Source organism: Ictidomys tridecemlineatus, chromosome 14 (genome assembly GCF_052094955.1).
Source record: "Ictidomys tridecemlineatus isolate mIctTri1 chromosome 14, mIctTri1.hap1, whole genome shotgun sequence".
In the NCBI taxonomy this organism is placed as follows: Eukaryota; Metazoa; Chordata; class Mammalia; order Rodentia; family Sciuridae; genus Ictidomys; species Ictidomys tridecemlineatus.
Window position 1 is genome coordinate 69,861,714 of NC_135490.1, and position 72,089 is coordinate 69,933,802.

Below are 72,089 nucleotides of genomic sequence, written 5' to 3' on the forward strand. Positions count from 1 at the left end.
CAACCCAGACCCGTGGGGCTACCGCGGCGTCACCGCCTCTTTCCTTCCCCGCCCACGGCCTGCCAGGCCCCAGCCAGGAGCCAGGGGCGGGGCGACCTTTGCTCAGTCCAGGAGCCATCCCAGCCGGGCGGGGTCAAGCGGTCTAGCTGAGGGCGGGGTGTCCGAATCTCCCCGAGTCCGAGGTCTCAGAGTGCCAGGTGGCTCCGGAGCTTCTCGAGCTCACCTCCTGCCCCTCCCACCCAGACTGGGTTTGGCCACCCAGTCCCGCACCTGGATCCGCGGTTTCGGTCAGACCCGCCCGCGAACTGGTTTCGATTAGGGACAGGAGCGGGGCGGGAGGGCGGAGCGGCCAGGATGCGAGGAGGGGACTAGGGCGAGCCACGGAGTGGGGACAGACCCGTGCGGGAGACAAAGAGCGGCCGGAGAGAGCAGGGCGCAGCGCCGCGACCCAAGGAGCGCCCGAGCTGACTTCGGGGGTCAGAAGCCGGAGGAGCTTCAATACAGAAGGCAGCAGAGAGCCGTGGTGCGGCGGGTCTCCCCGGGATGCGGACGCCGGTGGTGATGACGCTGGGCATGGTGCTCGCGCCCTGCGGGCTGCTGCTCAACCTCATCAGCACACTGGCCCCCGGCTGGCGACTGGTGAAGGGCTTCCTCGACCAGCCGGTGGACGTGGTGCTATACCAGGGCCTGTGGGACATATGCCGTGAGCAGAGCAGCCGTGAGCGCGAATGTGGCCAGCCGGACCAGTGGAGCTACTTCGAGGCCCAGCCGGTGCTGGTGGCGCGGGGACTCATGATCACGTCGCTGGCCACCACCGCCGTCGGGCTGCTGCTGGCGTCGCTCGGCGTGCGCTGCTGGCAGGAGGAGCCCCAGTTCCTGCTGGCGGGCCTCTCGGGCGTAGTGCTCTTTGCCGCGGGCCTCTTCAGCCTCGTCCCGGTCTCCTGGTACAATCACTTCTTGGGGGACCGCGCAGTCCTGCCCGCCCCGGCCCAACCGGTCACTGTAGAGGTTAGCTATAGCCTGGTGCTGGGCTACCTGGCCAGCTGCCTATTGCTGTTGGGAGGCTTCTCGTTAGCGCTCAGCTTCGCGCCTTGGTGCGAGGAGCATTGTCACAGCTGTCGCAAGGCGCCCCCAGCCGGGCCGCGCCGCAGCAGCATCAGCACAGTCTACGTGGACTGGCCAGAGCCCACACTTACACCGGCCATCAAGTACTACAGCGAGGGCCAGCACCGGCCGCCACCCACCGAATATGGTGCCACTCGCAAGCCCAAGGTCGGTTTTCCCATGCCGCAACCGCCGCCCAAGGCTTACACCAACCCGGTGGACGTGCTCGACGGGGAGGGGGGAAAGGCAGCCACCTCCCAGGGGGCATCCTCGCGCAGCACCCGGCCCTGTCACAGCTCGCTGCCCTGCGATTCTGATCTGTAGACCTCACCTCCTCCTTCCATCTGCCCAGGCGAAGACCCTGGGCTTGGGAATGCCTGCACCGTTCTACCTTGAACTTGCCAGCTGAGAAGCAGTCTGACTGGGGATTGGAACCCCCTCACCTTCCTGAAACTGGTTGGAAGGGCGATCTTCCTTTACTGTGACCAAACTAGGCTCTTTGGCTCTTTGGACGTTGAGTTCAGGTTAGGACAGTTTTTTGTTTGTTTGTTTGTTTGTTTGTTTTTAGAATTTCATTTTTCTTTGCTGAAGAAGAGAAAGGTATTGTTTGTGTTAACAACCAGGGACAGTAAACAACAAGAAAAAGTTGAAATCAACAAAAAAAGAGGCTCAAAACTGGTTTAAGTGTAACTTGAAACTATAGTATTCTAACACTAATGAACTGGTTTAAGTGTAACTTGAAACTAGAGTATTCTAACACTAATGAATCTTGGATCAGTATAATCATTGCATTTTATTTTTCCTTTGCTTTTTAACTTCTTGTCATGCCAACTCTGGAAAGGCCAGTGTATTTCTGGTTGTATATGAACCCAGGCTCTTCAAGAGTCATGAAAATACCAGCAGCTTTAGTGGCTTTTATTGAACAAAATAATCTGGTTAACTCATGCGTACATCTCTTCTTGTGTAGATAGGATTTATCGTTTTTATCACTTGTTTTGGTGTGAAAGGTCATTCAAGAGCTTCTCTTCCAGAAGCAAGGTAAATGAAGGCATGCACACAATTTCTTCCTTGAATACCTCACCCTGGACACAGAAGACTCTAGATTTAATATTTTTTACAAAATGGAACCTCATAGCCAGATATGTATATATCTTTTATTTATAAATAAAAAATTTAAACATCAGTTTCAGTAGGCCATGAAAGCTTTCTATATCTCCAGTACCACTTTCGATAGTTGCAGCATTCTTGACTAACCATTTCCTGGCTACCTAGGCACTGCTTCTGAAATCTAGCAGTCAGACCTTTGCACCTCTCTGCATTAGGTTACGAAAAGAACACCCCCACCCACCTCAATCCCTGATTGCTTTTGTTTCCAGGTTTGTGCTGCATTCTGTACCAAGCCAAGGCTATTGTTGAAAAAAACTAGAAGCACAGGTTTCCACTTGAAGTGAGAGAAATCTTTTCCTCTTCTTAAAGTGGTGCTTAAAGTCACAGGTAGGAAGCTCTGTGTTCCACTAAGGGGACTAAATCTCCAGGAGGGCTGGCTTTCATTCCAAGTGGCTGATTTAAAGGTACCTTTCACTGAACTGAATCTCTTTTTTAAAACATGCAGTTTAAAAGCGGGAACCATCAGTTCAGTAAGCACTGACTATACCGAGAGCTATGATGGAACCGATAAAAACATAGCTGCTTGTGCAGTGGACACCATGACATGCCTTCACATCCCTTGTGATCCTGTAGTGGAATCACCGGGGTTTTTGTTTGTTTGAGACCCAACTTGAAGGATGGGTAGCCCTATCACTTTGGGATCCTTTTCAAATTCAGATTCTGATACTATCGGTCTGGGGACCCTGAAACTGATTTCCCAAGTGGCTTCTAGGAGATGTCAAGGCTGATGGTTCACGGACCCACTTGGAGTTGCCAGGTTTTAGTTAGGACTTTGCCTCAAATTAAGTTTCAGTCACTGCTGGCTGTTCATAGACCTTTGAGCACCTGCCCAGGTGCATTTGGGGACTTGCTGTGGGAGCTGAATCAAAATGGAGCAAAGGCAGCTGCTCTTGTCAGCCAACACTTCAAAAGGCAGTCATTATTGCCTCTGGGAAATCAGGACCTTGCATACAACATAGAGAGCCCGGATTTCTGGCAAGTACTGAATCTCACCTGCATCCTAATTCCAAACATTTCTAAGGAAACCTTGGTAAAAGCAAAACTGGTGCTTTGTATGTTTCACTTTGCCTCCTCTCTCAATTATTCCCCACTGGCTTATAGGTGAAACACCCTTTCTCTGATGATTAGGATTTGATTACTGAAGAGTTAAAATTCTATGTTTGCCCTATCAACAGAAACAAGTCCAAAACTCCATTTTAAAAAATGCAAACTTTTGGATATTGTCATAAAAGTGTTCAGGATGGCATGGAGAGAGGCTCCTGCATCCTGCTGGGATCTGTTTTTGGACTGAAGGCCATTCTCTGCCAGAGCAGCACACACTTGACAGGGGCTTTAGACAAGGTGTGGGAGGAGATGGAGTCTCAGGAGTCCTGCTGTGGGTGAGACTAGAACTTGAACTTGGTACTGGCTGACCTAGCAACTGCCTGGCAGTGACCCACTAGTGTAGAGTAGCACTGTCTCCCACCCAAGCTCTTCACACCTGTTTGTGATGTGCCATCACGGCTCATTTTTAACCCCCTTAATCAGTATACCAAGCACGTGTCTCCACTTAATGCCTACAGGCTTTCCAGGATTACTTACATTATGCCTAGAGGACCAAGAGATCTGGGCAAGTGGAGCAGAAACTGCTTTAAACCAGCTCCTGTTCTTCTTGTCCTCCAGTCTGCTCTCCTGTGAATGCCCACTGTGAATGCCCACATCCTCATTAAGAAGGGGTGTGAGCTGTTTATCCACTGCGGGGACTGTTGGTGGTGCTGTCAGGGTGCTTCAGCAATCACTCTCCTCTTCTTTTTTTTTTTTTAAAGATATATATATATATATATTTTAAAGAGAGAGTGAGAAAGAGAATTTTTTTAATATTTATTTTTTAGTTTTTGGCGGACACAACATCTTTGTTTGTATGTGGTGCTGAGGATCGAACCCGGGCTGCACGCATGCCAGGCGAGCGTGCTACCGCTTGAGCCACATCCCCAGCCCAACCACCCTCCTCTTCGTTGCATAGATCACTCACCCAGAAAGTTTTGGGGACACCTGACATTTTGCCAGCACATTTGTGGGCACCATGGAAGACAACTATTTCAGGTCCTGTGTTATTCTAGCATGAGAGGTATTGTACAAGTGAAAGGAAAAATGGAAAAGCAGGGTCCAGAGATGGAGGAGAAAGGATGATAGATTAGGAAAAGTGTTGAGGGAAGAGGTGAGATGGGAGATGGGAGCAGAAAACTGTTGGGAAGAGAATGGGGAGCCTTCTAGGCAGAAAGAGCAGCAAACCCCAAGTTCCCACATAAAGTACGAGTAAAACACAATGCTTTACTCATACTTCATTCTATAATAGTGTGGTAAAAACAGAAAAAAAACAACAATGGAACAATTGAGTAAGACTGAATAAATCAAAAATTTACCCCTTACCAGATTAGTTTCTGTAGAAGTAAATACAGTCTGAACAATTTCTGAAAATGCTCCAGAATCAAATATAAACAATTGATGTGAGAGTAGCTGATGGAACCCTCTGTTCATCAGGGTATAGACAGCCCCACAATCCAGTCGACAGGTAAGTAATTAGAACCTGAGAGCCTCAATCACATTCTCAGGGGTGCTGGAAAAGTTTTTCAACCAGGGTCTCTCTCAAAAACCCACCCATCTTCAGTCTGACCCTCCTAAAGTGAAGTCTTTGTCATTCATCTCTTTAAAGCCTTCAGGATCTCCCTTAAGTGCCATCCACTTAGCTCAAACTACTTGACTTGGCTGAGGCCTGAGTTTTCACCCTGGTTACCTTCCTGAATCAGTTCACTTTCAAAATGACTCCCTTCCCCCATCAGCTTAGAGGTGTCATATTTGAACATATCATTTACATGTGGCTTAACCTTTGGTGCTTTTTTGAGTTTTACCTCTAAATTGAAAGTAAAAGCATGAATAGTTCCCGTTTATCTCAGTGTCTATGAGCAATGTATGAGGGTTACCTCTTAAAGTGTTTTCTGTACACAAGAGCTTCCTCCTCTCATACACACCTTGCCACACATGTGCAAAGTGATATGTAGCCCAAGGCCACTGGCCCCAAAACCCAAGGGTGGAGTCACTACCGATGAGGTCGGTCTCCCCGTGTGGGAAAGAAGGAAAATAAGGGACTCAATTATTACTTCTTGTAAAACCTTGTTTGAAATTCTCACCCAGATGTCCCAACAACCTCCACCCACATTCCTCTATCTGGTCACAGGCACAGTAGAATGACCTCCTCCCGCCACTCTTCATTAAGGACTGAAGACACGGAAACAAGGTTGAATTTGCTCAACTCAAGGAAAATATACACAAGACTCGGCATGGGGCTAGGGATGAGTAGGGGACTTGATTCTTCAGTGGGGCGCATGGAGAGAATGGCTTCAGACTTCATTACGTCTTTACAATTCTTGTCCAACTGGTCTGCCCAAGTTACACAGACTGACAAGAAGGTGAGCCAGCAGGCAGTCTCACTTAGAAACCAGAGTGACTCTAAGATGGAGAGAAAGCCTACAAGGGCACGTGTGTACATCTCACACACTAAGCATATTTGTGATTCCTATGGCAAATGTCCCTGTCACCTCCCTTCCTAAACCACTAGGAGCACCACTCATGCCAGCGGCTGCATCACATCATTAGGCTGAAGGAGGCTAAAGGGGGTTACTTAGATGTTCCCAGAGTTTAAATGACATATGCTTTTAATGTAAACCTTGCTCTTTCTGGATTTTTCCTTCATATGTAGTACTGGACTGAATTAGATATCATCAGAGGGCTTCTCTAACTTCAATACTCTGAAGGTGACCATTAAAAATTAGACGAGGCCAGAAGAGAAATGAAATTTGAACAGTGGAGGCTGGGGAAGCTGATTGACCTACATAATTCTGTTGTCGGTCTGAAAGCAACAAACTCCATATTCTAGTTCTTGATTTGTCTGAATTCCATAAGCCCACCCCCCAGGAGTTAAAAATAGTAGAGACTTAATATACATCCTCCCACCATGACCTCTTCCCCCTTGTGTCCTAAGAAGAATTAGTATAAGTTCTTGGTTTAACTCTTAATTGCTAGCAGCAGACATAAAAAGTTTTGCGTAGGGCTCTTTGAACCAATTAGCATTTATAATTCTAAAAAATTCTTATTTTTTTTCCCAGAAGAAAACCCAAACCTATCACTGTGTTAGACAAGTTGAGTTTCTAGAAGGAAATTTGGATTTTACATCTGCCACAGGCTTACTGCTCCATCTATTAGGTGTAGATAAATTAAGAAATTAAGAGAGATCATCATAAAAGAAGGTTCTTGTAGTTGATAATATGCCATTTCTACAAACCCAGAAGATAAAATTGGCATGCTAAAACCAGTTCAGGGAATAGGAATGTCTAGGAATTATTAAATATAAAATTTGGAGTATTCATTGAAAAGATTAAATGTTCTGTAAATTCTTGAATGGGGAAACAGAATGTTAAACTAGATTCAGGTGAGATAATACACTCACAGGAGATCAAAGATAAGAATAGGTATAAATAGACCAGGGTGGGGCAGGGAGGAAAGGTGATACCTGCTATACTTGGAAGATTTGGCTGCCTGCAGTCAGCTCCATTTTTCCCAAGAGGAGGAAATGGCAGGTGTTTCTTGGTCCCAAACTGGAAAGGGGGCCTGCAGAGTGGGGCTGAGAAGAGCATTCCAGCTCAGAGCCTACAGAAGCAGGCTGAGCCAGGTGGAACACACACCAATTGATGTAGGACTTAAGGTCCAAAGGAGACCAAGGCAGCAACTCAAACCCGTGCAGAGAAAGAGGTAATACTGGTGTACATGCTTTTGAGTTTGGTCCTTTCATGTCATTTTTATGTACAGGGAAAAGGCAAAGACTTGCCAACCACAAAACTGACGGCGAGACTGGCTTTTGGAACAGGGATAGTAAGAAAAATCTAATTCTCTCCATTCCTGAGAAGGGCTGAGAGTGCTGTGGTGCTGAAAGTCTTTCTCAGGCACAGCTGAGCACCAGCCAGAGACTCAGCCTAGTCTCAGCAGGAAAGGGGGTTCCTGGGCATTTGTTGTTCAGGTCAAATTGATCTTTACTTCAAATTTTTTATGTTTCATTGAGAACACAGTTTATATGTTACCCAGAGTAATATATATAAAATATAAAATTATACTTGGGGATCTACATGAATTTATTCACCAAGACACTAAATATGAAAAATCTAGATCCAAGCAAGAAAAATTTGCCAAATAAAGCTGTTTATTACAATTTAGACTCGTGTTATTGGGTAAAAGTGCTATGCTGTGTACAGACCTTTTCATTTTCACTCCATGTTCAATTAGCCCATTGATACAGGTTCTTATAATCCCAATTTCAGCACTGGAAACAGGTTCAGGACTAAGTAATTTGTCCAAGGCAGCTACTATCCAATTTTAGACAATAACCCATCTCCCATCATGGATTCAGTACCCTTGGATTCCTCACATGGGTGTGAAGTCAGTAATAACCCAAGAAGACAAACAGAGGTGCTAGCAGTCCAGGTACCTGCATGTTCCCCCAGCAGGTAAGAGCTAGTTGAGATGAATCCTGGGGCACAGCTATACTCTGTTGCTGACTACAGTCTCTATCCACTTTAATTTAAATAAGCCTTGGACAAATCATGTGTCTGAGCTACTACATCTGTAAAGTATATTAACCTGTTCTAGTATTAGTTTCAGAATTGAATAAAAGCACAAAAAAACAACTTTTATAAATATTAAACAAAAATGAGTAATCACTTAACAAAAAATTTATCTGAAAGAAGAAGTGGTAGTGAACTATCATTTGAGAATTTGCTATTCTGCAGAAACTTGGCCTTTATCCTAAAAGGCAAAGAGATCACTATCTCTGGTAAAAAGGGAAACAAGCCAGAGGATTAACTAGAAAAATCCTTTAAATCAGTGTTAGAGCCAAGATTCCAATGCAGAACTTCTGACTAGTACTGAATGCTGTGGGATTCAAAAGGCTCTGTGTTTCTAAAACATATTAACAAAACCAGACAACTTTTTCTAATTTAAGAAGCAGTTATTTTAATAAGTCATTATGATTTACCACAAGCTGTTAAGGAGATTAAAACAGTATACAACAAAATGTATAAACGATTTTCACTGGAATGTTTCAGTTCCATTTTTATAAGGTCAGTCAGTTTGTAAAGAGGTGAGCAATTCCTAGGGGAAAGGAGAGTTGGAGTTAGATAATATACATTGCATGAGCCCAAAGCAAAGATCAAGAAGGTTAAACTAGGCAGAAGACAGCAGAGATTACAAGGGACCTAAGTTTTAAGGGTAATGCAAACCCTCATAACATCCTACCCCACCCCATCATGTGGAAGTCCACTAAAAGCTAATTTTTAAATTATTATTACATTTATGTTTCACCTTGTTCAAGCTGTAAGTTCTTTTTTAAAAAATATTTTTATTTTATTAAAATTTTTTTTTCATTATCAGGAGTTGAACCTGGGAGTACTCAAACACTGAGCTACGTTCCCAGTGATTTTTTTTTTTTTTTTTTTTGTATTTTATTAGAGCAAGGTCTTGCTGAGTTGCTTAGGGCCTCATAACTTGCTGAAGCTGACTCTGAACTCTCGATCCTCCTGCCTCAACCTTCCAAGCTGCTGGAATTACAGGTGTGCGTGGGTCACTGTGCCCAGCTCAACCTGTAGTTCTTTAAACCAGAGTCTAAGGACAATAGAGCCAACAGACAATAGCTTGAAACATAACAGCAACATTCACCAAAATCAAGAATCCTTTTAAATGGACATTAACTACTTTCACTGAACAGGAATTTTTTCAAAAGGACATTTCTTTAACCACATTTCACAATCCATTAGAAAGAGACTTCCCAGCCTTCCTCAGCATACCTGTTCATCGTAGGCTTCATTGACAAAAATCTCACTATTCATTAGATTTTCTTCTTCCTGGTCATTTTCTTTATTGTAGGTCAAATTTCTTGATGATGCTGTGCTAGTTCTAGAAATCAAAGAAGCAAAGTTGAAAGAGCTGTTCCTTGAGTTAGAAGCTGAGATCGGGGTAAGATTAGAAAAGGCCAGCTTATCCCCTATCAAAGATCGTTGCTATAGAAACTATGCCTCATTTTAATCCAATGCCTACTTAAAAGTACATGATCAGGAGTGCGCAACACTTCAATTAGTCTTTGTTACAGGCATGCACTTAGCTTCAAAAATGGCATCTCTGCTCAACTGAGAGAAGCCACGTGATTGAAGTCAACCAGAACTGGATCCAAGGACAGGCACATGGTAGGTGACAACAGTGAATGAGAAAGCAGGTGAACGCAGCAGAAAGACCTGAGGTGACAATCAAGAAGCCCGAGGGTTACATCTCAGGACGGTGATGTTAACCAGTTAGCCATTCACCAGTGCTGCTTTGGGCGATGGCCTTCCCCTCAGTCTGCACCAGGAAGGCGGGACAGAGAGGCAGCTTTTAAAGCTTCCTTCATCTTCACATTTTTTCATCTGTACGTCTTTTTTTTAATATTTATTTTTTAGTTGTAGTTGGCCACAACACCTTTATTTTATTTATTTATTTTTATGTGGTGTTAAGAATCGAACCCAGGGCCTCGCACGTGCTAGGTGAGCACTCTACTGCTGAGCCACAACCCCAGCCTCTGTGTGTTCTTCGGTGTCCCTTTCTCAATGTGTTTAGTCGGTGCCTTCCATCACATCTTTTCTACTCTTACTTTTTCTGAAACCTCATTTTTTTAATCCCGCTGTATCTTCAATGACTTTCTGGCTTTGGGCCCAAACTTAGCACTTGTGCTTTCAATAATTCCTGAGTTTATTTCACCTCTAGTTATGGACTAAATGGTGATCCTCCAAGTGCCCAGCATCCATATGTTGAAGTCCTAACTCCAAATAACCCAGAATATGACTGTGGGGTCTTTAAGGAGGTAACTAAGTTAAATAAGACCACGAGGGTGAACCCTGATCCAGTATGGCAGATGTCTTTATAAGAAAAAGAGATTAGGACACAAACACACAGAGGGGAAGACATGAGAAGACACAGGGAGGAACTGGTCATCCATCTGCCAGAAGAAAAGCCACAGAAGAAACCAATCCTGCTGACAGGGACTTCCAGCCTCCAGAATGATGAGAAATTAAATTTCTACCAGTCTCCGGTATTGTGTTATGGCAGCCCTAGCAAACTAGTACACCTCCTAACAAATACTACCTCCAATCACTGGCTCTGACCTTACTGGCTCACTGAAGGGGAATTTTCTCACTTAATTTCTCAGACTCTGCCACTGACCAGGGTTAAGACAGATTTTTAGCTGCATAAATATCTCAGACCTCATACAGTAGTGCTTACCTCAGGTCTCAAAGACATGGTCCCAATTATTGTTTCTCCAGGGTGTCTATAGGTAAGGCTGCCTTACCACCCTAAGTCCTTCCTCAAAAGACAGATTTCTAGCGTGGACTTATGTCTTCAACTCCACTCATATCAGAAGCTAATACAATTCTCCCATGGAAACACAGGTTGATACTTACCGTTTTAATTTGTGCTCTCTTCTGAAATGTAGAAATGCTCCCAGCGCTACCAGAACAACTGATAAGGCAGTGGTCACGCTGAATGCTATGTAGCCAGGGGTGGGTCCATGTACTGCCTCCTCGCAGAACTCTCCACCATGTTCCCTCAGACAGCTGCATTTTCTCAACTTTCCTTCTGTTGTACAGATTCCCCTCCCATTACAGAAATCACGGCTGCAGGGCACGTGTTTTGCCTTCTGAGAGTCCTCGGGCTGAACAGAAGCCCCTCTTTCCTTCGTTTCCGGGGTCTTGCTCTCTCTGGCAGGCTTCAGAGTGGTTAGTGGGTTTGTGACAGGATCTCCCATTCTTTCTGGGCCTGGGTATCCAGGTGTGTTGGACTTGGTAGCCTGGGGAGGTCGGGAAGCTTTTGGGCCTGCTTCTGACTTTGTAGGTATTGATGTTGAATGAGCTTTACCTGGCTCAGTACCTGTAAACACAAGAGGTATGTGATATGGGTAGAGTTTACACACACACACACACACACACACACACACACACACACACACACGTGCCCTTTTATTTCTTGTGGCAGGGACTCATTACATTGCTTAGGGCCTCACAAAGTTGTTGAGGCTGGCTTTGAACTTGCTATCCTCCTGCCTCAGCCTCCTAGGCCACTGGGACTACAGATATGTGCCATAGCATCGGGCCTACCATTGCTTTTGATTAAACAAAACACTGTAAAGTCATATAGATATAGAGATATGTGGTGTCCCCCCAAAAGCTCCTATGTTAATGCAGAAATATTTGGAGGTAAAATGATTTGACGGCGAGAACTTTAACCTGATCAGCCCATCCTAGTTTGAATGGACTAACTGGGTGGTGATCGTAGGCAGGGTAGGGCACGGCTAGAGGAAGTGACCACAAGGGGACATGCTCTGGAAGGGTTCACCTTCCTTGTAGCCCCTTCCCCTTCCTCTCTCTCTGCCTCCTGGCTGTCATGAGGAAAGAGGTTTCCTCTACCACGTCCTTTGAGCATGATGTTCTTCCTTACTCTGGGCCCAAAGCTATGAAGTCAGCTGTCTGTAGACTCAGACCTCAAATAAAATTTTCCTCCTCTAAGTTATTCTTGTCAGGTATTTTGATGAAAGCTGACGAAAAGCTAATGGTAGAATCAACTCTGGGAATCAAAATTCATTTTCTTTCCTATTTAAGAGAAAGTGACGAGGGTTTAAAATAGCTATTTGTTCTTCCAGATAGTCAGGTTTTAAGAAGTGAATTTAGATTGAGAAGTGAGTGAGAACTCTTCACTGTAAGATTCCTGATTCCATTTCCAAATCTTTTTCGTTAGTGGTTATGACCAGTTTCAGCAGAGCACTCACTTCCCTTCAATTCTGTAGATTATGGGGCTTGGATACCACTGAAGCAGTAGCTCTGGAACGTCAGGGTGGTGATTACAGAATTATACGTATTATGGTCACCCAGCTAACTGGCCATGGCCTTTCCATGAAGACACTATTTGAGATCCATCTACAGTTAGTATTTAAGTACCAACATGACAGTACTGAGCACCAGCAAGACAGATTTATGTAAGTTCTCTTGCATTTCTTAATAAACCTATGAGCTGAAAATAAAGTTGTTACCTCTTTAAAAGAGGGAAACCAAAGACAGGTCAAATAGTTTTTTTCTCAACCTCCCTCCACTAGGCTATGGTTACCATGCCATCAATTTAAATCGACTGAATCAAATCTAGGTTAAATAAGGGCCCTTTTAGACGACGTAACTTGCCCTTTGAAGTTCCCTATCATGTTGCTGTCCTGTTGTCAAATCAGATTTGTGCAAGAAATACAGAATAGTCTATAGGCAATTGCCCATAGGTAGAAATTTCATATTGTTCAAGTTTCAAGAATCAGGTGATAAGAAGGTAACAATGTAGAGGATAAAAACTTGAGGAGTCCTATAGAAGGAGATGTAAGTGAAAGTCACGTAGGGCTGATGCATAACAGGTCTTGGTCTGTAGTTGACTCACAGTTCATTTCATCCGATCCATCCAGACAATCAGCGTGACCATCACAAACTTGCTCCGTGGAAATGCATTTCTCACCATCCTTACAAGATTCTGATGACTCCGAGCACCCGGCAGACTCAAAGCATTTGTTTGCATCGGCCAAGTGGTACCCACTGGGACACTTGCAAGTCTGTCCCTCAGGGTTTGGTAGACAGATATGGCTACATCCTCCGTTGTCCTTTGAGCAGCTGTTACTACCTGAGGACCCACCCCACCCCCAAACATATTGAGTTAGATTAGGTTTCAGAAGAATCTGTGGTTAATGAATTGAGCTCACACTGTTGACATTAATCTCTTAATTTTCTCTCTTCTTACTTTATTAAACCCATGATCACCCTCCCAAAGTATTCAGTTAGGTATTCCAAGTGTGTCTCTGAGGTAGGTAGAGCAAAACACATGAGCATTCTCATGTTGAAATTTCAAGTCTCAGTTAACATGAAAAATAGATACTAGTGTCAATGAATAGAATGAAGACTAGCTCCACGTTTGAGTTAAAGTGGTATTTCAATTATCTTGTTGTTGTTGTAACCCAGTGCACAATAATAAAATAGAACCCAAGTACTATCATTTGGGTCACAAGGGTCCCCTAAATGTTTCTCAGGTAAAGGCCTGGTAAAGGCCAAAATCCACAGTGTGACACTATTGAAAGAGATGGTGGAAATTTTCAGGGGAGTTATTTAGCTTTCTGGAGACATGCCTTTTAAGGAGACTGTGGGACCCTGGTTTCTTCCTCTTCCACTGTTGCCTCCAGGCCATAAAATGAACAGTGTTGCCTTGCCACATGTTACTGCCATGATGCACTGCCTTGCCACAGGCCCCGAAGTAATGAGACCAAACCAACCATGGACTGAAATCTCTAAAACTGTAAGCCAAAACAAACCTTTTATCTTTATAAGTTGATTTTCTCAGGGATTTGTTATAGCAATGAAAAGCTGACTAACACACTAATTCTATCAGTGCTCAGGCTAGTGAGTTTATTACTTGATTGTGAATGCTACATAAGTAATGGGACTAATTATGTACCTTAACCAGTTTGTATAGAAGTGCATAAAGATAAGAGATTTACACAGATCTACAGGAATTTGCCATAGAAACATATTAACATTTAATGGGAAACACAAAGATATTTCCGAGAGATATGGGATGATGGAGTATTTCAAAGTTCAGTAGATTACAGCACTGTCATAGTCACTGCAAGTTTACCTACCTTGTTGACTAAATTTACTGTAAACTTTTAAGTCCACAATCTGCTGGTCTACTTGGAACCACCGATTTTCTGAAAGTTCTGTTTTGCTGTACCAAACTTTAGTGATTTGGGCTGAAACAAAATCCAATGAATAATCATTAACAAAAACAAAATTTTATCTTAAGGAAACTTCCTGGGCAAAGAACATGGTTCAGCATGAATACTTTCATTCATTGGCCTAACTTCCAGTTGAGTAACGACAATTTTACAAAACAGACACGTATTTTTCTAAACCTTATTTCTGGAAGAGAATAAAAACCATTACATACTTTCCTCCTAATAAATGTTTGTAAGCATGACCAGAATATCCATATGTGTCCCAAGAGAAAGTGAGCATATGTGATACATGTGATCCATGCAATTAATGAGTGATGATTTTGAATACTATTCTAGAACAACATTTCCAGAAATGGCTTATCTGCAACAAGAGTTACCATGGGATCTTAAAATAAGATGGCAAAGTTCTCATGATATACCTAATTAGATAGCAAAGGTCTCACAATGTACCTAATAAATTAGCAACTCTCAGGTAGGAGCTGAAAACTTTTTTTTTCCCTTCCATTTCTGATGTGACTAGTCCAACTAGCCAATGGACCAGCATTTGAAAATATAAAGAGAAAGATTTATCGTAAACAGATTTTTAAGTTTCTTTAGACATGAGTCAGAAATTTATACACCCAAATCTAGTATATATAAAAACAATACACTAGAACACTGATTTAGTATAATCCCTTTGAAATATGAAAAATTCCATGTTAGAATCCTTGTTAATTTATTAGTACTTTCAAGAGTACTTAATCAACCAAGAGAAGTATACTGTCTTCATTTTATAGGTAAGATATTAGAACGACTGATAGCAGGCATACTATCTAGTTCTAATTCCAGGCCCAGTTCTCTGTGTACTATATCACGGCTATAGATTGGATAAATGTTATCCAAAGGTCCATGTGTTGAGGTGAGATCCTTAGCCTGTAGCTCTATTGAGAGGTGTTAGAACCCTAGGAGGTGAAGCCTAGTAGAAGGAAGTTATATCATTAGGGGTGTGCCCTAGAGAAGGGGATATTGAGACCCTGGGCCCTCCTGCTCCTCTGCTTCCCCCTCCATGAGTGAAAAACCTTCTCTACCACATGCTCCTACCTTGATGTTCTGCCTCACCACAGGCCCCAAGGCAACAGGGTCAAGTAATCATAAACAGAAACCTAAGAGACCATAAATCAAAATAAACTCTCCTTTTAAGTTGATTAACTAAGGTATTTTGTCTCAGTGATAGAAAATTACCATAACTATGGTATCATCAAAAGCAGAGAGCCTCATATGAAAGTCAGGAATTTCGGGAAGAAAGGAACTAAGCTTATTCCTAGGAACAATAACCAAATAAGTAGACGTTCTCCGCAAGTCACAGAATCACTGTTACAGTATGCTTTTCCAGATTGGTTTTTCTTCCAAAGGCCAGATACTGCCAAAGACTGGTGCTAAGCCCTGGTAGCAGATACTCTCTGGATATCCAGGAGTGAATTCAGACCACAAAGATAACTGGATGGAGAATCAAGACCTACCATCATCAGTTGTTGTCCAGAACATCATGCCTTGACCAAACGTAAAGAGATTAAGGCCCTGAATTCCTTGGCGGTCTACTCTGTGTCTAGAGCCATCTTGTTGAATACTTTCTATGAGTCCTCTTCCTAGGAAGAGAGGTTCAGTTAATTTCATTTGGCCCAAACACCTGTCCAACATCCTGTAGCTCCATCTGCTATGTCTTGCCTCCCCTCCTGTCTGCCATGACTTCTCTTAAAGTCAGGTCTGCCTCATTCATTCCTCTTTAACAGTGAGACAAATGGTTACACATGCAGATTTCTTAAGTTCTCAATTTTATTCCACGAGAGGAACTGCATGACTCTGTGGGCTATGCCATGCTACTTAGGACGGGAGAAGACTGTTTAGGATGTGTTGGTAGAAAATGTTCATGCAGAACAAAAAAAAGCTGATTGAAATTGTGGCTGAAGACAAGAGAGCCAGAATTGCATTATTTCACTCTGGCTTCAAGGTTTAGGGTGCCATTAGCAACTGCTTACCAGTATCAGCCCAGTACAGGCGGGTCCCTGAATCGGAAAAGGCCAATCCCACAGGCACCTGGGATTTCCGCCATAGCATCTTCCTCCTGCTGCCGTCCATGGAGGCACATTCAATGCTGGAACCACGCTTCCTATCATCTAGGGAACCCAGGTCCACGAAGCACATGACTGCAGTAGGTGGGTGGAGCACAACAGACACTGGGCGGTAAAGATTTTCACTGAGCAAGACAATGGGATACTGGGCTTTTAAGGAACCTACATTGATACGGGGCTGTTCACTGTCAATCCAATACACGTTTCCACTCAGCCAGTCCACAGCAAGGTCAACCACAGTCCCCTTCACAGAAGTGATTTTCCTCCATGCAAGTGTGCCAGGATCTTTAAGCCTCAGCAGCCTGATATCACCATGATTCAACTCTGAAAGGTAGAGAGTTTTTTCCTGGACGATATAATCCATTGATGCAAGCTGGTCCACATTGGTAAAAGGAAGCATTCTATGTTCTGGTAAAGTTCCTTGTCCTGGGAAAGCTTTTAGATTTTTCAGATAGACCTATGGGGGGAAAAAAATTAAGATGGTAGAACTGAATTGGTCTAGTCTCACTCTTCATTGATTTTTGCATTAACATTAGGATTCCTAAGTTTCAGATTTTCAGATATTCTACCATCTGAAAGCAGAGAGAAATTCTTTTGCTTGCTTCCTGGAGCTTCAAGGACTAAAACTTCCTAGAATCTATGTGTTTTGAAGATTTGTACATCTCTTGAAAGCCTTCAAAGCCTTCCTCTTTAAATGAGGTTCTACTAGTGAATTTCCAAAACCAATCTTCCACCCCAAAATTTCTTTTATAATTTTAAAATACCAAAGTTGACAAGTCCTCTGAATGGTAGAGATTAGGGGTGACTTGTTTGTTATGACTATCTACTCCTATAATAATTTTTTTTTTGTATCAGGGATTGAACTCAGGGGCATTCGACTACTGAATCATATCCCCAGCCCGATTTTAAAATTTTGTTTAGAGAAATTGTCTCAAAGAATTGCTTAGTGCCTCGCTTTTGCTGAGGCTGGCTTTGAACTCAGATCCTCCTGTCTCAGCCTCTTGAGCTACTGGGATTACAGGCAGGTACCACCACCAGGCTCTCCTCCTATAACTAAAAACAAGTTTCTTCATTAGATGAGCTTCTTCTCCAGGCTAGAACCTGCTGAGCTGCTTGTATGTGGAGTATCTCTGCATCATCAACCAGGTCCTTGGACAACTAAGCAAAGGTAAGCCCACTCTCAGATCTCTACCCTCACTGTGTTCTGGTGTACTAAGAACTTCTTCAGGGAATTTTAAGTAGGCATGGTCTTCATTCAAGTATTTTGGAATACTTTATTTTGGTCATGATGGCAAGCAGCACATACCGAGTACTGAAATTTAAGTTGTAGGTGAAGAACATTCCAAGGGAAAGGGCCCCTCCCATTGACACCTGTATGTGCAGAATTCAAACACCCACAGTCTGAAACAGTCTGTTTCAGATATGTAAGGAAAAGCTCGGGAACAGTACCTGCATGATAACTGTGGGTAGTACAAGAAACACAAACGCAGATTCCTTGAGGGGGACACAGGTGGTTCCATCATCTGCAAGCAGGAGCCCCACTGGACAATGACAGCTCCCCTTGGATCGTGGGCTCAGAAGGCACAAGTGAGAACATCCAGTGTCCAGACAAGGATTAGAAGACCTGGGCTGTAGCACCTCATGCATTATCTGAAAGAAAATAGCCAGTTGCTGTTATGTATTACTGAATTCTTAAAAACAGAAAAACAACGTGAGTAAATTCTTCTTTCACTTGTTTATTTATTTTTATAAATAAATATTTATCTACTTATTTTAAATAAATAATTTTTTTTCCTAGCCTGGGAAAATAAATCTAGGTTCAATCCCCAGAGCTTCATGGATGCTAAGTACATACTCTACCACCGAGGTACACTTCAATCCCTAGTTGTTTTATATATATTTTTTTTTTAGTTGTAGATGGACCCAATACCTTTATTTATTTATTTTATGTGGTGCTGAGACTTGAACCCAGTGCCTCACACATGATAGGCAAGCACTTTGCCACTGAGCTACAGCCCCAGCCCCCTAAATTTTGCTTTTTAATTATTATAGATGTATGTCACTAAGTTTGGTATTTAGGCAGCTCTTATAACTCATACATACAGCCTTTCTGGGGAGAACTACGAGGATAACGTAAAGAGCATACTATATACCTTGAGTCCATAGGGCTGTCCAGAACGCTTGATGAGGACAGCCCTGTTCTTGCCTGTCATCTTCTGCACACGCTGCACTGTTCTTGTCTTCAACTCCGACCAGAAGACTTCATCTTCAAACACAGCAACTGAAAAGGGGTTCTTGATTTGTGTTAGCTGCAACATCTAAAATGGTGAAGGTGACCTTTCTAGGGTGAGTTTTACATACGAGACACATGACATTTCAAACAAGCCTAATGTCAAAAGGACACTTACACTAATGCCAGTACCATCTAGGTTGGCAGAGCCAATACAGTGAAATTTGTCATCGGACCAGAATATCTTCCAACTTAACTGGTCAAGGGCTATGCTAGTTGGCCGTCCAAGACCTTGACTGATGAGTATTTTCCTGTCGCTGCCATCCATGCCGGCTCGCTCTATTTGAGGTTCTTCTCCAATTTCAGACCAGTACATTAATCTGTGCAAATAAAAGTCAACTTTAAGAATAATGTATTGCCTTGCCTTATAGAATATAATGTCAATGCATTCCTTAAAACACTGTTTTACAGCTCAGTTATTTTTTCCTTCAGCGTTAATTGGGTCTAAGTGCACTTGTGAAATATTAAAGTACACTTTTCCTTGACATTTCATGGTGATTGCTTAGACATCATTGGAGGGTAAAGTATCTATCACAACAGTGGTACATGAATTCTGAGAGTACATTAGTGCCTAGCCTGGAAATATCCAATATGCCAATCATTCCTTGGCTAAAAAGTAGGATAGTTTCATGGGCACATGCATGCCTTAGACTTCATTCTTAACCATAGGCTATTAGATGCACTGAAAACTACTGCCCATTTCTGGAGGGCCATGTTGATACATTCCTGGTTAAAAGTATTAAAAAGGTTCAGAAATGAAGAGAGAGGGAACCCAATCTGTGTTACCTTTGGATCTTATTTCTTGTATCTTTTTCTTATATTTGCTATCCATAAGGCCATCCCAGTGAGGAGATGGGAATGTGAACTTTAAATTCTTTGCTTTTGCAGAAGGAAAAAAGACTCTAGATGGAATAAACCAAGCTTGCCACATTAGTCCTATGTTCCATACTTATTCATCATTTTAAAGTCATAAAGGTCCAGAGGTATATATGTTTATCTGAGCAGAAGAAACTATAGGTGAGCCACTGAGTGAACAATACTTTCATCTCATTTTACTGAAATTAGATCTTTTTTTCAGAGTTTCTAAGATTATTTTTGTATAGTTGGCCCATATCACTATAGATCTAAAGTTTAGTAAGTTTTCTATTCATTCTGCATTGAGATCTACCCAGAAGACCTTTTGATTCACTAAATCATGACATAAATCATAAACACAAACAACCTAGAACTAAGGAGGAATAACCAACCTCTAGGTCTTGACCAGTCATTCTGAAACCTGGACTCACCCATTTAGGGGATCCAACGCCAAAGATTGGGGCTGAGTCAAATCATCGTCCAGGACAATTGTATACTCAGATTTCCCTCTCCAAATGGCAGTCAACTGAATGGCCAATATCTGACCAGCTGTCCCATCAGTCCAGTAGAGATTCCTCCCAATCCAGTCAACCATTAGACAGTTTGACTTTATCCCTGAAGAGAAGAAATAATTTAACATGAGTACACATGTTGAATGATAATTTTTACTAGGTTTGAGTTCAAGGGTTCTGGAATTGTTCATTAATTTCCCATCTCCTATATGCATCTCCAACGCAGCAAATCTTTAAAATTCTCCCCCCTTCTATAGTAGATGACCATTAGAGATAATGGTCACCAGCTGATATTTTGGCAGACCCCCATGACTACTGAGAACACCATGCACCTTTCCATTTCCTACCAACTAGCAAGCCTTGGCCTCTTGTAGCAAAGGAAATATGATCAAACTCATGTTTAGAATGTAAACAGCCACTCGTTTTATTTTTTATGCAATGTGTATTTGATAAGCATGGAATGGAAGCCTTAAAGGGTGCAATACCTTTTACCACGGTCCCTTTCTTTTTCGTGTCCATACTTATCCACTTTATACTCTCTGCATTGAGATCTGCCCAGAAGACCTTTTGATCCACTAAATCATAGTCAACAGAGAAAATAATCAGGTTCTTGTCTGTGGTTGCTAGAATATCTTCTTTCAAGCTTCTCAATCCATAGAGGAATAGGTTAAACTGAATTGCAACAAGCAGGACTGGTTCAGCACCTGTCAAATAAGAATTGCTTTCAACATAGCCATAAAGGAATTTGAACAGTAAAAGCCAGCACTGACTAATAAATTAGAGGACAAAGTAGTCTCTTGCCTGCTCACTGACAGGGCTAAGATGCCAACAAGATGAGTAGTTCTTCATGATGTAATGGTTAGAATAATAATCATAGTGAAAGACACTTAGAATTTTTTTTTCCCATTTTAATTCTCTTCTAACTATTTGGGAGCAGGCAGACCAGAAAAAAAAAATGCTCGACTGTATAGGTAAGGTTGAGCCATGGTTACAAATGCCAGAATTATGGTTCTGTTACAGTGACATCTTATTAGCAGATAGTTACAGATTAATTCAGTGTGAAATGCAAGGTTTGAAGGGACAGTTGTAGGAAGTACTTGGCTTTTTCCGAAGAAAAACAAGAAGGAGCTTTTAGGATCTAAGAAAGATTTACATTGGGATTCCTGGAAGATTTAGGAACTCAAAGCTCACAATCCAGGGGTCTGAAGATATTTGCAGCTCCAGTGTACCTGTCGCTTTGCAGGTGTGGCCATCAGGCTCCAGCAAGTAGCCAGGATGGCAGGTACAGAAGTAGGAGCCCTGGGTATTGACACAGGTCTGACTACAAGGCCTACTACCCGACTCCTGGCACTCATTCACATCCTGGCAGATCCGACCACGGCTCTCCAGCTGAAAGCCTTGCTCACAAGCACATATCTGAAAGAGACGAGAAGACATTAAAAATTCCCGAAGAAAGAACAACATTGACAAAATGGCATCTACCTTGGTATGAAATGTGTATGGGACTGTGTTGAATTCTGACAACTCAGAATTGTTCTCAAAACCAACATTATATTTAATATAGTCAATTCTCTTAGCCTTATCAACCACACCCCTTACACCCTTTTCACCATCACGGGTCCAAGTTCAGCCCAGGACACCCAGAGCCTAAGCAGGATTACTTCAAGGAGAGGCATGCAGACTTATCTAGCTGGCTGTCTACCAACAAAGATGCCAGTACAACCCGACACCAGAACAGTTTCCCCACGACTTATCCATTACAATCAAGTTCACTGTGTTCTTGCCAACCAACAATACTAACTAGAGCCCAGACAGTTCACCATTTAAGGGCAGGTCAGATTCCAAATACTCACATGGATGCAACTGTTTAGAAGCAGGTAGACAATTTCCTGCAGCATGAGGGGACTGTTTGGCTCTTAGGACAATCCACAACAGTTCCCATTTAGCCCTCCAGGTCATTTAGAGCTCAGATGGTCATAGTTTTTGCAAGCTGAGTGGCAAGGTTCCAGGAGATTCAAGGTAGGAAAGGAGCCAAAAAAAGATCTCACCAGGAGCCAGAAGGCTCAGGCAGATCAGTGGAGGTCAAGACAGCTCTGCTATGTAAGACTTAAGAGGTCAAGGAGCAGTCAGGGACAAGCTGAACGAGACCACTGCCTACTTTCCCTAGACCAAGTTTATAGCTGCTCAAGAACAGAAGCGACTCACGGGCCCGGCTGGGGACGGGTGGCAGGTGTGGGAGCACTGTCCTGGGCTGCAGGCTGCCAGCGAGCACGCTCCACCTTCATCAGAGCCGTCGGAACAGTCTGCCTTCCCATCACACACCTCGCTGAGGCTCAGGCAGGCATAGGTGCCGCATCGGAACTCAGAACCCAGGCACTTCTGAGGGGGGCCTGCAAGGGATGGCTTCTTACTTAAGAGTTGTTTTCTGGCCTCCCAGGGATCCCTCCCTCAGCATGGTCTCCCTGTGTATAATCCAGATGTCTCTGTTTTGAGAACAGATTTCTGGTTCTGCAGCATTTGCTTGTGAGCTGGTTGCTCACTCCCACAGTTAGGGGGCCCTTGAAAGCCAATGACCTCTGCACCCCTGTCCCGCCCACATAAAGGGCTCCTTGTACTTACATCCAGCCTCGTCACTGCCGTCCCTGCAGTCACTGTGCCCGTCACAGTGCCAGGAGTCAGGCACACACTGGTCTCTACTGGCACAGCTCCACTGGGTCGGGCCACACTGAAGCACCTCAGGGTCACAGTCCTGAGGAGACAGCAGTGTAGTGAGCAGCTCCGGCATCCAGAGCCCAGAAAGGGAGCTTGGGGGAAGGAGGCCTGGGTGAGGAGACCGCTCCCAAGCCCGCACTTTAAGGAGGCCAGATGGAGTCCAAAATCTCAGAAGTGACATGAATTTTGAGAAAGTCTTTTTATAGCTGGAGTTTAGGAGATCAAGTAGTGGGAAACAACGTCTTATTTTTGATACACTGACTGATGGGGAAGCCTTAACTTAATTTGGAAACAAAAGCAAAGGAATTTGTTCTAGAAACACTGATGTAGAATTCTGCCTGCCCTGGCGAACACATACCCCAGCAAATTAACACTGAGCATATTTTTGTACCTACTCTGACTTGGGTACTCGAAGGGAGAGGGACATCTATGCACCTGCTAGTCCCTGGAGCCTTTAAATTCATTCTCAGCCCCTCTGCAGGGCAAGATGTATCCTAAATCCACAGTTTCTGAAGAGGAAATCGAACACTTTGGAGTAAGTCCTTGCTTGAGGTCACATGCAAGCAGTAGAATTTGAGTTCAAGCTGCATCTATACCATGCTGGAGCTTTAGTAAAATTCATAGGGACAATTAAGTAGAGCTAGTGACAGGGTTGTTCAGTCCTTCATACCACATATCTAGGTAGAACATTTATGTCATGGTCATCACATTCTACCACTTGCAAATCTCCTACAACACAAATATGTCTTTTGAAAGTATGAATTTCAACAGCTTCCTGTTAACATTTGGGACACTTTGATGTAGCTAGGAGTGGCTTTCTGGGGAGTAATTATGGTGACTTCTCTGGTCTTGCATTTTCCCAAATTTTCTACAGAAATCATGTACTATGCTGTGATTAGAAATCCACAGTTGGCCCTCCATATCTATGGGTTCTTTGTCCATGGATTCCACTAACCCAGACCCCAAATATTTGCAAAAGAAATAGTGTTTGTACTAAATATATACATTTTTCCTTGATATTATTCCTTACACAATAAACTATAACAACTATTTATATAACATTTAACTTTGCATTAAGTATTATAATTAATCTAGAAATGATCTAAAGAATCTTGCAGGATGTGCTCAGGTTATAAGCAAATACTATACCATTTTATACCAGGAACTTGAGCCTCTGTGAATATTTGAATGTCCATGAGGCAGTCCTGGAGCCAATCCCCCGCAGATTCTGATGGGTGACTAAACTCCCCTTTTCCTGACACAAGAGTGTCCTACCTTCTCATCACTTCCATCTTTGCAGTCCAGGTCATGGTCACATATCCACTCTGCCAGCACACATTCTCCACTCCTCCTGCACTTCACCTCCCCTGGTGGGCACCTCAGGGGCCAAGCAACAGGGCAGTCTTCTTCATCTGAGTGGTCCAGGCAGTCTCGGTTCCCATCACAATGCAGAGAGAAAGTGATGCACTGGCCATTCTCACATCTAAATTCAGATGGGCTGCATTTCTCGTGAACTGAAAAAATAAAAGCTTTAGGTGAGAACTAAACCACATATGAAGCAATTCAATGACAAATAAAATGGTTAGAAGATCCCTCCGTTTAGTGCTATCACTTCATTTTAGGAACTAGCCCAAACAAGTGTTAGAGCAGGAAGATGGTTCTAGTCCAAAGTTGGGTGAGAAAGGGCCTAATGAGAAGCTCAAGCCCCAACCAGAAGCTAGCCCTGAAAATCTGCTATTTGTCCTAGAAATCAAGGGCTGAGGGACAGAGGTGGGAGGATGTGTAGGACACTGGGATAGGCACAGTAAGGACACCCCTCTGGGCCCTTTATTTATCTATCAAAAAAAAAAAAAACAAAAACGCTTTCACAACATGCAAAATATTCTATAATTTACATTCTCAAACTCAATACGTATACACAGATGTTACTTGATAAACATCTAAGAGAAAGAATCAAGCCTAGGAAAAACTATAATAGGTGTTAAAAAGTAAATCATACCTTGAGTATGATTTACCTTCCTTCCTGTATCTCTTACCTCCTGAAATTGTCATGGATCCCAATGCAGTCATAGCCCCTGGCTATGCAGTCTCCTCCACATTCAAATCTATCATGGTACCTGTTATGGTGGGGATCCGGAACTTCGTCTGAAAAGTTCACGTATTGGAAGCATAGCAAGGTGCAGAGATGGAGCTTTCAGAAATAATTAGGTCTCGGACCTCTTCAGTGGATTAATCCATTTGTAGGTAATTCACTGACAGCTGAATGGACTACTGGGTGATGACTAAAGGTGGGTGGGATGTGGTTAGAGGGGTGACCTGGCCCCTTCCTCTTTCTCTCTCTGCCTCCTGACTGCCACAAGCTGAGCAGCTCTTCTCCACCACATCCTTCTACCATGATGTTGGCAGAAGCCTTACCTCATGCTCAGAGCCCTGGAGCCAGCCAACCATGTACTGAGATCTCGGAAATCATGAGCCCCAAATAAACATCTCTTCTCTAAGTTGTTCTCTGTCCAGTAGCTTGGTCACAAGGACAGAAGGCTGACTAACGTAGTAACTTACCCAGCTTCCCTCCTCCCACTTAGATTCTCCCAATTTTCTCTGCTACACTGATCCCACAAGGCGGAAGCTGAGACGAAAATTTAAATCTTCAAGGAGGTAGAGTCTAACTCAACATAAAGGAACTTTGGAGCATCGATGGATTTCCCACTATATGGTCTTGTAATAGAGGGGAGCATTGGGGCTGATCTCCAAGATCCCTCTCCCTCAAGACCTTTTATCTTAGTCTGTTACATCTGTAGAAAAGAGAGTCGATGGTCCTCATTTTTGGATTCAGTGTTGACACATTCAACTACTTACTTTCTTTGTAACCTCAGGTCAGTAGTTCCACACTCTCATGTCATCTGCAGACACGTGCATAGTGGCAAGAAATTTGAGTCAGTCAATGTTCAGGTTCCCAGCAGAGGTCAAACAGACGCACTGGGGCATTCTCATGGTGGCTCTTAAACTGTAAGTGTACTTTTTGCAGTCTATTTAGTCTCATTTTGGTGATTTTCTACTGAATGGCCTCCCAGCACAGGGCTGAAATGCTTTCTAATGTTCCTGAGCACAAGACAGCTGTGACGTGCCTTAAGGAGAAATACCTGTATTAGGTAAGCTGCGTTAAGGGCTGAATGGCAGTGTTGTGAGCTCAATGCTGACGAATCAACAATAGATATCATGACACCTTTCAACAGAAATACATATGCAACGAGGCTAAGTATCAGTCAGTTGATAAAAACATTGTGACCAGAGCCTCCATAGGTACCCAACCTGGCATGACTTCCAGGAGTGAGGATGGATCCATATCTGCTCATTTAGAACCTACCTACTATGAAAAAGCAGCAGCAACTGTAATACTGTTTAAAATACTTTCAGGAAGCCCCCTGAAACCTACCACATCCTTGTTCATCTCTCTTGTCAGAGCAGTCTGGGTTCCCATCACATAGCCAGCTCTTAGGGATGCAGCGAGTCTTGTTGTCACAGCGCAGAGAACACTCTTCCACAGGCTTCCAGCAGCTGAGCTCGTCAGACCCATCCAAGCAGTGCTGAGCCCCATCGCAGTGGTATTTCTCCTCGATGCACCTTCTTCCATCCAGACACTGGAAGACTCCTTAAATGGAAAATGCCAGAGCTAGCACAGTCAGACAGAAGATCCAAACTGAGACGAACTCACTCTCATTCTGGAATCTGAGGTGTAAACAGACTGCATCTTGTTTAATCTGAGTTCTAATATCTAATTGATTCATAACGTGCTCAGGTCAACTAAACCAGGGAGCTAAGCTAGGTCATTAAATAAAGCCTCGTGTTTGGTTACTCTGATGACCTGTAAGACCACCTCTCTGGTAAAAGTGGGCCATTTAGGTCAGATTGGAACAACTAGCAAATTTGAAGCAGCAAGGAAGTAATAGTCTAGCATGTGGCTTAAATGTGGTAAAATGGGCACTCACAGGATCAGAATCCTGACAGGCTATTCATCAATCTACAGAAGTTATTCGTCACCCCCCGGTTATTCTGCTGCAGCCGGACTGCGGCAGATGGTGGCCCGTTATGGGGAGCCCCGGGACCCTCGGGGGTAAGTGACGAAAAAAAAGCTGCCCGTCCATAGATAGGATGGGAGCAATCTGCTCGTCCCTAGGCAGATAGGGTGAGAGGAAAAATGGCCATTTCGAGAAAATGGAGAAGATTGATGCAGTATGTTTGTGTCTTGTTTTGTCTCAGTGTATTGTATTGTCTTTATGATAAAAATATGGAAGGGGTGAGAAGTAAATTACTAAGGGAAAGAGGCACCCCAATGGAACCAAGAATACTTAGGGCATGTGTTGATAAGAGCCCAGGAACTCTAGTCAGAAAGAAAAAGAAAGTTCAGAAGAAAAAAAAAATTATCAGAAAAAAAGTTGCAGCAAAAGGCTATTACTAAATACTTTTCGTTACCGGAGGGTGCGTGAATCGGTGCAGCGGCTGCCATGTGCAGGAGCGAATCATGGTGACCGCCCCCCCCCACCCCCCCCACCCCCCACCACCCCCCACCCCCCACCACCCCCCACCCCTCCCCCCCCCCCCCCCCCCCCCCGTTATTATGCTGCAGCCGGACTGCGGCAGGCTATGGCTTTCATCTATGCAGATCTGCCTAGGGAATGTCAGCAGGACTCCGATCAACACTCTGACAACTCACTGGCACGCTCAAAGCCAACTCAGAGTACCTGGCACAAAACACTGAGGACAGGAGAGGGTGACAGACCTGGTTTGTGGCAGAGCTGGGAGCAGTTCTCTTCGTCGGAGCCATCCTGACAGTCACGCTGGCCGTCACAGAGGGACTCCCGAGAAATGCATTCCTTCCCATCCCGACAGAGGACAGAGGACCGGGTGCAAAGTAGAGGTGGTGGAGGAGGAAGAGTAGGAGGGACCATTGTGGCTCCTTCGATCTCAGGATCTAGAGCAAACCCCTGCTTCAGCAAGTCAGGCCCGTATGGCTCAGCAATGGGGACGTGCTCCTATTGTCCCCCTCTTCCAAAAAGACATGTCATGGCTGAGTACCAACATTTTTCTACTTCATAAGATTAAAAAGTGAAACTGCCTCCATCTTACATCCTTAGATGAAGAGTGGTAGGTTAGATCATTATCTACTGGCTTTGAATTTGGGCAAATTGTTTTCTTCTTGCCACTCTACAAACTTTAACCTTAATTTTTTTTTTTCACTGTCTGCTACTCTATTCCAGTCTGAGGAATAAAAAGTACAGTTATGTGTAGTATGATTGACATTTCAGTCAACAACAGTCTCACTTATGACAATAATCTCATCAGATTAAAATGAAGCTGAAAAGTTCCTAGCACTCTGTGATGTCACTAACATATAAAGTTGAGGCTGTTCTCATGTCAAACACAACGAATTACTCATGTGTTTGTAACGATACTGGTGTTAAAAAAAAAAAAAAAAACGACTATGCTGCCAGTCATATAAAAGTCTAGCACAGCTGGGCACCGGGTACATGCCTATAATCCCAGTGGCTCTGGAGGCTGAGGCAGGAGGATGGCAAGTTCAAAGCCAGCCTCAGCAATTAGTGAGACCCTAAGTAACTCAGTGACACCCTGTCTCTAAATAAAAAAGGGCTGTGGATGTGGGCTCATTGGTTAAGTGCCTTGGGTTAAAAAAAAAACAAAGTCTAGCACATACAAATATGTACAGTAGGTGTATATTGGCTACTCCATCTGGGCTTGTGGGCTTGCGTAGGTACATTATATGATGTTAATATAGTGACGACATCACTAACATTACACATTCTCAGAAGATATCCCTATCATTAAGTGAGGTATAACTGTCCTTCTGCTTTCCTGCTATAGCATCCTGTGGTCTTGAATAAGGGCCAGCATATAATGGGTCCTCATTTGCTGAAAAGCATTAATTACAGTCCTAAAAGTTATCATTAGTGCTCTTCAGCAACCATTGTAGCAACTGAACAGATTTGTTAGAATAATCAAGATTGGATTTGTTACAGAAAATCAACTTTACTGGCATACTTCACCACCTAAGAAATCTGTCCCTATGCCTAATGCTTCTAACTCTTAAGATCAGGCGAAACCAACCAGTGAGTCAAAAAGTAAGGCAGATCAGTGGCTGGGGTGGTGGCTTGATGGTAGAGCGCTTGCCTAGCATGTGTGAGGCACTGGGTTCAATTCTGAGCACCGCAAATAAATAAATGTATAAAATAAAGGTCCATCAACATCTTTAAAAAAAGAAAAAGTAAGGCAGTTTGGACAGAGGAGGGGAATGGGAGGACAGAATGAGATCGGGTATACAGAATGAATGCGTTTGTCCTTTGTGTTTCCACTTCAAGACATCCAGCTACATCTGCTAACAATGACAATGACGCCTGTGATATGAATTTCCTCTTTTCCTGCCTTGTGATTCAAGATCAGATTTTTTGTGTGTGGCGGGAACGGGCGGGGGCTCTGTGCCAACAACATTTTTCAAAAGAAAAAGAAAGGAAAGCAACCTTAAGCAGATTCATTCAAATAACCTTGACACAACTTCAATAAAAGCAAGAGCACTGTTTTTCCTGGTACCAGTTGAGCATGTCAAATCCAAAAATCTGAAATCCAAAATGTTTCAAAATCTACAACCCTGTAAGTGCCAACACGATGTCACAAGTAGAAAATTCTCTACCTGTCCTCATGGGACAGGTCATAGTCATAATGCAGGAGCTCTAAACATAATGTATAAAGTTATCTTAGACTTGGGTACCTTCCCCAAAATATTAGTTATACGCAAACATTACAAAACTAAAAAAAAAAAAAATTCAAAATCTGAAACGTGTCTCAAGTATTTCAGACAAGGGAAACTCAACTTACATCCACAACCTTACAGAAGTGTCACAGAGGGTCCCCTTTGAGATACTACTTAGCCAGGCATGGTGGCACACCCCTGTAATCCCAGCAGCTCCAGAAGCTGAGGCAGGAGGATTGCCAGTTTAAAGCCAGCCTCAGCAACCTAGCAAGGTCCTAAGCAACTTAGTGAGATACTGTGTCAAAATAAAAAAAAAATTAAAAAAAAGGGCTGAGGATGTGACTCAGTGATTAAGGGTGCCTGGTTCAGTTCCATGGGGGGAAAGAATAGTTTCTTTGGTAAATAAGTTTGGGAAACTGGTTTAGAGCAAATTACATGTTTTTTTTTTAAACTACCAAAAAGGCTTGAATATGCTGATGTGCAAGATCAGGTGCTTCCTCACGTGCATTGGCAGTACAAAAGGGACGATGGCCTGCACCCTTCTTTGAATATTGCTTAAGAGACTTATGTCATTAAGGAACTTGAAGAAACGGGGTGGATTCTTGTGTTTCCAACACACAGAGACCTTAGGGAGACAGCCTGCTGAACTGTGGCTGGAGACAACTGCCCGTGCAAACGTACAGGCACCCAGGATCGGATCCTAGAAAAGCACAACAACGGGAAGGGTCCAGTGAAGCGGAGTCAAAGAATAACCAGATCAAAGAAGGCCTCACCCGGCACCTCCTGGTTCTCTGCCAAGATGACCATTTTCTTTACGTAAGATTCCTTCAGCACTGAGAAGGGCTCCAGCGTCTTCCTGTTCCACAGCACAAGAGCTGCCTGGTCCACCGTCACCAGGTAGGGCTCATGGGCCGCGATGAGCCCATCACTCCAGGACTTGTTCAAAGAGTACGTTCTATTTTTTAGGAGACTCAGACTTTGCAACCCTAAGGAAGAGCCAAGGTCTTAGAAGCGGATGCTGAACAAGGGACCTGTCACCACAGAATGCTTGGGCGGGGTGCACAAGTACTGTCAGATTGCGGTTCAAAAACCCCAAATATAAAGAAGCACATACTCTTCCTATCACATTTTCTAGATTTTAATTTTATTTGTAAAGACAGCCTAATGAGGTGCTTTAAGCTCCCGAAAAGTGAGGGGCTTTGTCCTGCCATGAGGGAACGTCAGATGTGACTTTGCTGCTTCCATGTATACTAAAAACTCCTGGCCATCAGCACGTAGCTGACCTCACGGACAGACTCCCGGGGAAGAAAATGAGCAAACTCGGCTACACAGATATAACCTGTACTTGTTTCCAAGTGACAGCTGCAACTGTCACTTGGAAACAAGTGACAATGGGACTTTGGTTTCATTACTTCTACTTAATGAAGTAGAAGTGAATCCTGGACACGACAAACAGCTATTCAAAGTATATTTTAAAAGATATTAAGTATGTCATTTCTGAGGTTTTCCATCTTCTAAATCCCCAAACTGCACTTTTAGATCAGAGGCAAATTTGAGGTGACTATCCATGCTTTAACTGTCAAACTTCTAGTCAAATCCTATGTCTACCTAGTTCTTGAAATAACTGGGATGGCTAGGAGAGAAGACTTCAAGTATTCTCCCCACAAAGAACGATAAATGTTCCAGGTGACAGATGCATCCTGATTTGATCACTGCACATTGTACACATGTGTCAGAATGTCACACTGCACTCCATAAATATGTCTACAATTATTGTGTGTCAATTAAAAACAAAAAAGAATTTCCCCAGCACAGACAAAAAAAAATTTTAATTAAAAAAATTGAAAACAAATGTGAAAGAATGACTAGAGGCGTTATATTAAAGATGGGACTGTCTAGAGCTCACTGTCCCCTGGTGCTTCCTCACGTGCATTGGCAGCACAAGGGCTTACCTGAGCCTTGGGTAGTCCAGAGAATGCTAGCGGAGCCCAGGTCTAAGGCCATCTGGGTGTCCGCTGTCCAGGTGCCTCTCCAGACCTCCCGTCTGATTTTGCCATCCAGGGTTAGACTCTGCAAGTGTTTCCCACTTTCCACCCAATAGAGCACCCTCCTGGGCCAGTCGAGAAGCAGCTGCAGGATGATGCTGCTGGTGCTGTAGAGGGTATGTGTGTCGGCTCCAGGAATGCTGGTCTTCTGGATAGCACCTCTGTCGCAAGGCAGCCAGAACAGGTGCCCTGTTGCTATGTCCACATTTGCTGAGCAGACTGCAGGAGGAATAGGAACTCTATTATACGGGGCTTTCAACCCATTCACGTGCTGACTCAAACTCTGGGTCAAGGAAAGAAAGGAGACAAGAGTTGGGGCAAGGATGTGAGAGTCCCTCACAAACTGACCGCGCTCATTTCCATGATGAGCCTTATCACACATGCTCTGGTTCCAGCACCTTGTCACATGAGTTCCTTTGATCCCTGTAGCCACCTGGCAAGGGAGGCATTCATTATACTTTTGTAGGTTTGATGTCCAAGAGGCAAAGCCTACATTTAAATGCAGGTCTGTGACTTGAGATGCACATTCTTTCCTCCTCAGAGGTTAATATGAAAATCAGCCCACTGCATGTCAAGTCCACAGAACTGAAACTGCTAGAGGAAAGCAGAGATTGTGACACCCCTACAGTGGTATGGAAGGTCACTGATGGAGTGCATGGACAATGAGAAAATTCACAACTAGAAGGCACAGTTATGCTAGGGACCAAGTCTACAAAAGCCACAATATGTCTGCTTTTAGATGTGAAGAGCTGAGTTAGGCACTAGCCTGCAAAGCACTCTCACTACTCCTACCCACACCCACCATAGTGTTATCCAACCGGGTCTCAGCTAGGTATTTACCTATGCCAGGATGCCATCTAGCATACAGTGTGAGAGCAATATCAGGCTAGCAAGTCAGATCGCTTCATTCAAAACCCTGTTCCATTTTGGTGGTGTGCACCTGTAATCCCAATGATTCAGGAGGCTGAGACAGGAGGATTCCCAAATTTAAAGCCAGCCTCAATAAGTTAGTGAAGCCCTATCTTAAAATAAAAACATAAATAAAAGTACTACTAAGCTCAATGGCAAAGCATTCCTGGGTTCAATCCCTAGTACCAAAACCAAAAACATACTGTTCTTTCACATGATGTCAGTTAACTTCTATGCCTTGGTTTCCTTAAATGTGTAATAGGGTGTTTTTGGTAGGGGTGTTATGATAATTAGGGTTAAAACAAATCAAATCGAAAGGTTAGGATAGTGTCTGTCATTTTACAGAAGGTAACAAAGCTGATTTGCACAAACTTACAATAGCCAATTATTAAATTTTTGAAAATCCTTTAAGCTGATTATTCAATATTAACAATTAAATGAATTATACTGATTTATTGAAAGCAACAACTACTCATTACTTTCTAACTGTTCTCCTACAGTTCACTATTACAAGATGAGTATCCAAATTTTATCCAAAATGCTTAGGACCAAATGTTTTGGATTTTGGAATATTTTCTTATAATGATGAGGTACTTTGGGGATGGGACCCTAGTCTCCAAACACATAATTCATTGATGTTTCATGTACACATGTAGCCTAAAAGGTAATTCTTATACAGTATTTTTGGTGCATCTGAACTTTGACAACAACGCACCACAAACGCCAGGCATAGTAAAATCAAGAATCAACCAATGGGATGACATCAAACTAAAAACTTCTTCACAGCAAAGCAAACAAGAATATGAAGAGAGAGCCTACAGAACAGGAGAAAATCTTTGCCACCTGCACCTCAGAGCATTAATCGCTAGGATATATAAAGGACTCAAAAAAGAACACCAAACAAACAGATAACCCAATCAATAAACAGGCAAAGGAACTGAACAGCCACTTCACAGAAGAAGAAATATGACCGGTCAACAAAAATGCAAATTAAAACTACACTGAGATTTCATCTCACTCCAATCATAATGGCAGCTATCAAGAATACAAGTAACAATAAATGTTGGTGAGGATGTGGGGGAAAAGGTACACTCATACACTGACAGTGGGGCTGCAAATGGGTGCAACCATGCTGGAAAGTAGTATGGAGGTTCCTCAGAAAACTTGGAATGGAACCATCATTTTGACCCAGCTATCCCACTCCTCAGTTTAACCCAAAGGACTTAAAATCAGCATAATACAGTGACACAGTCACATCAATGTTTATAGCAGCTAATTCAGGATGACTAAGCTATGGAACTAACCTAGGTGCCCTTCGACAGGTGAATGGATAAAGAAAATGTATACATATACACCATGGAACTTTACTCATCCAGAAAGAAGAATGAAATTGTGGCACTTGCCAGTGAATGGAAAGGAACTGAAGACTGTCATGCTAAGTGAAATAAGCCAGTCCCCAAAAACCAAAGGCCAAATGTTCTAGTAAGCGGATGTTAACACACAATAAGGATTGGGGAGCGAAGAATAAAAGATCATTGGAATAGTCAAAGGGGAATGAAGGGAAAGAAGAAAGGATGGGAACAGGAAAAACATAATGAATCAGAAATAACTTTCCTATGTTCATATATGAATACACAACCAGTGAAACTCCACATCATGCACAACCACAAGAATGAAATCCTAATTAGAATAAATTATGTATGTATAATATGTCAAAATACCTTCTACTGTCAAGTATATTTAAAAAGAATAAATTTAAAAAATTTTTCAACCGACAGACCAGCCATGGAAGTTTCCATTTATTCCATTTTGTGAGAACTCAAAAACTTTCAAATTTTATCACATTCTGGATTTTAGATCTTTGGATTGGGGCCACTCAACTTGTATCTATTCTCTTGTATGTTTATGTCAATTGTACCCATATGGTGGAGATACTAAATAAAGGTTTGCTCACACATCTCTTCCCAACTCCACATTTAATAATGTATCACATTGTAGCTTGAAATCTGCCATCGTGGGAGTATTTACATGGTGAAAATTGTAAATACTACAAACCAGGGCTTGACTGTTTTCCATTCCCTGGTCTACAAAACAAAATTTAAAAATTTTAAAAAAATAAAAACAATTGCCCTTGGGCCAAGTCGGCCTCCTTGGTTGATTTTGTAGATACAAGTTTTAGTGGAATGTTGCTGATCATTCACACTCTGTCTATGACTACTTCAGTGCTATAACAAGAGAGAGCCCATTAAATCTAAAATACGTACAATCTGGCCTTCTTACACAAAACGTTTGCCAGATCCTAGTCTAAATCTAAGAAAGTAATAAAATGTAAGTGATTATAAGATTCATCTTGCATGTGTCATATCTATAGCCATTATACTTTAAATACCTCCCAAAGTTAAGGAAACATTTTTTCTAGTATTTGAAATTTATTATTCAATTCAGCAAAGAAGTCATTTATGTCACTGATGAACTAATTCCAAGTCTTTATCACTTCACTATGGAAACAAAAGCATCAAACTCATTCAAGTTGAAACTACACTCCTTCAAAAATATCATTGACTAATCAGATAGTAGCAAGCATTTATTCAAAGATTATTAAAACTTAGTTGAATTGTAACTCACAGAATTGCTTTTGATCCAAGACTTTACCATAAAAAAGCATTCTGTGAAAATCAGTCAAAATAACCACGGAAAAAGTTTATAAAAAAGAAATCGTGTGTTTTTTAACATTTGTAGGTTGATGTCCTTTACATCAGTAAGTTTTATTTTAAACATATGTAAGTATATATGTGCACTTGTCCTTGAAGAGCTAGCGGTTATCATTTTCAGCACACCCCTGGGTATCACAGGAAGAGCTCCAATGTTAACCACCAGAGAAGAAGACCAACAGGCGAGGCACGAGGGTGGGCTACGGGGCAGAAGAGGGAAGCCAGAACGCAAAGGGCCGATGGGCTGTAGGTCATTCCTAGTACTGGGCCTTAGTGGGGGAGCATTTCCTGACTATTCCTCACATTGTCATTGGGAGGAGCTTATACATCTGAGTTCTCCCCATAACCACGAACTTACTCTGCCTGCAAAAGGAGAAATGACTTAAGGTTGACAAATCAGTAAGAACAGACTGGCCATCCTAGATGCAGATGCTGTCTTCCCTCTGTTGGTTTCTGTTGTATCCAGAGAATACTGACTTCTCTTCTGGAATTATAGACTCAAACTTGGCCTTCTGTAGATTCTGTTGAGAGCCCAATTATCAGGGTCAGTGAATTTCTTCTGAGCCATGCTACACTACTTCGTGTATGTGGGAGTGTGGGAGTGTGTGTGTGTGTGTGTGTGTGTGTGTGTGTGTGTGTGTTGCTGGGAATTGAACCCAGCACACTGAAATGGTAGGCAAGTGATCTGTCACTAAGCTGTATTCCCTGGCTCCTATAGGCAGGTACTGTATTTCTAAAACAGAATCTTTGAGCTTTTTTTTTTTTTTTTTTTTTTTTTACCAAGGATCAAACCTAAGGGAGCTTCAGCCCCTGAGCCACACCCCCAGGCCCCCATCCATTTTTTATTTTTAAATTTTGAGACAGGGTCTTACTAATATAATTTGTATCTTGAATGTCACCCAAAGACCCATTTATTAAAGGCTTGGTCTTGAGTTTGTGGTGCTATTGAGAGTTGGCGGAACCTTTAAGAGGTGGGGTTAGTGAGAGGACTTTAGGTCAGTCAGGGTGTGTCTGGATGTGAATCATGGATCCCCAGCCTCTTTCTTTTGCTCTCTTTTGTTGCTTGGTCACAAGGAGAACAGTTTTTCTCCACCATGCACTCCCCACCATTGCCATCCCTCATCCCCACCAGAGGCCTAAAAGCAATGAATCTGCCTGAATGGGACTTCTAAATCCATGATCCAAAAGAAATCCTTTCTCTTTTCTTTATTTAATTTTTTTTCTTTGTAAGTTGATTATCTCAGGTGTTGTTTACAGTAACAAAAGATTACAGACACAAGGACTCAGCACTTGACATGAGAAACCTCTCAAACGAAATTGTGACTCTCTTGTAAACCCTGAACATCCCTGGGGAGCTGCTGCCAGTAACTGTGGTCATCCAACAGTGCTCTCTGGTAAGGTATACTGCCCCAAAGGATGACTCTGAGATATGTATTTCAATACAGCACCTTTTGCATTAAAGCCTGTCCTTAGCACTTGGCAGAGACCCAAGGGACAGATATTCTGAAATCTAGTTCTAATCACAGAACTCAAGTCTCAGTTCTCCCTTCTAAAGTAGATGTTTACACGGAACTTGGGGATGGGGGTGTGGCATTTAGGAGTGTGGGAGGGGGAAGAAAGTATATATACCATATTAAGAAAATATCTTGCTAGTTCACTCTGAGATCTGCATTGCAAATTACTTCTAAATTAGTATAAGAAAAATTTGCAATGCAAAAATTGAAGAATGAAAGGTCCATTTCTATCCTCCCCTGATTTAAGGCCAGAAATGTAAAAATTTAAAAACCTTATTACTACAGCTCTAGGATTCCCTGAGTCATAGTAGCTTTCTGACAATCTGCACATAGCTCCTAAGAGCAAGAATAAATCAGATATAGTTAACACTTCAATAAGTAAAGAGTTGGTCTTCACCTTCTGGTGCTATTGAGAGGTGATAAAACTTTCAAGAAGTGGGGATTTTCCACTGGCATGAAGATGTATTTAAATCAGTACTTGATAAGATTTTGGTCCTAGTTATTTGAGAAGCAAAAAATAAAAGCAGAGAGGAAAACAAGATGCCCTCCCCAACTTACCAGTACGCTGTGTCCAGATCTCTAGCTTTTGTCCAGAATACCCAGTTGAGTAGACCAGATGTCCCTGAGCATTCGTCCAATAGATGAAGTTCCTTTTCCAGTCAATATCCAATAAATAGATGTTCCCAGAATGTTCTTCAACTAGAGTCCTCTCTATGGCAGATCCCATAGAGCCAACTTTCAACAAGTACAGACGTTTGCCAGAAGAAAACACAAGTTTTAACTCTATGAAAGAAAAAGAGATTTGCTATTTGACCATTTGTCAGGTGAGCCCAGGGTCTCTTCTGCAGCAGTGCCCTCAACTCAAGCTGAGGTACCGATGTCTGCTTCTGAAGCACACACCCAACATGTGTACCGTAGCTTCTAGAGAAGAAGGTCATTTGGGCAAATGGCAGTGTTGCTCAGTGTGCCCAAGACACGGGGTCTTCTGTGGGAAAACTTGGGAACACTGTGAGAATGAGGGCAGGAGTACTGCTCTGCTTCATTTAATGATCTCTCACTACTAAAGGATTTTAAACACTGTGTTACTCAGGTAATTGAGTATAACAGTATGTAATGTATAAGGCTTCAAATGAAATTCAGGCTGATGAGTTTGCCACTACAGCTTATTACACATGATGTCTTTCAGAGCTGTCCCTGTAACAGCATTTTTTAAACTTAGTTAGAATAAATAAATAAAATAAAACTTATGTAATTTATCCTTAAAACCTCAATATTCTATCAGAAAAAAAATAGAGTAAATTGGATAGAGAAGTTCAATGGATTTTATGTCACCTTTAATATTTTGAAGAGGAAACAGCAACCTGGAGAACTTATGTTGACAATGTTTAAGTAAAACAATAATGCGGTAGAGACTACTTATAAACATGAGTCAGAATACAGAATGGTCATAAGATTATCAAGGATTTCTTAGATCACCTCTTTTGCAAGTTTTCATGTAAAGCTTGATTTAAAGCTTATCAAATCTAATTGTCCAACAACAGATGGAAAAATAAATGAAATATGGTACGTACACACACTGGAATATCATCCAACTTTTAGAAAGAATGTACACTTGCTACATTCTGGATGAAACACTTATATAGTAACTAGTGAAAGATGGCAGACCCAAAAGATAAATATACCGTAATTTCACTTAATGTGATACCTACAATAGGCAAATTCATACAGACAGAAAACAGAATGGTAGTTGAAAGGAACTGTTAGGGAGAGGAGAATGGGGACATCTAGTGGGTTAAGGGTTTTCAGTTCAGGAAGATGAAGTAGTTCTGGAGGTGGACGGTGGTGATGGTTGTACTTCATGCCACTTAGAAATGGCTAAAATGCTAAGTTCTCTATTCTGGATATTTTTGAGCACAATCAAAAGGAAAAAAATGAATCAAGTTGTTTTGATAACAAAGTAGTCATCAAAGAAGGTTGTCAAGGACAAAAGCCACTGATTGAGAAATGGAAGCTACCTTATTTCCAGGCTACCATGGGGGATGCCTCCTTAAGCTGAGCCCATTTTACCCAATGTACTTACCACTGCATGTGCCAGAAGGTGAAAGAAACATTCCTTCGGGACAAACACACTTATAGCCCTTGGGGTGGACAGGGGACAGAAGGCATAAGTGGCTGCAGGCACCTGGAGCACAAGCTGGGTGTCTGCCTGCTGTAAAACAGGAACCCGAGAGATGGTTTCAGACGTCCTCATCCACACTAGAGCAAAACTTAATCAGGAAGAACAGTTAAGCCACTTTTGTCTTAAGAGGAACTCAGATATACTAGTTACCTTAGAATTGGGTGTGCTGACCTTTGAACTCCACTGATCTCTTGATGGTCTTTCAGATAGTGACAGTCACTCATCTATCTGAGGCTGGGACCTGAGGCTTCCACCAGCAGCATCTCCTCCCTTGGAGTCAAGGCAACATGACTGTCTGCCTTGCTTACTGCCAGACACCCTGAGTGGCCTAGGCTCTACTTTGGCTAGCTTCTCAGATCCATTTAAGAAGCATTCTCTAAGTTGACTTTTCCTATTATCAGGAAACCAGGATTTGTTCAATTTTCTGTTTTATTCAAAGACCTGTGAGTAAGCCATCCCAGCCCTCTGTGAATAACTTATTATCCTGTTTTCTACATCTCATGTCTTTAAAAATCTAGCTAATGCTTTGGACAGGTACAGGACACGTACGTGGACCGACTTCCCCAATACATACTGGTGTTTGGTTCACCTTCCTTAGAAGTCCTATGTGAGGAGGTCTAGAAGGACACCCAGAACATTTCCCTGCCTCCAAATACTGAGTTCCAACAACCAACATCTAGCACTATTGGGTGGTTTCACTCTTATGCATTCTGATTCCTCAGCATTTCTACAGCAAGCCATTTACTTACCCTTAGGCTGCTGGGACTTGTGGAGGACCAAGAAAGCAGATACGGAGGCATCCAGTAACAGCTCTCTCTCCTTTGGGCTGCGGGGTGAGGCATGAAACAGCCGTGTCTTATTTGCCCAGAAGAAAGAGTTCTCAAAGACAGCCAGTCCTACTGGGTTTTCATCTTCCAGGAAGATCTCAGGAAAGGTGTACCTCCCGCTTCCGTCCACTTTCACCGTCTCTATGGACTGGAGGAAGCATTAGAATCTCATGAGAACATGGTAGCATTACCAGTGCTGACAATGTTAGTGTCACCAGTTTTTTGGACACTGATTAAACATGCCTAGGTAACACCAGCTTGACAGAGAAGAGACCATTGACGGATTCATGGAGACTAATGCCAGTCAGCAGATTGGATTGCTTCTTGTACAAACTGGGGCCACAGATACAAACACTTCGGCCTCCAGTGAAATTTTAACCCAGTTTCCAGAGAACTTCCAGTTCCCCAGGGGCGCTGGAGAGGGGGTTCCACTTTGCCCCAAGCCAGAGCTTACTGTCCAAACTGACAGTGTGCCAAACCCTTTCAACTCCACTGTGTGCTGCCTTCTGAGCAGGAATCCTCTCTCTTTTCAGCAAGGGCCATGTGCGGGAAGCCATCTCTTGGCGTGGTAGCCAGGGACAGATAGGCCTGGCATTGGGAACTTTCCGTGGCTCTTCCATGACAATAGGTTGCCCAATGCACGTGACCTTCCCTCCACTCTGCTAGGAAGGTCTCTCATAGTAACTCCGGGATGGGTGTAACCCATTAGGAGCTGAACAGCCCACCTTTAGCCTTTTTTGGAGAAGAACATTCCATGGAAGGCCTTTGATGTCTCCCGATATAAATAAAGCAGGCGTAGGCTGCATTTTGCCAGAACCTCGATCTTCTAATTGGCTTGCCCATCCTGCCCCTGGTTTTGGAACTCCTTCTGTGTTCTGTGTTTTTTTAAGCCATTCTATTTTTTCCTAGCTTTTATTTCTCAGCCAGCCCATTCCACTGAGGGGAACCCCATTTCCACCACCTGTGCAGGATGTGGGCAGGAGCCATGGGAGCAAAAAGAGGCACCATAATTAACCAAAATCACAGGTAGGAAATAATAGGCCTAAAATTTGACTGGTCTTTTAGTTTGGCATTTCTGAAACTGGGAAACCAAGAACTGCAATATAGTAAGTCCCAGAAATCTAAGTATGAAACACAAGTCGCCCAGAACTGTATGCTTTCTAGGATGTAGTCAAGAATCCTAAAAGATCCTGTGTGCTGGCTACAACACAGAACAAGACCAGTGCTTCCAGAAAATTCCAATAGCGTTTGACTATAGAGTTGAAGAAAATCACCTCTCTCCCCCAAGCCATGTTGATATAGTCTCTTCCACCCAAAGGTGCTGTGCATCTGGCTCTTCTCAGTTTTTGTGGCCAGAAGGTACTTCATATAGTTGATGCAAGACTTAAAGAGAATTTTGTACTTACCTGTGGAGTCAAACCAAGCTCCCATCAAGAGTTTACCTTTCTCTTTTGACGTAACTGTGGTACCTTTTTGTGTTCACTGATCCAGTAGAGCCTGCCAGTCACATGGTCCAGCGTCAGTCCTAAAGGCTCCTCTGTGGTTAGGACAGTGAGCACCTTCCTGTCCGAGCCATCCATGCCTGCAGACTCAACAGCCCTCACGCCCGTCCCACCTCGATTCACCCAGTACAAGTACCTGCGAACAGGGGTGCATGATGTTAGGGCCCCTTTGCTTGCACACATGCGTACTTAACTCTGTACAGCCTGGCTCACACAGTTTTCTTATACTGGTCTCTCATCATTCTACTGCTGATGATGCTGGAGATTTCTGCCCCAAACTCACTGGACTTTGAAAACTTTGGCTCCATAAAATTCAATTTAGGATTCAAAATTAAGAATTGGGGGGAACCAATGAAATCCAAGTTGAAAAAGACTGACATGTTCCCTTATTAACTCAAATATCCCAAGTCATCAGTGATTTAGAATATACTTCCAAAGAAACACTACTTACTTCTTTTCAGGAAACACAACCAGCTGCTCTGGCACAAGATCCTTTTCCAAAATTTTCACGTAGCCTCTGCCATCACTTAAGCCAGCACAGATGACCCTTGCAAAGCTGCTAGCCCAATACAACTGTCCTGTGGACCAGTCCAAGGAGATGCTATTCACCGCTGTGAGCTCTGGGGATAGAGGAGACAGCTTTGTGTTCCTACATTCTACACCCGTCTTACCTTGCAGAGACTTGGACACACGTTACTACATTTTCTGATTTTGAATTATACAGTGAGGCAAATAGATGGCAAGGATCAAGGGCCAGGGATGAGCCAAGATGCTTCCAACATTCAGGGGTGGCAGGGAAGGAGGAGAACCAGAGCAGAAGCTTAACTAAGAAATCCGAGAGCCTGTAAGTGACCTCAGTTTAGGCAAAAGTTCTTGCACAAGTGTCAGGCAAGTTGTTACAAATGCTACCTCTGAATTCCTCCCAGACCATTTCTGTATCCCTAGCATGACACCAAGCCCTCTTCACATGCATTGTCTAATTTAATTCCCAAACTTACCCAGTGAGGCAAGTAGTAGCACCCCCATCTTATGGAAAGCAATCAAAGGAGTTAAGAACTTGCCCAAGGTGACATACCTAGTGATGGGGCCCCTAGACTAACTGTGGCCTGAGGCAACATTCCAATTCATGTTGCAAGTTACATTCTATGATGCTCCTATGGACTTAAACCACAGCAGCCTTATCTGAAACCAGACCATTATATATTATATGCTTCACGACAGGTGTCTCCCAGGTGGTGGTACAGATGGATACGCATATTTCTTACACTAGGGGGTAGGGCTACAGTTTGGATCTGGGATGTCCCTCAAAGGCCCATGTATTAAAGGCTTGGTCCCCAGCTTGTGGCACTGTTGGAAGGCAATGGAAACAGGTAAGAGGTGGGCACTAGTGGGAGGTTTAAGTCATGGAGCGTAACCCTGAGGGGATAGTGGGATGCTAGTCTTTTCTCATCTCCCTTTACTTCCTGGTACCATGAGGTAAATAGTTTCCCCCACCACCCACGTACTCTCACTATATGATGAGTCACTTCAGATCTAAAAGCAATGGGACCAATTAACCATAGACTGAAATCTCCAAAAGTGGAAACCACAATAAACCTTTCCTCTTTTTAAACTAATTATCTCAGGTATTTTGTTACAATAATGCAAAGTTAACTAACACAAGTAGCTTTAAGAAGTTAAGGCTCTTAATGCCAAAAAGTATACCTGGGGGCTGGAGCTCTAGCTCAGTGGCAGAGCCCTTGCCTCCTTTGTGTGAGGCACTGGGTTCAATCCTTAGCACCACATAAAAAAATAAACAAATAAAATAAAGGCATTCTGTCCATCCACAACTACAAAAAAATTAAAATACATATATATACCTGGGTAAAGGGGAACAGAGTTTGGTTTCCCAAGGACAAACACATTTAGGACTTCATCTACCCAGAAGTATGTGCTTCTCTCAAGGTCATATGCAATAGAAATGGGCCTTGATTTTATAGGTATCAGAGTCTCATAGTTGCCTGTTCTTTGATCCAGGAAACCAAGCTCTTGATCTCTTGCTATAAGAATTTTAACACCATCATCTGCAAACAAAAGACAAGAGAGATGAAGCTTTTTGTCTCACACATTTCCCTTTAAAGATTTATCCCATCTCTCAGGCCCCAAATCTACCTATTCCTAAACTCTGGACTAAGTATTTAGAGATCTAGTGGGTCACCTTGGTGCTCCCTCCCTCCTCTGAACTCTAATACATTGAAATTAACCTTGAGAACTTCACTGCCTTATTGGATTTCAGATTCAGTTCCTCTTCTCTCTCCTAGGCAGAAGAACTGTCCAAGTCTGGTACATAGTAGTCAAATGTAACTGAGTGTTTTACCTCTAAAGAACAGGGCAAGTCGAGACTATGTGTTGGGTCTGTAGAATACTCCACAGTAGACTGTGGAGTAACCAAGTTAGTTAATACAATTGACACTCAGGTTGGGGAATGAATGGTATAATGGTAGCTCCTTTTTGGAAATAATGGAGTCATCTCTAGTACTAGACTTAAAAATGAATCCTCTATGTCACTTTCCTCTGCAATTACTGCTAGGAATAGCACAGGAGCTAGGCTTTGCTTCTGGTATTGAAACTCACCCGTAACTCGACATTCGGTCCCATTGTTGAGTTGGTAACCTTGAATACAGTCACAGGAGTAAGAGCCTGGTGTATTGTGACATAGCTGGCCACAAGGACTGAACACCATAGAGCATTCGTCTATATCTGATGACAGAGGGTCATAAGTTAGAGGCAATCCAGGAACAAGCTCTGCGGTATTCTTGCCCTTTGGAGCCACTTTCCAGATGCTACCTGGATGGGCATTTGGTGGAAATCATTGTTCCAGGCCCTGGAATAGTCCGAGCAGGCCACCAATGATTTCCCACTCACATTAATACAATTTAGGAGAAATTTCAACATTGAGACCTCAGACGTTTGACTACAGAATACTGCTATCCTAGCAATGTTCCTGAGGTGCCATTTGAGAATGACAAGTGTTACATCCTGGAGTTCACTGCTAGCACCATGGGAAATGCTTAAGCCTCACAGGTCTAACTGGCGAAACTTAGTTATGGTACAATAGTGTCTCAACACCTAATGGCTGGGACCCATTAGAGCTAAAGTCACAAAATCAGGAGAGATTCATTTCTTTATTTTGTAAGCAAGAAGGAAAATGGTTCCTTGGCAGAATTGATGCGAAAACGTTATTCCTCCAAACCCACAGGGTCCCAAAGTAGAATAATGCTTTCCCATCAAGCCCAGAAGAATAAGCAACAGTCAGACTCAGGGGCCAGCGAAGTCCTATAGTGGGTTGGAAACCCAAGAAGGGTGCTCCAGGGGCTCAGGGATGGGGGCACAAAACCCAGACACTTCTAAGAGCCATGACCAGATGCTGATTTCATATTTCTAATGATGAATCAATTCATTAAATTATCTCCTGAATTAGTAAATTGAATTTAATGATTAATTTTTAACATTAATAAAATGAAAATCTAATAGATTTATAACAATCATGAATGAATCGCTAATACAAAAGCCTTCGTACTCTCTAAAAAATACTATTTAATACTCATAAACCAGTCTTTTCTCTTGTAGCCTTCCCAAGTGGGTAGAGCTACAGGCAGGTACAGCCATGGAGAGAGGGCACTATTGAGTAGGGATCATTGACCAGGTTTAGGGTGGAAGGGCTGATTAATCCCTCAGGCCAGAGCACCAAAACAATAGATCCTCTACCCTTCCAATCACATTTTATCCTAAAGCGTTATCTTTATTTTTGTAGACAAGTGCTATAGGGTAATAGTCATAACCTTTTAAATTATTACTGAACAATGAAGGTATATGAGATTTATTTTAGCCATTGTGGCACCATAATCCCATTTACAAAGAGGAGAAATGAGTCTTCTCCAGTGACTTGGAGAAGGTCAGCCAGCAGGAACAAGCAAGGGTAAACAGACAATGGGCTCAAATTTCAGATTCTGTCCTGCCACTCATGCTATGGACCTTAGGCATGGCTGTAAAATGACAAGCATATTTATTCTGTGTCAGAAATCCTCTAAGCTCCACAGGGAAAGAACACTAAGTTTAACACTTTCTCATTTGGCATCAGATGCCCTGCAATTCCCACAGAAGAGGACGTTAACAAGCACTGGCAAGACCGTGGAGAAACTGGAACCCCGTGCACTACTGGTACAAATATTAAGTGGTGCATCCACAGTTTGAGGACTCCTCAAAAAATCAGACAAGTATACATGATCCAATTATAGTCCACTCTCTGGTATATACCCAGCAAATGGAATTATCACACAGATTTTGTATATCATGTTCATACCAGTATTCTTTGCAACAGTCAAAAGGAAGAAACAACTACTGGTGAATATCCACCAGTAGTCGGACACCGTATGTAGTATATGTGTATTCAGCCTTAAAAAGGACAGATATCTTGATGCATGCTATTGACATGTGTTATAACATGAATGAACCCTGAAGTCATTATGCTCCACGGGATAAGACAAACACAAAAGCACGATTACTATATGATTTTCCCTACGAGAGGTGTCTAGAATGGACAAATTAGGTATCTAGAATGGACAAGTTAGTTACCAGGGAATAGTGGGAGGGGAGTTGTTGTTTAGCGGGGATGGTTTTCACTGGGGATGACAAGTAGCTCCGGAAATCCGAGATGGTAATGGTTGCACAACATGGTGCACATATACAACGGCATATGTTTGAAAATCACATGGTACATTTAAGAATAGTTAAAATGGCAAAATTTACATTAAATGCATTTGACTGCATTAAAAGATGTTTTAAAAAGTTGAGTCAAACCAGTTCTGACCTCCACAGCTCTGCCCGTCGGGCTGCAACCTCCATCCTGCCCTGCAGGAACACCGGACACCCCAGTGTGTGTCACTGCACTGCCCTTCACAGCCACCATTCATCACAGAGCAGTTTTTACCTGGTGGAGACAGGAAGTAGTTCAAACAGTTGAATGCTGAGCCAATATTTATAAACTGTGTTGTGCACATACCTTGTAGGCCTGGGTGAGCAAGTGATGACTAGTTGTGACTGACCTTTGACCTTGCCCTCTGGCCTAGGAACATGGACCCTCCAGGGAGGAGTGTGGAAGAGCAAAAGATAGGAATCCCAGGAGCCAGGGAGCAGGAATTTCTTTCCAGGCCAACCGTGTGAATGATTTCAAGTGCTGGTGTTATTTATTATTCTTGCTCAGGGAACCAAAGACCTCTTATCTATGATTTTTTTTGGAATGCATGAGTCCGTGAGACCCCTACCTCAGGAAGTGATATATAGTGGCTTATGGATGCTATTGAATTATCATCCATGTACAACCAGAAGCCTATACTTTGTCCCATTGTTTATGCTTTTAGCACCTTTTAAAATTTATTGGTTCTTTTTAGTTATACATGATCTCATTTTGATACAATTATGCAAGCATGGACTAGATCTCTTTCTAGTTAGGACCCCATTCTCGTAGATGTACATTTTGGTGGGATCCGCTGTGACGTTTTCATATATGTGATAGGAAAATCGTGTCAGATCCATTCCACTTTCCTGTTCCTATTCTCCCTCCTTTCCCTCCGTTATCCGTTGTCTAATCTACTGAACTTCTCCCCCGCCTGTAACATCTCTAATCCATTTTCCTTTAGTACAAAATTTCTTTGGCAGCATTTTACAGTACTAAAGAGGTTTTGTCATATATACGTAAGACCATATTTGGGGAGTAACTAGGAGACAGATGACAAAAAGACTTGGAGAGAGACTCCCACATTCTCCTTTCCCTGGGAACCTGAACCACAGTGATTCTTGTGGTGAGAACCAGGACTTGTTCTCAAGTCAAAGCTGCTTCTCAGTAGCCACAGGAGTCCAGTCTCCATTAAATCCTTAGAGAATTTTATGTTTTTGTCATAAACAAAATGATCTGGTTCTCAATCAGCATGACATGTGCCAAATGGTTAACTTGTCTTCTACTGATTTTTGTCATTTTTCTTTGTACTCAATTTGCAAAGTTGATTTGAGTCATATAAAATCCCTAAGCATAAAAAAAAACTGGACTAGTTGATTATATACAAGTAATTGTGTGCCCTGGGGTCTTCCAGGGAGGGGTCCTTGTAGCAGAATCTCTGCATCAGTCTGGTTTGAGAACACCGCTATAGATTTTTAAGCCTAAATTGAATGTGTGGGCCTTGTTCTCATAACAAAGCTACAGACATTCAAAGACATAATCTTGGCTTTCTACCAGAATTTCAAAAGCAATCCAGTTAGAAGTGTGTAGCTAAAGCTACAAAATGAGAATTAGCCCTCAGAGTTTGATAGCTTAGATAATATATGCTTACACTTGAAAGACCAAAGCCAGGGGCTGTAACTGATAAAAGGATCCATCCTTGATATGTGTGAGATTTAGTCCAAGCAGCCTCTCAAAGAGTAGACCTCCATGGTAACTATCGCAGGTCCACTGTTGAAGCCTATTTCCCACCTCCCACCTTAAGCTAAGCAACTGGTTTCTTACCACATGTGGTGGGTTCATCGGTGCCATCTGCACAGTCTGCTTCCCCATCACACATCAGAGATTCTGGGATGCATCTCCCTTCATCACATCCAACCAGGCCTTCTGGACAGGAAGCTGTGTAGGAAGTGAAGCATATTTTTTTTTTCATTGAGACTCACAGGGAATGGTAGACACAGACAATTCTTTCATGGGTAAAGGGGTAACATTTCTATAACCTAAGACAATTCTAGATAAGAAAGTTTTATCTTTGCAGATAGAATCTTTTTCTATTTAAATAGAATTAAAACTTTAGATTTCATCATGAAGATGTTAAGACACCTGGACAGTAGATGGAATTAGCATTAAACTGATTATCCTCGTTTTAAATAGTTACAAATGAAGTAGTGTTAGAGTTGGCCAACACTTGACCTAAAAGAAGTATTCTATTTATGAGACTGATTTACACTTTATCATAAAAATGTTAGAATATATTAGATATTAGAGTATATTAGATATATAGATATTATAGGTTTAATGCTAGAAAAAAAAATTAACTGGGATTGAGGTTCACCAAGAAGTCAGGAACAACTACAATGTGTATGGGAGGTCCAGAAGAGAAATGTAGTACTCGTCTTTGGGGATTTACCACCCTTAAGGAGGAATTTTTCCCTTCTACATTGGCTGAGAGTCATCTGTCAGCTTTCCACAGGTTGGGCCATAACTGAATAGTGGGAACATTGTAGGCAATGCTCAGAGCATCCCTCACAAAAGTTTCTATTCAAGCGCTGTTTTACATTTCCGCAGATAACTACATGTTGGTTACTGCTAGGAAGAAGCATCCTGTTTTTAGATATAGGATGCAGCCTCAGTTGTAGGGATTAAAATGCAATTTGCATAAAGCAACCCACATAGTACATCTGTCCTTGAGACACACGTGGGGAAGCAAGGCTCACCACAGACGTGCTCATCTGAGGAGTCGCCACACTGGTCGATGCCATCGCACCTCCAGCTGTCCATCACACACACCTTGTTCTGGCACTGCCACTGCCCAGCCAGACAATGGCTCTGGGGGCAGTGTGCTCTGTCAGACCCTTCTGCACAGTCCTGATGGAGATCGCAGAGTTCCCCAGCATCCAGGCACCGAGACTTTCCTGGACACTGGACTTTATGGTCTGGACATGCTGTCCCGTTCGTGTCTGAAAGGCAGGAGTTGGTTTGGTGAGGCCGAACCAGTGTACTATGGATCTGCTTCTCGATCGGTACCTATGGCCTGCTCATGGGACTTGGTCTACAGAACTCTGAGAACTAAAAGAGACGCCCACCATTGGAGACACAGTCACAATTTTGTACAACTGAAGTTTCACCCCAAAGAAGTTTTCAAAATATCAAGGAAGCTCATAATCACTTTCATTTTGAAAAAAAAAATAGAGACTCAGATTAAAAATTCTCTTATAATACCAGACACAATATCTATATGTAGCACATATGGCATACAGGTGTTTAACGACTTCTTTATTTCATTTAATACTATATCAATAAATACTGCTAATGAACAGAGAAGATGAGGGAACATTAAAAGTGTGTTCTACCTACCACAGTCAACCTCATCGGAGCCATCCAAGCAGTCCCCAGCACCATCACAAAGCCAGCTGACAGAAATGCACCTCCCATCGTCACACTGCCAGGCTTGTGGGTGTCCACGGCATGCTTCCTCTGCGACCAGGGGCGGTGTTCAAGAAGGGGTGCAAGGGAAGATGAGTTGGTCAAGATACTGGCAGTTTTTAAATTGGGGTTTCATGGTGAGCAGCCCAGCCTAAGTCCTTAGCCCACATCCTTAGCTTGAGTCCTTGCCAGAAAAAAAATAACATAAGCAAAACAGAAGTACAGGGAAGATTGGCCTGAAATTGTATGATTCTACCCTGACTCCACCTCTTGTTCAGCCCCACATTACCATACCTCTATAAATATCAACACCCAGACCACAGGGCTGTTGTCTCTCCCTCTGGGGACAGCCAGTATTCCCCATTGAAGGTGTGCTCATTGCTTTACTCTGAGATAGCCTGCGTTCTCCCCTCAATGTGCCTCTGTTTTCCTAAATAAACCCATCTGCAGTCTGTCTGGTGTGTGCTGAAATTCTTTTTCTGCCATGTACACCAAAGACCCTATTCATCCAGGAACCCCCCCTACAGTGATATAAGGATTCCCCAACCCTCAAGGGATGTGGTGGCATATGCCTGTCATCCCAGTGGACTTGGGAAGCTGTGGCAAGAGGATTGCAAGTTCAAGGCCAGCCTCAGCAACTTAGCAAGGACTTAGTAAGACCCTGTTTCAAAAAATAAAAGGGCTGGGTATGTAGCTCAGAGGTAAAGTGCCCCTGGGTTCAATCCCCAGTCCCCCAAAAAAACAACCAAACAAAACCCCCAACCCTCTTCTGCCCTTCTGAGTTCTTAGACCCAGAGACTCGACCCCCTCTGGTTTCCTCTCCCCAGGAACTCCCTTGCCTCCTCCTCTTTCTGTGCTGTGGCTCCACACCTCTATCTCTGAAGCACTCCCCGCAGTGAGGAACTCCCTTTTTGCACATAGCCTGTACCGCACCACTCCCCAAAAAAATGCATTGCTACTGAGAAAAATAAACAAATTTGGGTTTCATATCATTATTAAATTAGAGAAGGAATAATTACCAATTTGCCACTGGAGTCAACCCTGAATTTGCTTGTCCTTTTTTCCCAAGATATGCTTGTCCCTTACCAAGGGACAACTGCCCAGCAAACTAATAAGGTTTATCCTTCACACCATCCTGCTAGAACACAGTTGCCCAGCAAATCTTTCTGTGACAATGGAAACATTTTGTGTCTATCCTGTCACATGTCAATAGTCACATGTGACTACTGGGCACTTGAAATGCACAAGTGGGCTGTGGGTATGGCTTAGTGGCAGAGCATGTGCAAGGCCCTGGGTTCCCTCCCCAATACTGAAAAGAAAGTGGCTAATATAATACAATTGAGTTTCATTTAAATTTTGTACATTTTAATAAATTTAAGTCCCCATAGGTGGCTAGTGGCCAGCGCAGCTAAAGATCTAAGAAAATCTAGAAACTGTTGGTTCCTTCAACTGTTTCCATCTAAGTATGCCTACTGGCAGCAAGTAAACCTAGAGAGTTAAGGTAAAATTAAAAAGCATGGTGGGGCATAGGACAAGGCATTTTTGTAAGCCAAAAAGTTTCTTTCTATCTGTAATATTATGTGGTTGTTAGCTGTTCTGTTTGGGGGGAGATATTTTTGTTGTTGTGTTATTATGCATGTGGTGTTAGGGATTGAACTCAGAGCTTTGCACAACTCAGAGCTTTGCACATGCTAAACTCACTCTACCACTGAGCTAGATTCCTAATATCAAATATGCATGTTAAGTTAGCTGTAGTAACTGACCAGGAATATGCAGGCAGGGTAAAGAAAAGGGATGTAGTACTCACCAAGTACCTTGGGGTTTCTGTTTTTTTCCTGAGGACGTTTTTCCCTTCCACAGTCACAACACAAGGATGTATAGAAGTCACCTACTAAGAAGTTTCCCACATATACTGTTGTTTAGGTGACCCTTCTGGAGCTTTGAGCACTTTGAACACAGAATACTTGAGCTTCATTTCAGCATGATATTTGCAAAGTGGCTGATGTGACTATTGGTTTTGTAGTTTTCTTTACGGTCAATTTGCAAAGTGGCTTTTTCATTGAACAAAGTCTCTAAACTTAGAAAGTTGAACTAATTGATTATATTCCAAACAAATTATGTGTCTCAGGGTTTTCAAGAGTTTCCTAAAGATAAACCACAGGAATACTCTAACTTTTGTATATGGTTAAGTCTAAGTTGAAGGTGTGAACCTTGTTCTGACAATCTCAAGACACATCCCAGGCTCTCCCTGGAGAGCCTACAACAACCCAAAGAATTCACCATGTCTGCCTACCCTTTGAGATGCTGAAAACCATGAGAATGGACACTTGTCAACCTAGTACAAATTGAGTATCCTTTATCTGAAATGCTTGGAACTAGAAGTGTTTCAGATTTGGGATTTTTAAAAAATCTTAAGAATATTTACATAATAATAGATATGCATAATAATAGATCTTGGAAGTGGGACCCAAATCTAAACACAAAATTCATTTATGTTTCATATACACTTCATACGTATAATCTGAAGATTATTGTACACAGTTATTTTTAGGGCCTCTGCATTTTGACTATGAGCCACAATACAAAGTCAGGTGTAGAATTTTCCACTTAACAGTGTTGTGTTTGTGCTCAAGAAGTTTTAGATTCTGGAGCATTTGGGGGTTTTCACATTAAGGATATACAACCTGCACTTGGCGATCAGGGTCAAGTTCACGATTGAGTCTTGAGAAAGAAGCACTTACCACACTGTTCGTCAGTTCCATCCCTGCACTCTTGCTCACCATTGCAGAGCCAGGCCACAGGAATGCACTTTCCACCGCATGCAGCTTGCCGGGTATTGTTACACTCTGCTTCATCTGCATTAGATGATCAAGAAAAAGAGCCAGGAGAGTTTCTGGCTCCCTTGGGTACAAGAGAGCACCTTGTCATGATAAAAAGCAATAAGGGGTCATTTGGGAAGGTCTTCCTTCAACTCATTTTCAGGAAAACACCAGGGGAACTTAGTACCCCAAAGCCCCATGTGGGTTCACCAGTGACCTTCCAGGGAACCAGCTCTTTTTGGGGTCATGGAGTTGTTGCTGGAGACTTTCTGTGTGCCTCCTTATTTCCCTGTTAGAAAGAGGTGACTCACATTTGTGCACCCAGAGACATGAGGATGGTGCTTTCAGCTCTGGTTGAATCCCAAAGCCTTGGAGAAGGAATACTTACTAGTTTAGGCTCCAAGTATTTGAGATGTACAGACACATCTTAAAATAACATTAGAATTTTTGATCCTACAGAATATCTTTAGCATGCCTCTAATAGCCAGAATATACATATTTATAATTTTCAGTTATTTGCAAGAGAATGATTCATATTGTTTTATTCAAGCCGTGAACCTGTGTTTTTTTTTTACCTTTTCAAATGATTAATGTTAAAAATAAGCCAGATACTGAGAGTCCTCAAGGTGAAGCAATAGGAAACCTAACTGTACTTCACTTACTACAGTGATCTAAGTTTCAGAGAGGAAAATCAATCAATTCCTATAAAGTATAATCCAAATCCTGTACTAGAAGTGTCTGCACCATGTGGGGAAGGCCCAGCCAGTCCTACTCTGGTGACAACTGTACACAGCTATGCCATGGAAGTGGACCACAAAAGGCTCCTGTGCAGATTACTCTTCTTGGGAAGGGACAACGTCCCAGTTCTGACTGGTGTCCCTTTGAGGTAGTGCTTTCCATATAGTTATTCCACATTTGATTTTTAAAGTCTGGAGTATAAAAAGACTAAAAATAAAATGCTGAGTAAATATCACTTATCAATGGATAGCAGCTTCTCCACCATCTACTCACATTTCATCCAGCTATCTGGCTTCACTCAAGAACAAAACTATGAAATTCAGACCAGTCGATGTCAGCAACTGCTGCCAAGGGGACACAGCTAAGTCACCAGGTCACCTGGGTTAGAGTTTTGGTTAGATCACCTATTCAATGTGACCGTGGGAGAGTTAATTCCTCTCTTTGGACCTCAGTTTTAATATCTATACAATAAGTACAATAAGGCTAGTAAATAAGTAATCCTAAGAGGAAGATGTAAGGATTAAATGAGCACAAAGCTGCTTGGCACACAGTACATACCACGTGCTCATAAAGCATTAATTGTTTTGCTACCTCTTCCAGTAGATCTTTCCAGAAGGATCTCAATTAGGGTTGCAATTAACCCTCCAAGACTACCCATCACAGGAGTCAGAACTTGAACAGTATTTTGTCCTGGTGATTCTCAATCTGGGAAACGAAAGTGCATAAGGATTCTACCCACTATCTGCAGACTGGTCTCAAATCTTACTTTTATCTACATGGGGATTTGCTGTGATTGCATAAGAAATTTACTTAATACATTTATGTATACATTAAATTCGCCATAGCTTTCTCAGTCAATATATTAAGTACTATGATTACATGCTGTTCTAAAACAGATAATAAAGATGCCTTCATAGTAGGTTATGTTGGAAATCACTGTTGTGTGTGTGTGTGTGTGTGTGTTTTTTTAAAAAAGACAAATTAACTTTAAATCCTGTTTCAGAAGAGTGCAAGCAGATAAGTCACAGCAGAGATACTGGACCATTTTAACAACAAATTCTGAGGGTTTGAACCTTCCTAGGAGAAAAACAACTGTTGTAAAGTGACACCTCCTCCAAGCTGTCAACAGTACCTTGACCCTGTAAATTAAAATGACTAAATCTGCCTTTCATTCATGGTGGACAATCAGGAGCACCTGTCCTATGGCACTAACAATCCCACAGGGCAGATGGTTTCATAAAAGCTGAACATCTCCTACAGCTGACAACATCATCAGCCACTAGTTTGACCCTTGGGGAACAACGCATGTCTCAGCCACCCTGAACCCTCCACTCAGCCTACACCTAAGAGACATGAACAAGTACAGCAAGAAATGCACTCCTAAGGCACTTCAGGCCCCATCACCCTTTTCCCTGGGCTGTTTTTTTGTTTGTTTGTTTGTTTGTTTGTTTGTTTTGTTTTGTTTTTTGGCGTGAAGCGGCTGTATTTGCTGCCTGTCACTCTAGGGCGGCAGGTAAACGGGAGATCAGGGCCAGAAAGTGAATCCCACCCAGCCTGAACATTGATGAGAAGGATGAGCCCAGAAGCAAAAGTGCCCGCGGCACCCCCAGGGTGGAGAGAGCTCCTTTTCCCACCTCCTAGAGGACACCGTTGGAAAAAGACACCGATTTCGCTGTCTATAGAGGGGAGAGCCTACCTCCCCTCTCACCCAGCTGCAGGTTTGTAAAGGGCCCTGCGACTCATCCAGGAGACAACTCCTGAGGCTTAGCCTTGCCCACCTAGGACCTCCTCCATAACTCGCCGCCACCGCACAACGGGGCACCCAGCATCCTACGCTAGGTGCCCCAAGTTCTCTGCTTCCAATTCCTTCAGCATCCATCCCCAAAGCACGGGACGGACACCTGTACCCTGCGCGGACGGTCCCTTCTGAGGGCATCCCCGCCCGAGAACCTCACTCACCGGCCTCGCTGTCCATCGCGATTAGCACCAGTGAAAGCAGAAAAAGAAGCGTAGGGCTCCCCATGGCTGGGCAGGACAGGGGCGCCTCCGGGCTGGAGCGGCGCTCGCGGGTGAAAAGAACGCGCAGGGAAGTGGAGGGAGGCGCGCGGCTGCGCCTGGGGCGGGCTCCAGTTCCCGCGCCCGCGGCTCCTTGGAACGACTGGGGAGGAGCCGCGCAAGGATGGAGCTGGGAATCGGCGGCACTGCCGGGGCAGGTGCCCGGGCAGGACGTGGGCTGCTCGGGAGAACGGCTGCGCCCTCTCATTGGTCTCTGTAGCTCTTTAGCGCTGAGGAGCGGCTGGAACTCCGTGTCACCCACCTGCAACAGGAAAGCCGACACTCAATACCCAGGTTATTCAGGTCCTGGCTCCTGACAGACTTAGGGGCAAGGAAAGGGAGGGTCCGCGATATTTAGGTACATATGAATTACCTGGGAATCTTAAAGTGCGCAAGATCTGTAACAGGACTTTAGATTCTAAACCCATCGCCCTCACAAGTGCTGTCTTTGTTGCTGGTCCTCTCATTTCATGGAAAAGCAAGGCTTAATAACTCCAAACCGGAGACATCACTGTGGTTGCAGGTCTCTGGCAGCTGTTCTCTTGGAAATATTCCCCCCTTCCCCCAATCCCCTTCCCAGGGCATCTAGGGAGAATCAGACCTTCCATACCCAGGGTTTGTGATGACAGCTGCCAGAGGCAGCAACCCTGTTTGGTTATTGGTCAGCCAACCAAGAGTACAACACAAAAGCCCTGGAGAACACCATTCCGCTTTCAGTCTGTATGGCTGAGAGAAGTGGGATGCTTCCACACACTTAAAGGTGGACTGGAAGATCACATTTGATCAGTCTCAGAGTCAGGCAAAATCCCATAGGGACATAGACTGTAGGGCTAGAAGGACCCTGAGGTCATCTATTCAAACACTACTATTTATGAACGTGATGAGGGATAATTTTCATGGGCACTGCCCAACCTGTCCCCCTCACTAAGCTAAGCTGTGACACTCCATCTTTCCAGTATGCCAGGAGAGGTGAATGTCAGTTTCTTGGAAAGAACCTGATGGAATTAGAATTTATTATGTTAAATTGGCAAGGAACATTTATATTTTTGGGGAATGAGAGGCAGCAATAAAATACTAGGAAAAAATAGAAACAGAAAACTGAATTGCAAAGTGCCTCCTTAGATTTTATTTGCAACACTGTAGCCCAACAGCTTTCTTTAAAATCATACCTCCTCTTCATTTTCACTGTGGCTCCATCAAACTGCACTTGAAGACTTCAGAATGCCATATGCTCTGAAGTTTCCTTTAAATTCATTGTATGCTCTAATTGCATACACCAATTTAAAAGACCTTCTGGTTCTAGCATGATTTGTACTGAAATGTTGATGCTTTGAAGCCAGATTATTGTAGATGCCTAATAGCATTCAGTAACATGATAAGAGTCATCAAGAATAATAAGAATGTTAGACCTGTTCTCTTCATATGAAGGCATAAAACTAGTGAAGCAATTAACTGAGTCCCATAGACATGGATCAAATCTTAATTAAATGAGACTATATACTGTCTTTGTCAGTTTGGGCTGCCATAACAAATGACTTAACCAACAAATGTTGACTTCCTCAGTTTGGGACATTGGAAAGTCTAAGATTAAGGTTTTAGATAGATTCCAGTTCTGAGGGTTTACTTCTTGGTTCTCAAGTGGCTGTCATCTTACCATGTTCTCACATGGCAGGTGGTGGGAGTGGAGCAGAAGGAAGGTAACCAAGCTTGCTCTCATGCCTCCAAGGGCACTAGTCCCATAGTAAAGTCTCCACCCTTATGTTATAATTACATCACAAAGTCCCCACTTCCTAATACCATCCTATCAGGGGTTAGTGTTTCAACATCAGAATTGTGTGGGAAGGAGGTGAACATGCAGTCTATACCTATGTCCATCTATATGGCAGCCTTGTTATTATTATAAATAGCATTGTCTCTTAATAGCTGTACCAGCTCAAAACGTCACAGACAAGTGATGTAACACAAATAATATTTATATTTGTCTTTAAATTACCATATTCTTGGACCTCATTCATTTAAGTCACACGTGTTCTCCTCTTCTTGTCTCTCTTCACATTCCACATTTCATCTTTTAAACAGATGTCTGTCTGTGGTAAGCAGAATGTCCCCTGCCCCACTTCCATCCATTCTAATACCCAGAACCCGTGAATAAGTTGCTTTACATGGGAATGACACTTTGTAAACATGTTTAAATTAAGGATCTTAAAATGGGGAGATTACACTGGATTATTGTGGGGAGAGAGGCACAGCTCAAGCTATTCAGAAGAATTCTTATATGGGAAAGGGGACACAGGAGGGCCAGAGAAGGAAAGGTGATAATGGAGGCAGAGACTGGAGTGGTGTAATTGCTGGCTGGATGTGATGAGGCAAAGAATGTGGCAAATTTCTAGAAGCTAGAAAAGGCAAAGAAATGAATTCTCTCCTATAAGACTTCAGAAGACACATAACACCCTGGTGACTGAAGCCTTGATTCTAATACCCAATTCAGACTTCTAACTTCCATAACATTAAGATAATAAATTGAAAAGGGAAATTGCATGGAAATGAAGGGAGACCCTCATTGCTATACAAAATTACATATAAGAGGTTGTGAGGGGAATGGGAAAATAAACAAGGAGAGTAATGAATTACAGTAGATGGGGTAGAGAGAGAAGATGGGAGGGGAGGGGAGGGGGGATAGTAGGGGATAGGAAAGGTAGCAGAATACAACAATTACTAATTGGGCATTATGTAAAATTGTGGATGTGTAACCGACGTGATTCTGCAATCTGCATTTGGGGTAAAATTGGGAGTTCATAACCCACTTCAATCTAATGTATGAAATATGATATGTCAAGAGCTTTGTAATGTTGTGAACAACCAATAAAAAAAATTTAAAAAAAAAGATAATAAATTTGTGTTGCATTAAGCCCCAAGTCTATAGAAGACTGTTATAGCAGCAACAAACTAATATAGATCCCCAGTGACCTTGTTCTTGTTCTTTTCCTAACTTTACCGTCCTTTCATTGTATCCACCACTAACTTCCCTGATTGTCTCTGTCCTCTAACCCAAAAGATACTCCCTAATGGTCAACAGTTCAGAGATAAGCAAGTGTGGGTGGTTAGGAGAGGCAAGAAGAGAAGAGCCAGTTCAGAATGATCCTCCTGCTTTTTCACAGACCACTAAACCTCACAGTGCTTAACAACCTGGCTCCTGTTATCTCCTCCAACTTCACCCCCCCATATAATGGCAATATGTTATTCATCTCAGCACTTAACTAGACTTGGCCTTGAGGATCTTGAAATTCATCTGTTGATTTTTTTCCTGAAATTGTTTGATTGCAGTGACTGTTGATTTGAATTTGTTTGTTACTTGATTTCTCTTCCTTAAAAGTTTTAATGCAAGTTCCCTGTGGATAAGCATAGAAATTCATATCTTTGAATTCACTGAACATTACCAATCACCTAGTATATTCCAAACATCATTCTGAATACTGGGGATGCACCAATGAGCAAAGTCAATATATATATATATATATTTAAATCTACCTTCATTCTAATATAAGTGGCTGGCAAGAGAGAGGAAAACAGTAAGTTCAAATATTTTGTAGTTCGTTATAGAGTGAGAAACTCTTATGGAGAAAATGAATTGGGTAAAAGGAATATGGAGTGTTGATTGGGGGGAGGGATGTTGGAAGTCTAAAGAACATTGCCATGAGAGCGCTCACTGAGAAAGTGTCATTTGAACAAGTAAACAAGATCAACTTCTCACTCCAACCATGAGAAACTAAAGACTTTGGATATACACATCCACCACAAACCTCTAGAAAATTAAATAAAATATAAGACACAATTATTTTCAGACACACTGAACAACAGGGAGTTCAGAACTGTGATCACTGAAAGAAACAGAAGTCTTACCCCAGCCCAGGCTTCCTGCTGAAAACGGAGTTTTGAGGCAAACTCATCCTAATGCTATTGGTTAGCTTTGAATCCCAGTGGATTTGCCTTGCTTCCGTCTTCTCTACACTTCTCAGGAAGCTGAAGGTTGAGATTCATGAATTGCGCATGCTTGGGCGGAAGAGCTGGATCTGGAGCTGCAAGACCACGTGGACCTGGTGTCTGCGCTAGGATGGCAGGTCAATGTGCCTCGGCTCGCTGGTCTTGTTGGACTGTTCCTCTTATGCCCAAGCAGGCATGGCGGGGTCCGTGCAGCCTCGGCTCTAGCTTGTTGCCTGTTGTCCAGCCCGCCCAAGTTGTTGCTCCACCACTCCACCACTACTCTGCTGCCACTTGTCTGCAGGGACCAGTGGGGCAGCTGAGCAGCATGGCAGCTGGGGAGCCCTATCAGTACCTGGAGGCAATATCCAGACTAGATCCCGGGGAGAGGAACTCCAGACAGATCTGGGGGTCTCAGTAAATTAAGGAAGCAGAAATCAGAGTTAAAGGAGGCTGAAGAGGCTAGAATTTTCAGGTCAGGGTTCAAAAGAGAAGGAATCTATATAAAGAAAGAGTTTCAGAAATCTGCATAGGAAGGCTGAACTTGTTTGTGTGGGCATAAGGTGAAACTCCATGAAAATTCAAGGACAGGAAGGAGAAAAGGTATTGGGAAGTTGTAACGAATCTACAAATTTTTTTAAAAGGTTAGTAAACATTTAGGTCCCCTCCAACAAGAGTAAAAAGACTTCAGTAAATGTAAAATCAATGGGTAGCAACTCCAGAGGTCAGTGGCTTACATATGGGGCAGAAATAGCCCTATAATACATGATACTCTAGACCTTCCCTAAAATAACTCTTAAAATAATGAAATGAACCTGTAAATGACAGCCTGTCATAGAAAAGTTCAGTGCTTTTTAAAGTAATAAACGTAATTTGAGAATTCAACAATGTAAAATTCAAATCATCTGATAGTTGATAAAAATCGATTGACATCAAAAAGCAGGAGAAAAAGGCATAAGATAAGCAATCAATGAGAAAGACACAGAAGATGAAATTAACAGAAGAATTCTAGAGTAGTTATTATGAATGTGTTCCACACGCTAAAAGATGTAAAAGAAAACTTCGGTTTAATGAGTAAAGAAAAAGAAATTGTTGAAAAGAACCAAATGGAACTTCTAGATATGGCAGACTTCATTGCATGGGCTTTATAATTGATCATACAAAAGTGAAAGTTATTGAATCTGAACACAGAATAGAATGTATTCAGAATGAAGCACCAGGGAAAGAAAAATGAAATGAAGAGTCTCAGCGACTGTGGAACAATATCAAGCTATGCAACATATCTGCAATTAGTCACAGAAAAGTGGGGTGCAGGATATTTGAAGAAATAATAGCTGAAAATTTTTTAAATTAGGTAAAAAGTATAAACTTAATTATCCAAAAAGTTCAACAACTCAATCAGAATAAATTAAAAATACTGCATGATGCCTCTTCATAAACAAATAACAGAAAACCAATGATGAAGAGAAAAGTTCTAAAAAGCTGCCGAGCAAAGAGATGCATGTGCAGTGGAAAGAACAAAGATAAGAATAACGGCAGACTTTTGTGAGAAACTATGCAAGCCAGGAGACTGTGAAACAACATCTTTTGGTGGGAGGGGAGATGTTTATGTTTCATTCTTTTTCTTCCCACATTTTTGGTTGGTGCATTATAATAGTACATCATGGCAGGATTTATTGTTGCATATTTATATAATATAACAATAATATAAATATTTATGTAATATAACAATAAAATTTGGCCAATATCACTCTCCAGCATTTGTCCCAATACAACATTTTTAAAGTGCTAAGAGAAAAAAAAAAGTAACAAATGTCAATGTAGAAATAGTGAACAAGCAAAATGAAAGCAGAATGAAAAATTTATCAGATGAACAAAAGTTGAAGAGAGAATTTGATACCAGCAGTCCTGTACTATGAGAAATGTTAAAGAAATTTTTATGATGGACAAAAAAAAATAATACCAGATGAAACCTAGAATCTTCATAAAGAACAAAGCAGCTTTCAACTAGTTAGTGACAGAGACTAGTAGCTAAATATCCCAGGTCCTTCACCCTGTAATAGAATAACTCCAAAGAGCACATTCTACAAGGATTCTCCATTTTTCTAGTTGATTTCCATTTGGCCAAAGTGGCAAATAGACTATATTTAGGCTCCTTTTCTCACTAGAAGTGTCAAAAATTAAGGTAAATAAAAAATGTTAATTATCATTTTTAATTTTCTTTTTTAAAATAGTTGACTGTTGAAAGCACAAAATAATTGGAATGTACTTTAGGATGCATAATATATATTTCATTGCCATAAAATATATGACAATAGTAACTCAAAGGACAGGAAGGAAAATGGAAGTATACTGTTGTAAATGATTGTATGTACACTACTATTGGGATATAATATGATTTGAGATTAGACTGTGATAAATTTAAGATGAATGTTGTAAATACCAAAGCTCCAATAAAAATATAAAACAAAGAGGTCAATGAGCCGGGCGCAATGGTGCATGCCTATAATCCTAGCAGCTTGGGAGACTGAAGCAGAAGGATCACAAGTTCAGAGCCAGCCTCAGCAAAGGTGAGGCACTAAGCAACTCAGTGAAACTCTGTCTCTAAATTTTAAAAAAAAATTAAATACAAAATAGGGCTGGGGATGTGGCTCTGTGCCTGAATGCCACTGAGTTCAATCCCTGGTATACAAAAAAAAAAAAAAAAAAAAAAAAGGTCAATGATCCAGTAAACCAATGAGCCAATAGTAGAGATTAAATTAAAAAAAAAAACTTAATAAACACCAAAACAGAAAGAGAAAGTGAAAAAAAAAAGAAGCAAAGAACAGATGGGACAAACATAAAACAAACAGTAGGATGGTAGGCTTAAATGCATAGATTTAAATAAATAAGCACATGAAATGTAAATGTTCTGAGCACTGCAATTAAAGGAACTAAGGGACTGAGCCATGAGACTATTTAAAGAAAGAACATTAACGACAGAGGAAGCAAGTACAGGACTCCTATTCAGGAGCAGACCTTCATGTTCATGGTGCAGGAGGAAGACCAGGCAGCAATGGAGAGTGGGCCAGAGGAATGTGGAGAAGAGGAGGTCAGAGATGTGGAAGGGGCTGGGGTCAATAGATTGCCTGGGGCCTTGCCTGACATTGCATTGCAGAATTTGTTTTTAATCTGATTGCTCTGGGAAGCCTTTGGAACTGTCTCTCCTAATAAGTTAGCCTGTATCCACATGCATCCCACAGCCACATGTGCTCAGCAGCTCTGTGGTGAGTGGCTACCATATTGGATAGTACAGACTTAGAATACTTCCATCCTCACAGAAAGTTCTACTGGTCATCACTGGAAGGTTTCAGAGGAGATGAACAGCATGGATTTGTATTTTAACAGGACTCTTTGGCTCCAGTGTTGAAGGCAGACTGCCTGGGGCAAGGGTAAAAGGAATAATAGCATGTTTTCGTATTTAATCTGAAATGTCAAAAATAAAGAAAAACTATGGCTAAATCCAAAATAAGCAATAGTGAGTTAGGAAAATAATATTTTGATATTAAAATATAAATATTGTTTTAAACTTCTAAAGTGTTGTAACAGCACACTACTTGGCATAAGTATTTTCAACTTAAGCGTTTAGAACATAACAGAGATTGCTTTCATCTTTGGATCTACTGTTGTGCATTACATCAAATGGCACACACCACTCTCCAACTAAACTGTTGTGTGTAGTAGAAGCTGGTTTTGCCTCACTCATATATTCTCATCCAGTACCATTTCTGTATACACCAGCTAAATCCAGAAGCCTGGTTCCCTTTGCCTGAGCATGTTTTGTGGCCTCTGTAACTCACCGGACCTGCTCAGGTAAAATATCAGAAACACCAGGGAGTTAATACTGTCAACCAGTGACTGACAGAAACCTGAAGCTCAATTCCACAGTTGCTTTATCCAATTGTAGAATAACTCTGAAGAACATATTCTACCTGGAGTCTCAGTTCTCTAGCTGGCCACAGTGGTAGGTAGACTACTTTGGGGCTTCTTTTTCTTCTCTGTTCAATTTCTTTACTTCCCTACCAGTGTCTGGGATCTCATTCCAAATCAAACTATTCCACTATATTTATCTGCTTCGCTGAAATACAGACTAAGAAACTGTCCTCAGTTCTTCCTTTCCTGCTGTAGAATGAGGTGCCTTTGGGGCATCTTATTTATAGCACAGAGGTGGTTAAGTGATTTGGTTTCAAAAGCAAATTGAACTGGACATATCGATACAAGAAATATAAGTTTTATTTGATGCTGTTAAGAGTAATTGCTTCTAATCAGAAGTATAATCTGAGACCAGTTAAGAAATTCAGAAGGTTGGAAAGATGGAAGTTAGTTGTAACTTCATAAAAGGCATAAGTCACAATGACTGGTGGAAAATCAACCCTACACCTGCATACAACTGGAAAATTGATCAAATTATTTGAAACATTTGTTTTCAGAAATCTGCCAAAGTCAGCAAAGGGAATTGATCCCTAAGAGAAAGGAAACAGTGAGTTTTGCAGTCTCTGGACTTCCCACCTGGGTCCTTTACTAAGGCTAGCAGCAAACGGGGAACAGTAGGATCTCAGAACTGGAGACAGAGATCAGAGTTCTGGGAGCCTGAGAGGGCTATAATGTGAGAGGCAGAATGCTGGAAAGCAGGGAGCTCTTTTGGAAAAGGAATGTCCAAATCTGTAGGAGTTCATTTGAGACCTTGGCTAAATTTTTAGTTATACATGTATAGGGTGTGATTCCAGGAAGAAGACAAAGAAAAACTAGTGCAAATTTAGTGCAGAGAATTCTGAACAGTTATTCAATACATAGTATTAAATAGCCTAAAAGACTAGTCCTAAAGTAAAGGCTTAAAAAGTACTAAGGATCCCTCCTCCTCAAAAGATTTTGTCTATTAATATTTGCTATATCACCAATTAAAACAAAGATTTTTAAAGAATATTTATTAATTCCATTAAAAGAACAATGATGAACTTATTATGTGTAAGCATAACATTCTCACAAAACAATCATATTTTCTAAAAAAGATTATGAGAACAGTAGCACTGTTTTACATTTTCAAAATCTCTTTAATGACATTAATAGAAGACAGCTGTAGTTCTCATATGTGCTTTTGCTTTCAATCTGTTATGATATGTTGTTTTGATTTCAGTATATGAAGAAAATCTGGGCTTGCACTGATATATGGTTGGCTATGAGAAAAGTATTACCTTTTTGGAGAATTGTCCTTATTCTTCTTTGTTATAATTATGGATTGGATTATGTCTTCTCAAAAGAATACATTGAAATCCCTATTTACGGCATCTCAGAATATGACCTTATTTGGCAGTAGATTATTTACAGATTGAAACAAGTTCAGATGAGGTCATTAGAGTGGGCCCAAAGCCAATACAATTAGTGACCTTACAAAAACGGGAAGTTTGAACAAAGACATATGTGTTGGGAGACTGAACAATGTGAAGAGAACAGGGAAAATGCCAGGTACAGATGGAGGCAAAAGTAGGAATTATTCTGTCATGAACCAAGGGTCTGAGGCTCCAGGAGCTGGAAGAGGAGGATCCTTCCCTAGAGATGCAAAGGGAGCCTGGCCCTGCTGACACCTTGATTTCAGAATTGTGAGACAATAATTTCTGTTCTTCTAAACTGTTCCCCCCAACTCTTTTTTTGATGGGCATTTATTTTATTCATTTATTTATATGCAGTACTGAGAATCAAACCCAGTGCCTCATACATGCTAGGCAAGTGCTCTACCACTAAGCCCCTAAACCGCCCAATTTAAGGTATTTTGTTATGTTGTTCCTAGGAAAGTAACGTATATTGCTAACACCAAAATTCAAGAAGTGATACTTTCTTAAAAGTTAGGATATTTGGCATTTTCAAACATACCCTTGCAATTAGAATCATTTATGCAGGGGTAGGGGGAACAGTAAAAAATTTCCTGCTAAATGTTTCCATGTTCAAAAAATTTGATATTTTGTGAAAGGCACCCAGTATGTTGGTAACCAGTGTCTTGCAGAGAGGAAATACACAATAAATAGCAAATCAAGTTGAACTACGTTTAAAGCTTCTTCTGTTTGTTTTTCTTCTTTTTAATTTAATGTCTCAGCCTTTGATAAGCTCTAGAGAAGAAGGTTCATTGTCAAATCTAAAAGATGCTTAATAGATTTGGTTGATCTGAAGCTAATCTTAAAAATCTTAAAAAGTACTGTTATTATCATCATCTTCAATAATAATAAAACTGCAATTTACTTTCAGCTCTGGTTTGATTTAAAGAAAAAGCAGTATTAAGACATTTATTCTCCTCTCTAGGCAGTAGGGACTTAGGTAACTTTATGAAGTGCACTAGAGATGGTTACTCTGATGTGTGAACTTGACTGGGTAATGGGATGCCCAGTTGTTTTGAAAGTGTGTCTGTGAGAATGTTTCTGGAAAACATTAGCACCTGAATCAGTAGAATGAGTAATGAAAATCCATGCTGGTGGGTATGGTATCATTCAACCCACTGAGGACCTGCATAGAACAAAATGTAGCTGGAAAATCTTGAGGAGGCATCAGAATAGTCATTTTGGAAGGCCATTAATTTATTTGAATGATGGTTCCATATCTTAAAATATTTGTGGAATTTTAAATTTTTCTGCAGGGCAAATTATGTCACAAAAGAAAAAATAGCAGCAGAATAGCAAAGGCACTCTGCTTCAGAAATCCATCATCTGCTCTCAAATAACGTGGTGCTCCTGATTCTCAGATCTTTAGACTCAGTTTGGAACTGACACTACCAGCCCCACCACCATCAGCCCCAGTTTTGGGGTCTTCAGACTTGACCCAGATCTTATACCATCAGTTTTCCTTTTGGTTTGATCTTTGGGTTTAATCTAGAACCTCATCACCAGATTCCTTGGTCCTCCAACATGTAGACAACAGGTCATAATCATAAGAGCCAATCCTTCATTATAAATCTCTTCTATTCATCTGTATCTAAGTCTATAGCTATGTCTGTGTCTTTATCTTCATTTTGTTTCTCTGGAGAACTCTAATACAGTACCATACAATTTAGGGCAGTGGAAACCAATAATTGTCCTGATTCTGCGGGACAGTGTGATCGACCTGGTCAAAAAATTCTCAGGGTATGTCATGGAAGCAAAGATGAGAAGACAGAAATGGATCTGTGAGAGGCACAATCGGGAAGAGCTTCAGCCAGGGCATGACACTGAGGTGATTTTTGATAGTCATCCTTGTGAAGAACGTTCCAGGCCAACAGAGTAGAAAATATGAGGGAACACAGGTGTGTCCTAAGAACCTGCCGTTAGTGCAGAATCCCTGGAACAAAAGATTTTCACAGGGGTGGTGGCAGAATATGAGGCTGAACAGATAGAGGTCCTGGAGCAGGAAGTACTGGATGAGCTAAGCTAAGTCCTGCAAATTTTTGAGAAATTTTTAGTGGGGAAGAAATCCAGCTAAATTCACATTTTCAAAGGATCAGTTTGACAATATTCAAGTTACAATTATAAAGACTTTTTTTTTCTTTTGTGACATAATTTGCCCTGCAGAAAAATTTAAAATTCCACAAATGTTTTAAGATATGGAACCATCATTAAAATAAATTAATGGCCTTCCAAAATGACTATTCTGATGCCTCCTCAAGATTTTCCAGCTACAGTTTGAAGACAGTTTCTTGCCCATCTATCTCCATAGCATATTGGGGGACAGAAGCTAATCAAGGCTAAGGAGGAGGAGGAAGGAGAGAATCGTGAGGATGGTAGCTTGGTTGATGACAAGCTGGTCTTCTGAAGCCGATTAACACAAAGATTCAAGCTATGTCCAGCCTGAGCATCAACAAGAAAAAAGAAGATCCAGATGGTGAGAAGGTGTAGAAAGTAGAGCACAGTTATTCTAGAAGTTCTAACTAAATGGGTTCATGGCTTACCAAATGAAGATAAATCAGCTGGGCACATAGAGCTGGCTCTTCCCGCAGTGACCTCAGGAGAAGGGAAGAGCCACCGTAAATGAGACCTGCTGGGAAAGGAAGGGTTTGTGGGCAAGAACGGGCTGCAACCTTTACATCCAAATCCATGAACCACAGGTCTTTAATAACATTCATGTTCAGAATCAGGATCTTTTTTTAAAAAAAAAGAGAGAGAGAGAATTTTTTTAATATTTATTTTTTAGTTTTTTTGGTGGACACAACATCTTTATTTTTATGGGGTGCTGAGGATTGAACCCAGCGCCCGCGCATGCCAGGCGAGCACGCTACTGCTTGAGCCACATCCCCAGCCCTAAGAATGAGGATCTTGAAAAAAATATATCTGAACAATCAAAGATAAATTAAAATATTCTGACATGGCAAAAGCCAAGCTACTTGGAAAGAGAAGATTGAAATGTTACTGTAAAGCAATTCTCGGTTGACTTTTTGGCCATTTGGGATCCTAGCCCCTATCTAAGAGCACCCAAATTTCTTTTGGAAGGGTTGTATCCTCCCTGTTGTGACTGGTCCTTGCCTCCAGCCAAATGAGCATGGCTAGAGCCTTTCTCCTCTCAGAAATAGTGAATAGCCGGCATGTAACTCAAATTTGGCTTTTGGGCCTTCCCTGGGACTTCTGTTTAGCAATAACAGAAGCAGTAACATTTCTGGTCTTGAGGGAAAGCATTTTCCCTCATGTGAGATGTTAGCGTGATTTATTTTTTCACAGATGCCATTTACCAGACTGAGAAAGTTCCTTCCATTTCTACTTTGTTCAGTGTTTTTATCACAAAAGGACATTAGATTTTGTCAAATGATTTTTTTCTGCATCTATAAAGATGATCATGAAATTTGTATCCCTTTTCTGTTAATACGCTATGTCATGTCGATTTACTTTCAGGTATTAAACCAACCTTACATTCCTGGAATGAATCCATCTCACTAGATGATAGACATAAATTTATACTAAAGAAGTTCAGTGTCGTTCATGGAGTAATGAGAGCATGTCATTAGCATAGTACATATATCTACACATCACAATGAATCTGTGATCATTGTAAATGCAATGTGACCCTTCAAAGTGTACTGACAGAAATTTCCAAGTCACAACTACGAATAAAATAGGGAAAATTGCTATCAGAACTTTTCACAAATGATAGTTACTAAAATTATTTGGCATTATACGAATTCCACCCTCTAACTGAAATTTTGTCTCTTGTGTATGATCAGCATAGTAAATCTCTATCAACAATTTGATTCACAAACACATTTTTTTTCTTTCATGCTGCAAAACTAAGGACTGTGTGGGTGTCCGTGTGTGCATCACACAACTGAAGGGAATAAATGTTGAAAGATGATGTGCCAGGAAATAATAGTCTGAAAAAAAAATTTCATGAAAGAGATGAAACTTTAGCAGCAATTGGAAGGAAAAAGAAAACATACCACAGAAGATCATTTATGAAGTCAAATCTGTGTGAATTTTTTTCAGCCATGTATTTAGCAATGTGGCAAACTAAGTCACTTTGAAAGAACCCATCTGTTTGAGTATAAATACCCGAGAATCGTCTTCCCCGAGCCTCCCTTGTTGGTGGTGTCCATTTATGTCATGTAATTAACGGGTAGCTAACATAATAGCAGTCGGAAACTGCTGTTTGCTCCCATTTTAGTGACAATCTGTTTCTTTGCTAGTGACTTTGGCCACATTTACTTGGGATGTGCATGCCATCATCCATTTGATTTTTCACTTCCCTCTTAAAATTGTGTCATTTATTATTTCAATGTAAAATGCTGCCCTATCCATTTCTAACAAGTTATTAAAATGTTACCACTGGTTAAAAAAAAAAAAAAATATATATATATATATATATATATATATATATATATATATATATATATGTGAGCTCACTCTTTTTAACTTCTTTTGCTTTCTTTTTCTTTTGTTTTCCCTGTTTACTCCTTTTCCTATACTTCTCCAAAGAACATGAGCTGGGTTTTAACATGTGTTTCTGAGTTAAAGATCTTGAAGTTATAGGACAGGAAAAAATAGCACCTCCTTGGCATTTCATTTATAGCATCATTATTTTTTAGTTTAGAACAGTTAGCGGCCAAAATTTATTGCTAGCTGGTGGGACTGAAAATTGGTGTAACCACTCTGGAAAGCAGTTTGGAGATTCCTCAGAAATTTTGGAATGGAACCACCATTTGACCCGGTTATTCTAGTCCTCAGAATATACCCAAGGGACTTAAAATTGGCATACTACAGTAATGCAGCCACATCAATATTTATAGCAGCTCAATTCACAATAGCTTAGCTATGGAACCAACCTAGGTGCCTTTCTACAGATGAATGGATAAAGAAAATGTGGTGTATATACACGAGGTAATATTATTCAGTCATAAAGAAGAATGAAATTATGGCATTTGTTGGTAAATGGATGGAACTGGAGATTATCTTGCTAAGTGAAATAAGCCAGTCCCCCCCGAAAAAGGCTGGATGTTCTCTGTGGTACGTGGATACTAACACACAATAAGGGGTGGGGAAACAATAGCAGATCATTGGAATAGACAAAGAGGAGTGAAGGGAAGGGAGGGAGATGGGAATGGGAAAGACAGTAGAATGAATCAGATATAACTTTCCCATGTTTCTGTATGAATACATGACCAGTGTAATTCCATATCATGTGCAACCACAAGAATGGGAAGTTATACTCCTTGTGTGTATAATATGTCAAAATAAACTCTACTGTCATGTATAACTAAAAAGAACAAATAAAACATTTAAAAAACAATAGTGGCAAATTTTATCACACATCTTGGTCCCTTTGGGCTGTTACAACGAAATATCATAAACTGGGATACTTAGGAAGACCGGAAATTTATTTCTCATAGTTCTGAGATTGGAAAGTCCAAGATCAAAGCTTTGGAAGTTCAGGGTCTAGTGAGGGTTCACTTCCTGGCTCACAGATGGCACCTTGTCACTGTGTCCTTACATGACAGAAGGGACAAGATTTTTCTAAACTGGGCCTCTGTTCTCATTCATGAGGGTTATTCATGGCCTATCTCCCTTCCAAGACCCCCTCCTTATAATATAATCACTTCATAATTAGGTATTGTGAAATTTGGGGGGTTGTGGGGGGGGGGTCATAAATATTTAGACCATAGCAGTATGGAATTATCATAAGTACGCGGGAAAAAGGTACAGATAATGACTCTAGAGCTGCATCCAAATGTTTGGGGACAGTGTTCAGGCAATGGGTTTTACTTCCATAATAAATTTCTAACAACAAAACCCAGTATCTAGTGAGTTTTGTCCTGTACTGACCCTGGCATTGTTTGGTCAGCCTGGTGTCCACTGGGTCCTATATTGCCACCAATTCTACCTCTTCCCTCTTTCACATCTGCCCCATCCTTAGCGAATCAACCCCAGTCCAACCCTCCATGCCTCTCAAATGCCCTTCTCAGCTGTTTTGCCCAGTTTCTGTGCTCAGTGTCAGTATTTCTGAGATATTTATTTCTCTTCAGTAGGCTGCTCTCTGACAGGGCCATAGCTGTTTCACATTCTCTTGAAGATTAAAGAGAGCACTTCCTCTATGTAGCAATTTCCTTTTTTCTGCTTCTTTTTATCAAATGCTACAAGATCATGACTAAGAGAAAGAATTGTCCTGTTTTGAATGTGTGACTCAATGCATTTATCAGAGTCTCTCTCTCTGTCTCTCTCTCTCTCTCTTTCTTTCTCTCTCTCTTAAATTTCCTTTTATTTGTTTTTTGGTTTTGTTTTGAGTCTTGCTTTTGTTGCCATTTCAAGGTAGACCTGGTTTAGGTCCATCCTGCTGATATCTGAAGATCAGTGCATATTTGTTTATGAAATAACAACAAAAATCGCTGCCCAACAAGATCCAAGAAGTGAAATAGGAAAAGAAATGAATGGCCTAGAATTGGAGAGAGCTGAATTCTGTCCTTTGCTGTGCTGCTGATTGGCTGTCTGGCTTTTATTAAGGTTCTTAGCCTATTGGCCTTCGTATATAAAAACAAATGGAGGGAGTCGGTCCTCTTTCAGATATGTTTCAACTTTAACATTCTTTAAATCTAAAACTATGTGGTTACAAACATCTAGTAACACTCTTGAAAACCTATGGAAGAGAATCTGAGAAAAAATCAGGTTCGGCCTACATTTCTGGACCTTCGATCTTCCCACCTTGCTATGGTTTAGACGTGGTGTGTTTCCCAAAACTGTCATGTGCTTGAAGCTTGGTCCCGGCATACAGGGTTGAGGTGGGGAAATCTTTAAGAGGTGGGGCCCAGTGGAAGGTGACTAGGTCGTGGGGACACCCCTCCCTTATGACTGGATTACGTGGTCCAGAAGGAGTGCTCTCTCTCATGGGCCTATTGGCATGAAAAAGCAAGGTCACTCCACATTTTTCACCCCTTTGCATTACACTAGTTACCTTTATGCTTTTGTGCATTTATGATGCGGCCAGAGGTGTGTGTTAGGACACCAGTGCCATACTGTTTGATCCTAGCAGCCATTGACATTTCGGAGTCAAGTAACCTCCTTTCTTTATACATTATCTAGTATCAAGCATTTTTTTAATAGCAACATAAAATAGACTAAGGCACACCTCCTTGTTATACCACCTAAAAACCAAGAAAAGAAAGATATGTCCACAAGTGTTCATGGCTGAGGGCAGTGACCAGGGCTTGCTTTTTTATGCTTTAATATGCATGTAAATTATCAGGTTATCTTATTTTTGTGTACATTCCTCTGCAATAGATTCGGAGTGTATTTCTAACAAAACTCCAACATAAGGCTGAGGTTACTGGTATGTGGATCCCTTTGTGAGCATCACAAGTTTCTCAGGAGTACTTGAGCCCATCGGAAGACTGAATTCTCCAGAGGATGGGACAGATGCAGAAAGTTGCTGGCATGCCATGCAGACAGCAGAGGGCCAGGCTGGTGGATCCACTGCCTCTCCAGTATGGAGGCTGCAGGGTACAGACAGCAGATGCTGAGGCTGTCAGAAGAAGCCCAATCAACAAACTCTGTTGGTTCTCATTTTGTGCTCTGCATTTGTGGTCTTTTGGGAAACTAAAGGACCTGATCTGAGCTGCATGAGGAGTGAACTGCTCCTGAGCTTCATCATCATAAGAGCTTTTTCTGGTCTCCCTTGAGCCCCTCCCCCCACTTTTTCCTCTTCCCTTCCTCAAAATATTAAAGCCTCCCCTCATCCACCGTAAACCTGGTTTGCCCCTCATGCACCACTCCCTGCCAGTTTGTCCCTTGCTG

General features: G+C 41.9%; 2 protein-coding genes across 5 annotated transcripts; one reads left to right on the plus strand and one right to left on the minus strand.

Moving 5' to 3' along the window:
* The first annotated feature begins 118 nt into the window (after nt 1–118).
* Nucleotides 119–2,287, plus strand: Cldn23 (claudin 23). Its single transcript, XM_005330783.5, has one exon. It carries the CDS (start codon nt 544–546, stop codon nt 1,426–1,428), a length of 885 nt encoding a protein of 294 aa, XP_005330840.1. The 5' UTR covers nt 119–543; the 3' UTR covers nt 1,429–2,287.
* Nucleotides 2,288–7,483: 5,196 nt separating this feature from the next.
* LOC120883745 (prolow-density lipoprotein receptor-related protein 1) lies at nt 7,484–55,103 on the minus strand. 4 transcript variants are annotated; one of them, XM_078031312.1, is made up of 33 exons: nt 54,754–55,103; nt 51,979–52,092; nt 49,169–49,288; nt 48,529–48,771; nt 47,597–47,710; nt 45,908–46,027; nt 43,672–43,797; nt 42,918–43,121; nt 41,510–41,678; nt 41,026–41,194; nt 39,479–39,704; nt 38,631–38,759; nt 37,109–37,333; nt 31,324–31,635; nt 30,145–30,357; nt 27,389–27,580; nt 26,045–26,260; nt 23,887–24,125; nt 22,519–22,648; nt 22,105–22,289; nt 21,129–21,315; nt 20,385–20,603; nt 19,819–20,002; nt 18,651–18,852; nt 18,396–18,560; nt 17,692–17,892; nt 16,150–16,699; nt 15,634–15,759; nt 14,035–14,149; nt 12,793–13,025; nt 10,785–11,250; nt 9,141–9,249; nt 7,484–8,448 (listed from the first exon to the last, which is right to left on the minus strand). In XM_078031312.1, the coding sequence occupies exons 1-33, from the start codon at nt 55,055–55,057 to the stop codon at nt 8,419–8,421; spliced, it is 6,537 nt and encodes a 2,178-aa protein (XP_077887438.1). In that variant the 5' UTR covers nt 55,058–55,103; the 3' UTR covers nt 7,484–8,418. The 4 variants fall into 4 exon arrangements, with proteins under 4 accessions (XP_077887438.1, XP_077887439.1, XP_077887440.1 ...); XM_078031313.1 differs by lacking the exon at nt 12,793–13,025 and having other exon boundaries at nt 14,039–14,149; XM_078031314.1 differs by lacking the exons at nt 49,169–49,288; nt 51,979–52,092; nt 54,754–55,103 and having other exon boundaries at nt 48,602–48,710.
* Between the last annotated feature and the right edge of the window lie 16,986 nt (nt 55,104–72,089).

What these genes read in the sequence shown, in the direction of transcription:
- Cldn23 (XM_005330783.5), top strand. Translation starts at nt 544, where the DNA reads ATGCGGACGCCGGTGGTGATGACGCTGGGCATGGTGCTCGCGCCCTGC.
- LOC120883745 (XM_078031312.1), bottom strand. Translation starts at nt 55,057, where the DNA reads ATGAGAGGGCGCAGCCGTTCTCCCGAGCAGCCCACGTCCTGCCCGGGC. An exon ending in ACCTTCTGGCACATGCAGTG is followed by an intron (nt 37,334 to 38,630) that starts GTAAGTACATTG and finishes TTTCTTTCATAG; the next exon opens with AGTTAAAACTTGTGTTTTCT. An exon ending in CTGGACTACCCAAGGCTCAG is followed by an intron (nt 30,358 to 31,323) that starts GTAAGCCCTTGT and finishes GCTCTTCCTTAG; the next exon opens with GGTTGCAAAGTCTGAGTCTC.